General features: G+C 34.3%; 5 protein-coding genes across 7 annotated transcripts; 4 read left to right on the forward strand and 1 right to left on the reverse strand.

Moving 5' to 3' along the window:
• The first annotated feature begins 3,133 nt into the window (after positions 1-3,133).
• Positions 3,134-7,180, forward strand: LOC131639950 (anthranilate phosphoribosyltransferase, chloroplastic-like). Its single transcript, XM_058910371.1, has 10 exons — positions 3,134-3,398; positions 3,493-3,636; positions 4,403-4,564; positions 4,645-4,728; positions 4,844-5,032; positions 5,690-5,780; positions 5,885-5,944; positions 6,083-6,201; positions 6,645-6,779; positions 6,864-7,180. Exons 1-10 carry the CDS (start codon positions 3,204-3,206, stop codon positions 6,888-6,890), a joined length of 1,206 nt encoding a protein of 401 aa, XP_058766354.1. The 5' UTR covers positions 3,134-3,203; the 3' UTR covers positions 6,891-7,180.
• Positions 7,181-16,268: 9,088 nt separating this feature from the next.
• On the forward strand, positions 16,269-23,563 carry LOC131639953 (uncharacterized). 2 transcript variants are annotated; one of them, XM_058910375.1, is made up of 5 exons: positions 16,269-17,704; positions 18,316-19,305; positions 19,923-20,148; positions 22,120-22,262; positions 22,998-23,131. In XM_058910375.1, the coding sequence occupies exons 1-5, from the start codon at positions 16,508-16,510 to the stop codon at positions 23,019-23,021; spliced, it is 2,580 nt and encodes an 859-aa protein (XP_058766358.1). In that variant the 5' UTR covers positions 16,269-16,507; the 3' UTR covers positions 23,022-23,131. The 2 variants fall into 2 exon arrangements, with proteins under 2 accessions (XP_058766358.1, XP_058766357.1); XM_058910374.1 differs by having other exon boundaries at positions 16,270-17,704; positions 23,060-23,563.
• Positions 23,564-23,764: 201 nt separating this feature from the next.
• Positions 23,765-26,906, reverse strand: LOC131639955 (uncharacterized). The gene is made up of 8 exons (XM_058910376.1): positions 26,022-26,906; positions 25,496-25,529; positions 25,178-25,408; positions 24,931-25,020; positions 24,778-24,843; positions 24,599-24,690; positions 24,444-24,491; positions 23,765-24,326 (listed from the first exon to the last, which is right to left on the reverse strand). The coding sequence occupies exons 1-8, from the start codon at positions 26,405-26,407 to the stop codon at positions 24,209-24,211; spliced, it is 1,065 nt and encodes a 354-aa protein (XP_058766359.1). The 5' UTR covers positions 26,408-26,906; the 3' UTR covers positions 23,765-24,208.
• Positions 26,907-52,636: 25,730 nt separating this feature from the next.
• LOC131639959 (triose phosphate/phosphate translocator, non-green plastid, chloroplastic-like) lies at positions 52,637-56,118 on the forward strand. 2 transcript variants are annotated; one of them, XR_009295112.1, is made up of 10 exons: positions 52,637-53,212; positions 53,338-53,460; positions 53,556-53,708; positions 54,150-54,235; positions 54,343-54,427; positions 54,534-54,653; positions 54,764-54,832; positions 54,981-55,110; positions 55,200-55,358; positions 55,791-56,118. XR_009295112.1 is itself a non-coding variant. In XM_058910379.1 (10 exons), the coding sequence occupies exons 1-9, from the start codon at positions 52,823-52,825 to the stop codon at positions 55,274-55,276; spliced, it is 1,233 nt and encodes a 410-aa protein (XP_058766362.1). In that variant the 5' UTR covers positions 52,637-52,822; the 3' UTR covers positions 55,277-55,287; positions 55,791-56,115. The 2 variants fall into 2 exon arrangements, 1 of the variants encoding a protein (XP_058766362.1); XM_058910379.1 differs by having other exon boundaries at positions 55,200-55,287; positions 55,791-56,115.
• Positions 56,119-58,233: 2,115 nt separating this feature from the next.
• Positions 58,234-60,138, forward strand: LOC131639956 (transcription factor MYB98-like). The gene is made up of 3 exons (XM_058910377.1): positions 58,234-58,805; positions 58,889-59,015; positions 59,542-60,138. Exons 1-3 carry the CDS (start codon positions 58,234-58,236, stop codon positions 60,136-60,138), a joined length of 1,296 nt encoding a protein of 431 aa, XP_058766360.1.
• Positions 60,139-72,089: the final 11,951 nt, after the last annotated feature.

A 72,089-nucleotide genomic window follows, 5' to 3' on the forward strand; every position in this document is an offset into this window, starting at 1 on the left:
CTTCCCAAATATACCATGGGCCTCCATGTAGGTATAAGTCCCGAGCCCTTTTGTAAATACCTGTTTACATAGCTTTGAATAAATTCAAATGGACCTCTCCCCGAGTGTGAGTCCCGAGCCCTGTGTATACAAATGGATCATGCTTACAGGTATATTTCCTTCATAAACTCCATTATATACACACACGTTGTCATATATATAATTGTTCATACCTGTTCATGTACTTGTGCATGTTTGTTCATACTTGTTCATGTTTGTTCATATGTGTGTTATATATGCTTGTTCAACTTAGTACAACACTAGGTTCCCCATAGCCTCCTATTGGGCTTCGTGCAAAGAATCTCCACTAGTTTAGGTTAGGACATAGAGTATGGTTTCTCGGTGAAATCGCTCTAAGAGCTCAAACCAACTATACCATGCCTCCCCTTGGGCTTTGTACAAACGAGTGACCCTCCCATAGCCTCCTCTTGGGCTTACAATGCAAGGACCCCGGATTGTCCCTCCCATAGCCTCCTCTTGGGCTTACAATGCAAGGACCCTCGGATAGCCTCCTCTTGGGCTTCGTACAAGGACCCACGAGCTTCTTATAAGCATCCCCAATATCCCAAACAAATACCCTAGGAGATTAGACATTTTTCATCTCTATGCTAGGAGTATCTCTTATATATCATCACAAACAATCAATCAATCAATCAATCAAACTTTTTTGCCACAAGGCTGGCTAATCAATCAAACTGTTTTACCACCGTACTGGATGATTAATCAAAGTTTTTGTCACAAGGCTGACTTCATTGAAACTTTTGCCACAAGGCTGGCTGATTAATCAAAGTTTTTGTCACAAGGCTGACTTCATTGAAACTTTTTCCACAAGGCTGGTTAAACAAACAAAAACATCTTTATCATTCTAAGCACCCTAAGTGGCATGGCCCCGGGCTTATAATGAAAAGATTTTTAAACAAAATCAAACAGATGTATGTGATGATATAGATTAGATACATCTAGCATTTAGACGACATTTGTCTATTTTTCTTTGCTTCCACTAGCATAAGTGGGAACTACGATTGCTCTGACTTTCTCAACATCCCTTTGAGAATACGTAGGCACAAGGTCGATCCTTGGCGAGCAAAACAAAACAAAAAAAAACCATTCAAACCTTAGCACCCGTAGACCCCGAGCTACAGATGCTCTGATTCCCTCTAGGGGATATGTATGCAGAGGATCGCGATGATCTTTGCGAGCATAATCAAACAAACACCTTAGGTCCCACCTATTTCACAAAAACCTTCACCACAACAAGAATGGAATAAAACATAACAAAGAAACCTATAGAGTACTATAGATACGTTGGGTGCTAATACCTTCCCTTCGTATAACCAACCCTCTTACCCAAAGATCTCTCCCCCCACTTTTAGGTTATTGCAGCTTTTTTCCTTTTCCTCCTTTGGAAATAATAAAAAGTTTGGTCGGTACAAAAGAAAAATCATTTTTTTTTGAGCACTCGAGCCCAAAGAAGGCATCAGGTGTCTCATCCACAAAAAAGAGGCACAAAAACGATTTTTCGCCCGCGACAGAAACGAACAATGGAACTTTAGAAAACGCAAACGAAACGGAAACGAACAATGGGACTTCACTTTACTGTTTAGGGTTCTTCGTGGGTTTTCCTCTCTTCATTTTGTTTAGGGTTCTTCTTTGGTTTTCAGAGTAATGAATGGAAATAATCTCAGCCCAGTTTTCTAATTAATTTGAATTGTGAAAAATAATTTTCATAATTAATATTTTATTTTAATATTATATTATTTGTTTTATGGATGAAAATGACGTGGATTTTGTTTCAAAATGCCAACTCATATAAAATCACGCCACGTCAATGCAATTGTGCACCAATTTAATGGGGACTAATTCAAAGCAACAAACTTAAAATAAATACTAAAATGGTGGTTTTGAAAGCGGAGAGATCAAAATAAAAAAAATAGCTAAATAGGGAGGCAAAAATTACATTTAAGCCAAAATATTAAATAGAGGACCCAAAATGGAACCAAACTCCAAAACCGTACCATCTAATTTATTCCCCTTTTATTTATCAAATTTCAACCATTAATCTTCTATTAGAGAAAAGGATAAAAAAAATCTTCTGATTGTTTAGGGAAATTAGTTTTTATTAAATAAATTGAATATTCCTTTTGCATGATTATAGAAACTAATTATTTTAATAAAAATTAAAATACAATATATTGAAATAGAATAAATAAAAAATACAAAATAAAAAAAGGAAAAAAGAATTTACCATAATAGTTTTATATGCATTGTACTCTCCAAAATATCTTTTGAAAATAAACATGATAAACAAATTTTTTAAATCTCCATCTTTAGAATAGTTTTTAAAATTAAAACTATCAATAATTATTTTTTTCAATTTTTTTCTTAAAAATAGTTTTCAAAAATTAATTTCCATAAAAATATTTATAAATTAAAAATCAAAATCAAACAAAAAACATTCTTAGCAAATACTTTAAACATAATATTTTTCTCTCTCTTCATATTATACTATGCATCTGAGCACCTTTTAAGTTTTTACATTCTTTGAACATGGTCATTTATTAAATATTTAATTAAATTTATCTATAATTTTAAAAAATACATAAATTGATGGTTTGAATTTGAACTTAACACACACATTTGAATATTTATTCTTTGATCAAAATTAAGATAAGGATCCTTGCATCAAAATACCTAATCTTATACTTTAAAATTAAAAAAAGACAAAAGAATAACAAATAATAAACAAAAATATTCAATTTTATCAATATTATTAAGTTAAAAAATGAAAAATATGGACAATTAATTAGGCTAATAAAGTAATAATTTTATTTGACCAAGAATAAAGAAAAAAATCACTGATAGATATAATATGACAATTAATAGCAAAGTGAAATTAATAGATTCATCCACGTTGGTATATAGATTTGTCAGAAAAAAGTACACAAAAAATAAAAGAAATATATTTTAAGTGCTTTTCACGTTCAACGTATCAAAAAAAATCTCCACCAACTCAGTTTCTTAATCTATTAAATAAAAAACAATTAAAAATTTAAATTCTATAAAAGAGAATAAAAAATTTCACTTATTTATTCCTTAGACTCTACACTCTTTCTCGCAGTACTACCGTTACGCCATTGATTTGAAACACAGAGAATCAAAACCCAATGGCTCAAACCGTTTTCTCCTCTTCACTCTTTTCTCCTTCCTTCCCTCATCGTCACCTCCCGAACCTCAACCTCCGAACCTCATCCCTAACCTATCCTCTTTCTTCTCCGATTCACCGAACCACCACTTCCATTGCTGCTGCTAACGTTTCCGTTGCTCCGAATGTTGTTACCTCAGTTCAGTCTGTTCCTCAGGTAGGTCAATTCATCATTGATCAGTTTTTTTCAACTCTATCAAAATTTTGATTATGTTGCAGTTTTTTTTATTGATTTTTTTGGTGATTTGTAGCTTATTGAATCGTTGATTAATGGCGTTGATTTGACGGAAGCTGAGGCTGAATCGTGTCTTCACTTACTGTTGAATGAAGCTAGTGAAGCTTTGATTAGCGCTGTTCTTGTTCTTTTGAGAGCTAAAGGAGAAACTGTTGAAGAAGTAACTTTACTCTTTCTCCTTCATTTTACTATATTTTCTCTGTTAACTATTGGAGTACTCTGTTATCGTAATTTTTTTAGTATAATTTAGAGTGATTCGTACTATACAAGTGACACTACAGATATATTAAAACCTATGAAGGTTTGACGGTAACATTAATACCTATGGAAAAAGGCGTGTCACTGGCATTGACACTTGTGGTTACGATTAATTGATTAATTTTTTTTTAAATTGTTAACGGTGTCAATTCATCCGTGTCAGTAGTCTCAGTATTTCTGATGTCCGTGCTTCATAGATTGACATTGAAACGTATACACCACTAACAATTTGAGAAAGCTAAGGGCCTTTTTGGATAAACGGCTTATTTGCAGCTTATAGTACAAGAGCTTATCAAAATAAGCACTTATGAAATAGCTTGCATAAGCCATTTTTATAATAAAAGACAATATACATTTAAATTGTTTTTATATATGATATAACTTGTTTTCATAAATTATCTTGGATAACTAGTAAAAATATGCTCAAAAAAATTTATGGAAAATTTTATAAGCTGTTTGGATGAGGTCTCACAAACAGTGTCAAAACTCCTGCCAATAAATAAGCTCAAATAAGTCAATTCAAATAGGTCTTCAGAGTGATTGAATTTGAATCTAATGAATCTAACCAACCATATGTATCGGTGTTACATAATTGCAAACTAAACTAGTTGTGGAACAATTGAGTAGGTGATGATTGAAATATTTTATTTTATTAAATGTGTGGATAGGTTGCTGGTCTGGCGAAGGCTATGATGAAACATGCTACAAAGGTTGAAGGTTTAGGTGATGTGGTTGACATTGTTGGTACGGGAGGGGATGGTGCGAACACTGTTAACATTTCAACGGGAGCTTCCATTCTTGCTGCTGCTTGTGGTGTAAAAGTTGCCAAGGTGTGTGTTTTGTTATTGATTGAAAGTTTGAAGAGTTCTTGTATTGGTTTGTGATGAATTTGGTTGATTCTTTGTTGCAGCAAGGGAGCCGTTCGAGTTCTTCTGCATGCGGAAGTGCTGACGTGTTAGAAGCATTAGGAGTTGTGATCGACTTAGGTCCCCAGGTTAATGCAAAACCCTCTTTTATTGGTCCTATTTGTTAACTTTAGATTTTCTTAAAAAACGTAGTGTGAGTGGTCAATGCATTTAAGTAAAAAAACTTCTGTTATTGCAAATCAGGGGATTAAAAAGTGTGTGAATGACGTGGGAATTGGGTTTATGATGTCTCCAAGGTATCACCCTGCAATGAAGGTTGTCAGGCCTATAAGAAAGAAGCTCAAAGTAAGAACTATATTTAATATCTTGGGTCCGATGTTAAATCCAGCACAAGCGCCTTTTGCAGTTGTTGGTGTATACAAAGAAGACTTGGTAAGTTCTATTATTGAAAAGTTATTTGATCGGCTATCTATTTGATTAAACTTACTTCCTGTCAAGAACATCTAATCAAGAAAAGAGAAATATTAAATAAATTTATTTGGTTATAGCATTTGTTGTGTGAAGACTGAAGAATGATAGTTGTGAAAGCAGCCTCATATTGAAGTAACTGGTTTACATAGAAATTTTTTAAACAAGTTCAACCCTTTTTCTTGTAGTTATATCAACCTATTTAATTGTCTAGTATCAACCTATTTTCGTTATTTTTTCCGTTAAAACATTTATTGTGGCAACCGAGCTCTATCTTTGAGGTTTTGTCTATTTTTTTCCTTAATCATTATAGTTGTATCCTTCAAAAGAAATGTAGATTATCAATTGATTGAATAATTCATCCATGTTTGATTGTTTCTGTTCAAAATAGAACTTTTAAAATGCTTTGGGTCATCTTTTTTGTTGTTGGTGTGATTGTAGCAAAATACTGAAATTGACACGATTGTCAAATCCATAAACATATGTTTTTGTTTTATTTTTTGTATCTTCTCAAAAAGAAAAGAAAAAAAAAATAGTTTGAAGAGCCGAGAATCTAATTCTTGCCATTGTTCTCCATCTCAGTCATCCCTAATAAGCTATTTGTCTCGGCTTTTTGGATAGGTCTTCAAAATGGCCAAAGTGCTTCATAGATTTGGTATGAAAAGAGCTTTAGTTGTCCACTCTGAAGGCTTGGATGAAATTACTCCTATTGGTGAGATCTCTTGCTTTGTTTTACATCTTGAAATTGTTTATTTGAATTGAAATATATTGGCATCTTAATCTGACTTGTGTGGTACCTTATGACTTTACCTTCAGGACCTGGTCTAGTGCTTGACGTTACTCCAGAAAGGATTGAAAAATTCTCATTTGATCCCTGTAAGCATATGTTAATTTATGGTTTTATCTATTTCTGTTGTGAAGTATATTGATACAACTCATATGCTACTAATTGAGTGTTGTAATGGATCTTTTACTGGACATGCACTCTTTACATTATATTGTTTATTGGAACAGTGGAGTTTGGCATTCCTAGGTGCAAAATTGAAAGCTTAAAAGGTGGTGACCCAGAATACAATGCAGAGGTTCTCAAACGTGTTCTGGGTGGAGAGAAAGGACCTATTGCAGATGCTTTTGTAAGTTTCCTTGTTTTTACGACCATATAAAAAAGCTTAGAGGATGGTATTTTTGTGTAAGTGATGGGAGGATGCTGCCCATGGAATGGAAAATATAATGATGCTTTTAATGCAACTACGGCTAGGAGTTTATGAAATTTTGGTTAAAGATGGAATAAACATTCCTTTCTATATTAGTTTAACCCTGTTGATAAAATTTTATGCAAATTATTTTGGGTTTAACCTCTTCATTTTGTTATTGCTCGTGGCTCTGCTTTTGGTTAAGATGAAATATAACATCAAATTATGTCAATAAGCTCTCGGACATTCTCTGTCTCATTTTTTCTATAAAATACTGAAATTCATTACATGTCCTGCATTAACTCTTGCTACTTGGGTCACTCTTTATATAAGCATTAGTACCGTAAACACATTTTGATGATTTTGTACAAAACAATGCCTAGATTCTCAATGCTGCTGCAGCTCTCATGGTCAGTGGCTTTGTGAGGAACCTACATGAAGGGGTTTCTTTGGCACGTGAAACACAACAATCAGGAAAAGCTCTCAAGACTCTCAACTTGTGGAAGGATATCTCAAATGTGAGTTAAATTGGATCCTGCATCAACCAATTTCATTGCATTCACATGTTACTAATTTTCTTTTGCCTCGTTTTGTTGTTGCAGCAAATAAAAGATGATGCCGCCATATAATATGCCTGAATCATATTATGTGAGATATGTTTGAGTTTTGTAAACTGGATTCATACAGGAAGGAGTCTGATACTGATACTGTACATGTATTTCCGAATAGATATACACAGTAATTTAAATTAGTATCAGCTGTAAAAGTGTTTTTGGTTGTAAAAGTAGTTATCCTTCAGAACTGTGCAAAATGTTACATTCTTCTCTAGTTTGTTGGTAAAATTATACCTAATAAGATTAGGGAATGTTGTAATTGTGTTTTAATTATAGACAATAAAAATGGTTATTTCATTTCAGAAGATGATAATTGTAGGCTTTGACACTTAACTTTTTTTAGAATCTTGTATAACTTTATTGTGAGATTGCTACAAATGACTCAAAGATGAATCGTGTTTGATTTTCATCTGATTTGATGATCTCGGTATGATTCGATGGAACTGTTCAGTACCAAATTATTTGACCACTTGCTCATTCAGAGTGCCTGCACCCGTTGGGTTTGGTGCTCCAGGGTTGTGTTTGATACCAAATATTTGGGTCCATAAGACTAAGCTCACACTATGCAGGGATAGCCGAGTGAATAGAAACAAGATAGACCGACTGCATTGCTGTTCAGCCAAACAATCAAGCTAAGGATTGACTTTTAGGATGGTGGTCCGACCAAATGAACATGTGACTCCGTTGCCCAATGGCCCAAAGACATAAGGCACGAGAATGAGCCCCTCTCACTTCAGGTATCTGACATTTTCTTACTCATTTACTATATCACGCTGAGACTGACTTTGGCATCAAAGTGCCTTTTGCAGGTACTTCCCCTCTGTTCAGCATCGCCACTTTAGAGATCATCCCCCACCATCAACCTTACCGAAGTTGATTGATGTTTTCATATGAGAACATCGGTCCCACCATGGGGACGTGGTAAAATTTTCCTTGGGCACACATTTCTTTTCCTCCTATGGAAATCCGGTGAGAGATGGGATTGATCTGGTACCTCTCCCAGTAAAACCTTATCCACAGCCACACACCATTTTACATTTAATCGGAAGCTTCATTTGTAGGAAGTTGCTCAGACCACCGTGACGCTGGCTCGTGAAGATGCATCAGATTCAGATTCTCCATCTCCAGCCCTTCCTGTTGAGCTATTGATTTTCACGATTGGAGCAAGTTCACCAACAGCCTCCTTGTTAGAGAATGCCTTTGTCACGTAACTTCTGCCACCATGTCAGCTCCATTATTCTCCCCTGTTTTCATAACTCATCGTTTCTTTGTAACTAATGGGCAGTGGCTATTTGGAACAGAAAATCCTCAAAACCACCGCAAGTGGCCACTGTTGCTGCTACCTCTGTCGGGAGCGCCAGCTGCTGCAATGGAAATTTGTACCTTTCCTTTACTGAGCATTTTAAAGGTTCAAAAACACACTTTGGATTTTAATTCCCAATTGCCGTTCCTACAGCTGATTATGCATCCAAGATTTAAAGTTGCTTGATAGTTGCTCTGAAGTTAGGCGAAAAGTATTTTCGCGGAGGGAAGCAAGGAGTTTTTGTTTTGAAGTTTTGTGAGAGATATGTAGGCTGTGATTCTTTCTCATCACTCGAGATATTGAATATTATGGGGTGCTTTTAATTTAATGTAAGGGTATGTGCCTACAATATTGAATTTTAATTGTTAACCATTTGATCTAGGATAATATTCTGGTTTTATAATTGTCAACAAGATATGTTAGTTTAAGAAGATCAAGTGGCAAGGTAATGTAAGGGTATGCGCCTACAATATTGAATTTTAATTGTTAACCATTTGATCTAGGATAATATTCGGGTTTTATTATAATTGTCAACAAGATCAAGTGGCATGGTAATGTAAGGGTATGTGCCTACAATATTGAATTTTAATTGTTAACCAACCATTTGATCTAGGATAATATTCTGGTTTTATTATAATTGTTAACAAGATATGTTAGTTTAAGAAGATCAAGTGGCAAGGTAATGGCTTGATATATAGAGCTCAAGTTATGGAGACTTGTGTTCATTTACAATTATTGGCTGGCCTCAGTTTTGTACCAATTCCTGTGCATTGTTACAATCTGAAGTTTTGGAATATATTTAGATTTGTTTTTATAGCCGAATCAATTTTGTGTCTTGTAAAAGCGATTATATAGCTCCCATGAAGGTGGACACTTTACATTGCTATACATGAGTGTTATGACTTCTGGTTTATTTTGGATCTCATTGCTGCAACTTTCATATCTAGCAATTCTTGTTTCCTCCCAATTTTGTGTAAAGCAGAGTTGTTTTTCTTTTTTATTTGCTTGAAAACCATGTTTGCCTCTAACTTGTTGCTTTCAACTAACTTGTCATCTACCTATAAGATTTAGTACAAATCAGGTTCTATATTTTCTAACTCTGTTATAAAGTTTCATCCATGAATGATTTGTCATAAGGATATGGTTCGTGGTTCTTTGTTTTTTGGTATGAATTGTTGGATCAATTTTCTGACTGATGAGTGAAAGCCATTTGGTATGTGCCGCCACGTGCTACCAGCTGCATCGCTCACGCGCTGGTGCGTGAGAGCCACACGCCATCCTCTGGTCGCCTGTTTATGGCGGTGATTTTTGCTACAGGATCGGTTTTTCCCTTTGATTCTATTGGAGCCAATTTTAATATGTGGTTTCACATTTAAGGTACGTTTCAGTTGGTTCTTTGTCTCCGACGTATTTGTTTGTTGTTATTTGGCTTTGTTGACATTTTCTTACCCTTGCAAGCATCATGACTGAAATTCCAAGGTCTGAGGATAGTGTTGTATTAAAGAGAATGGTAAAATGCTGTTATGTTTTATCCTCAGCCCAAAGCTGGTTTATATAGTGGAAATACCATAAATTACATTTATTTTCTCTTTAATGGAGAATAAAGGGAAATAAAAGAAAAATAATAAAATGGAGAAGTAAAATATTTTCCAGCACCCCCTTCAAGTTGGTGCATAGATATCTATCATGTCCAACTTGTCTATCAAATGCTCAAAGGTAGGTCTTGTCAAATTTTTGGTCAGGATATCCGCATTTTGTTGACTTGAAGTCACAAAAGGTAGACATATGTGTCGCTACCGCGAAAATTAACAGAGTCACCACTAACATATTTATCCTGAAAAGGAAGGGAATGCCAGCAAACCACAAAACAAAACAACGGTCTCACGACCAGAGAAAAAGGGTAAGGGAGTCGGTTACGCGAGGGGAAGGTGTTAGCACCCCTCACGCCCATCGTACTCGATGGTATCCACGCCTGTGTCTACAACTATGGGTGTGTAACAAATCTACGCTAATCTGGACTAAAATGAATGCAGAATGTAGGGGAAAAAAGGATTGTGCTCGCACGGGCCCTACCCCGCTGCCTACGTATCTGTTTTGCAGAATCAGAGCTACCGTAGCTCGGCTAATTAATTTTTGTTTGTTTTGTGTTTTTTAGGTGAACGAGTTACATTCACACTCCGCTGCTCGACCTTTGGAGACTTATGCTGGGAATGGAGCGGAAATAACAAGCTCTTAAGAAAAGAAAATCAAAGAGTGTGGTTTGTGTTTTAAAGAATGCATGAGGAAAACATAAGCTAAGGGGGAGAGCTTGCTACCTAATGTTATCATACAAAGGGTACAAGTCTAAACTAAACTAACAACCTATGGGGAAAAAGGCGAAAGCACACAACAATATCACACAAACGAGCATCCGCTCGTAAAGCAAACAAACCAACGGTACTGACCGAGTGGTAGAAAAGCGGTTCCGCCATAGCCAAGGGGAGCAGCTCAACCCAAGTCAACCAAGCATTAGACCTCGCGAAAATGATCGGGCCATAGACAAGAGGGCGGACCCCTCTCAGCAACCAAGCCGTCACGGATCGTAAAGGAAAACGGTGCGTGCGTACACCGAGCATCAACGTCGAGCGACGCGAGCTATAGGAAAGGCGGGGGTCCGGCTACATGAACCCTTTTCCTGACATACTCGATAACAAGATCTTGTGCAGGTTCAGAAGCAAGCGACGCGAAGCGTGCGCATAATGAACAGACTCGATGAGACTAGGCGGGGGTTGATTGCTAACCCTTTCCGCATGCCTTCCATGAGGACTTAACGGAGTTCCATATAGGACTTATTACACCGTGACTCCCTGCCGCAAAGCACAAATATAAACACACCAACAAAAACAGAGCCTCTTTCGAGGGCTTGGCCAGATGCATGTCTAAGTCCTACTTCTCATGTTAAAGGATGATGCGAGAAAGCGATAAAGTGCGGAAAAAATAAAATGAAACGGGATCAATACCAAACGGATGATGATCCGTAAACTAAAGCGAAGCAAAGCGAAGACACTAAGAATCCCGCGAGCGAGCTAGCAAGGCAAAAGCAAATAGTCAGCACACCGATTAGCCATGAAAGCACACAAAGGTCGACACGCGCGTCGAGCACAATCACAATACACCTGTAAGAGGAACAAGCAAACCAAACAAGCAGATATAGAGTAATAGAGATGTGTCTCCAGGATGAGAACACAAAGCAAGCGAATGAAATCGTGTCCCGCAAGTAAAGCGGAACACTCATAGAATGAGCATCGATCAGTGACCGTCCAAAAGCCTCGCACACTAGCACACACGTTAGAGATAACAAGACACCACAATCGGAATTGCGTTATTGCTATTCTAAAATAAACCGGACAAAGTAAACGTGGGAAAAGGTACGGTAATACGCGAATAAGCATGCAAAAATCACACCGGAAGCCGACAAAAGTACCATCATGGAAAACACAAAATTCAGCAATACAAATCATTCCACAAAATAGTATATCTTACAAGCTTTCCAACGATATAAAGAACATGCAAATCGGAGTTACGAGCGAGAAGATATGAATTTTTGAAGTTGAAATAAATCTGCCCACACTCAGTGGTAACCGGTTACTTGAAATGAGGTAACCGGTTACTTCAGGAATTTTAGTGAAAAACAGGGCAAGTAACCGGTTACTCCAGACATGGTAACCGGTTACCTCAGTCAGGCAGCGTGAAGAAACAGACAGGTAACCGGTTACTTGAAATGAGGTAACCGGTTACTTCAAGTCAGAAGTGCAAAAAACAGCCATGTAATCGGTTACTTGAAATGAGGTAACCGGTTACTTCAAGTCAGAAGTTCAAAAACAGCCAGGTAACCGGTTACTTGAAATGAGGTAACCGGTTACTTCAAGTCAGAAATTCAAAAATCAGCAAATTACATCATTCAAAAGCAATCTACTCATGCATCAATCAAAGATATTATCAAGCACGAAATAGCATCAATTTACACACCATTATGAGCATCAAACCGCCACAATTAGGCATCAATTCACATAGATCTCAACTCATCATCATTAACTACCAAGCAACAAGTTCATGTAAGCATTATAACAAACACATAGTGCACCAAACTTGTATCGATATGCAATTGCAAGCAAAGTTTCAATGAATCCAACATTTAATCATCATCAACATCAATTAAACATCATCAACAACTAGATCTAACATTCTAATCATGTTAACATCAACAATTAAGCACTTAATTCAAGGTTCAAAGGCTTACCGGATGAAGATCTAAATCGAAGTACGAACACGAACGCGACACGAACGCGAACACGACACGAACGCGAAAGCAAAATCCAAGAGGGAGAGGAGAGAGGCGCACGAGATATAGAGAGGAAGGAGGAAATTCGAACTCGGAGTCTTGACCTTCAATCCATGTTGATCTTGATTCTTGAAGAAAATTGATGAATATTGATGAAAGTTTTATGTAATTTGTGGTTTTGATTCGAGAGAATTGAGAGAGAATTGAGAGAAAGTGTTTATGAATTTTTTTGGTGAATTGAAATTATGAGAGTCCTCCTTTGATTTGTGAAGAGCAAAATGTTTATATATTGTCAACGCGAATTGTCCAAATCGCCCTCGGTGCGTCTTATTTTGGCTCGTTTTTAAGGAAACTCGGTTCGGCTCTCAATTCCGGAACGAAACCAATGCCACTATGAAGATGACCAAATTCGTGACTCATCGCCGCGAGAATCACCTCAATACGATAAGCGGTGAAGAAAATACGCCCGTTTGAATGACGAGAAACGCCGACTCATCTGATACGACTGTGCAAAATTTTGTGAGTACCGCTCAAAGAACTCGATAAAACCCTACCTTCGGCTCAAAATCTGAACAAGCATGTGTGACGAAGAAACGAAGCTAACGAAATTTCAGAGAGAATGCCGCCGGAATGGACTTCATACGATAAAAATCGAAGGAGTTATGAATTTTCGAACTCGGCGCGACATACTCGAAAACACACTTTTTACCAGAACAACGCGACGATCCTTAAAATTCTGGGAATTTTCCGTGCAGAATTGGCCTTCGGTCCGAACATATGAAATCTTGGTAATGATGGTACGGAGCTCCAGTTAAATTTTCAAGTGAATACGACGAGCGGATTAGGAGATACGAATTTTCCGAGGTCCGAAACTCTACATTCAGCACTGTTTTTCACCCCGAAACCTCAAGTAAATTGCAAATATGGCGACCTTCCTCAAAGAATTGGCTTCCGAGCCGAACACGAAAGTTATAGATATCGTCGAAACGGTCAGGACTACGCGGGAACTTAGCTCATATCACCTTCCAAATATGACTTGTGAATTTTCCCGTATTTCCACTGTTTAAACCATTTTTCACGCCTTTCTTCTTAAACCCATGAAAACTCTTTATTATTTTTCTTCAATTTTGGAATGACGAAATAAACGTCATTAATAACTTATAGCTCAAATAAAGAGGGCAAATTTTGGAGTGCAACAATATGATTCCAGCATCTAACTTCTCCTTTATGATCTCAATATGCTTGGTTATGTCATGTTGAAATGGGTTATAAGCTATGCTAATAACAGCTTTACTGTCAGAGTATAATTTTAATGGAAGCTCAATTTTCATCTTAAGTTCTTCTAGAACTCTAAGGATCCATAATCCTTCACAAATACCTTAAGACATAGTTCTAAACTCGGCTTCGACACAACTTCTTGCTACACCTCCTTGTTTCTTGCTCCTCCATGTCACAAAATTACTCCAAACATAGGTACAATATTCAAAGGTTGATCTATTATTTGTGACTGAACCTGGCCAATTAGCATAGTGAAGATAGCCACATTTTTTTCACTAGTCTTCTTAAAAAAAATTCTTTTCCAAGATTTTCCTTCAAATATTTCAGTATCCTATTGACAGCCTCAAGATGTTCCTCGAAAGGAGAATGCATAAGCTGACTTACTACACTAACTAAGAAAACAATATCAGGTCGGGCGTGCGACAAATAAATGAGTTTCCCAACCAATCTCTGATATTTTCCAGTATCAACAGGAATATTACCTTCTCCCCAAAGTTTAACATTAGGATCCATAGGAGTGTCTGCAGGACGACATCCACTCATTCTTGTTTCTTTCAATAAGTTTAGAATGTATTTCTTCCGTGAAACCACAATACCATTCTTTGACTCGACAACCTCCATACCAAGAAAATATCTCATGAATATCAAGTCCTTGATTTCAAAGTCTACTGCCGACTTCTCTTTTACTCTTGTCGTTTCCACTGTATCGTCTCTAGTAAGGACAATATCATCAACATAAACAATCAGGGCAACAACTTTTCCATAATGGGGGAACTTTTTGAACAAGGTGCGGTCAATTTGTCCTTGAATGTATCTTTGTTTCTTCTTGGACTGAGTGAATTTGTAAAACCAAGTTCTATGGGACTGCTTTAATTCATACAAAGACTTATTTAGTTTGCATACATTCGATCCAAATTTGTTTTTAGAGTTAGGAGGAATGTCAATATATACTTCTTCTTCCAGATCCCCTTTAACAAGTACACCCGAGAAACTCGTGTATCTATAAATGTGATCAACCACTTTTTGAGCGAGAGTGTACTTGTACGGTTAGGGTCCTAAACATCATTGTGAATAATACAAAAATGTTTTGATGGTTTATAAGGCTGTATTGAAAATTTGGAACGATGATGCTTTACAAACTCACATGTTTCACATTCAAACGAAGAAAAGTTCTTATTATGAAATAACTTAGGAAACAAGTGTTTTAAGTAACGAAAACTAGGATGACCTAATCTTAAATGCCAAATCATAATGTTGTCATCTTTATTATTCAAAATAGAAAAAGACTCAAAGCAGAAACTTATCCTTTTTGAAGGTAGTTGTGATGCAGATCCAATGTCAAGATAGTAGAGTCCTCCACTCTCCTTAGCACTGCCAATCATCTTCCCCGAGTTCAAATCCTGAAAGACACAATGAGATCGAAAAAAGAACATAAAACCCTAAAAACAATCGAATAACACTCCATGTTTTCTTTGTGTCATTAATGTCCTTAACGAAGTTAAATTTCCGGCTCATTATCTGGTTAAGAATAAAATACGATGGATATATTAAAAGCATAAAGAAAATGATTTCAAATATTAAGGGAAGAAAGATGAAACATATACGATGTCGGCGAAAGAAAGAAGATTATTGATTGAAAAAGCTGGAGATGAAAAAACGATGGGGCTAAGGAAGATGAAAGGAAACCTTTTGTTTGATAGAATGCTACTGAATAAGAGAAAAGAGAGTGTTTGGTAGATTTGATTAAGAGAATGAATTTATAGATGAAGTGAAGGAATTGTAAGGGGTTGTGGTTCAAAGTGGTGTATTTCTCAATGCTGGAATGATTAAAATTAGTTTAGTAATGGACTACATATTCCAATAAGAAGATTATCGTTAATTAGGGTTATAGATAAATGAATAGGTTTAAGATGTAATTATGTTTAGCGGCATAAAATCTCCCCTTAAAACTGTTTTGATTAGGCTAATAAAATATTTTTGGTGGTAATTAATTTTTATATATTAAATAGATTAAATAGATTAATTAGTCACTCAAAATCTTTTTGTTTAAAATTATTTACACAACATGAATGCCATCAATCAATTATTCATTATGGTACCCAAATATAAATTATGGTACCCAAATATAAATTAAATTACTTTCAATTCTATCTACATGAATTTTGTCAAAATTCAATTCAATCAAAATCAATTTTATCTACTGCAAAACCAAACAAACACTAACCTATCTTCTTGTCATACATGTTAGCAGTAAAGTTTTTTTCATTTTTGTTAAATTGGACCAAAGTTTCAACTCTAGCTATAATAATCGAACATAGTAATAAATAGCAGAAGTTTATATTTTTTGCTGACAAGGTTGCTCATGCCAACAGAACAGGCAGCTAAGTTTTCCAACGCACAGCAAAGTTGATTGGTAGGTCAAACAGGTAGATAAAATTAAAAACACATATAACATACGCCGATATACGGTCGTTACAGTCCTAGCACTTTACTTTTCCCTTCACAATTTCTGTTTTTTTTTTCTTCAATAAGTAAAACCAAAAACGCAATCCTCAATATTTTTTAAGACACTTTTACCCCCGAACCGTGCCTCATTTTCCATCGCGTTGTCCCTGTGTATCAAAAAAGGGCACACTAGTGTGCTCAATTTGATAATCCCGCGCGTTCACCATAGGTTAATTTCCTCATCTCTTTTCCATCAATCCAACTTCCTCACGTAACCTTCAAATCATGAACGGATCTCCGGATCCGTTGGATTCCTTTCCCCGTCTCCGTGTTCGCCAATCGGACGCCACGTCTCGCCGTTCATCCTTCGGCGCCGATTCCGAGTTGGAACGGTACTGTAGCGCTAACTCGGTGATGGGAACACCGAACACCAGTATGAGCATGTGCAGTGCTGTAACCGTTTTTCATGATTTCTCTGATTTGGATTTCGGTTCTTCCAGAAGCTTCGATGATGGAAATAGTCGGAAGAATTTTAGGTATGGTTCGAGTGGATTGGAATTGTACGGTGACGGTGACGAAGGTGATGATCTAGGGATTGATTCGTCGGAGTTGATTGGGAATAAACGGAGTGAGGAATCTGATGGGAAGGGAAATGAGGGTGAAGTTGGGGGAAGAGAGATTGGGATTGAGATGGAAGAGGATGAGGAGTTTTCGGACGGTGACGATTCTATGTTTAACTATGGGAGTGGATGTGAGGGGGATAATGAGAATGAGAAGGAGAAGAATGAGTTTTATTCTTCGAGGAGGGTTCATTTATATGAGGATAAGGAAGTTCGAAATGAGAATCCGTTGTTTATGAATTCTTCTGTTGCTTTTGGTTCGCACGATTTGGATGATTTTTTGATTGAAAACGGTTTGGTTTCTGTAGAGGAAGATCTGTTTCAGAATCCGCGAGAAAATGATAATCGAGTTGAAGAGAATGAGGTAAGTTCTCGTCAAAAAGAGGAAAAGAACGAGGTCATTGTTAATGATGAAGTTGAAGAAACAAAAAATATTAGTGATCGAGAAGCTTTAATGGAGGTAAGGGATAGGGAGAGGAACATTCCAGTTGCTTGTAATGAAGTTCAAGGTGCTGACGAATTGGTTGATTGTTTCAAAATGGATGATTTGGGTCTGTTGCCAGAAGAAGATCCTCAGGAGAGTTTGAATATCACCGATGTTGGAAGTGAGGGAAAAGGTAATCGACATATTGATAGTGATGAAACTGGAACCTCTGGTGATGCTCAAAGGGAAAATCCGGAGTTGTTTAGTAGAGTTGATGTAAGTTCTTCAAATGTATCTGTTCATGTAGGGAATGTGAATGGAAAATCATTTGAGAACCTTAAAGCAATTGTGCTGCCATCAAATGGTGGAACGAGGAAAACATTAGAGAGGATTTCCACTTCAACAAATGTATTAGAAAAAAGTCATGTGATATCTAAGGTGAGCAGTGAGTCGTGTACTCCTGTTGTCTTTCAAGTTATTGTTTCAAAACCTTACAATTATTGTATGTGCTAATTCAATTGGTAATTTCAAGGTTTTAAATTGTAATTATAGTAGAGTAGTGCCAGTAGTTGCATGATGGCTAATTTGGTCTGACTTGGGATTCAATTGCAGTATTATTTTGCAGTTGCAGCTCAATGAGTTTTGTCATGGATGCATTAGATTTAGATGACGCAGTTCGTGATTTAAAGCCTTGTATAGACCCATTGAATTTAATATGGCATTTCTAACTTGATGTTAACTTAACCGACATAATGTTCAAGAAGACACCAATTTGGCTGACTGTTGAAACTGTTAATTTACACAATTCACTAGGATGTATTTAATTGAAACCAGGGTTTGTAATCTATACTATTAGTTTTTCAAAAGTAAAAAAATTGTGGATGAGTAACTCAATTTACTTGTTTTCTTGTCTATGCTGTTGACAATGGTTGTTTTATTTTCCGCTTCATATAAAAGATGGTGAAATGTGTAGTAGATGATCGACTTGAGACATTGTAGCAATTATCATTCCACCTATACAGGGTTTAATGTTTCACTAAATATTGCAGATAGAGGACTCTGAGCTAAATGAATTCTATGACGAGGTTGTTCAGGACATGGAAGAAATTTTACTTGAGTCCAGGGATTCTAACGCTGCTAGGTTTTCCATGGGTAACAGAATGCTTGATCCACTAGTGTCTATGCCTTCAAGAGATGGTGGGTTGACCGCTTCTACTTCTGGTGCAGATGATGCTTATCTGCTTGTTCAGCGCCCAAGAAGAATAGATAGGATTGAAGTGGTAGGTGCAAGGCAGAAAACAGGGGATGTTTCTTTTAGTGAAAGATTGGTTGGGGTGAAGGAATACACTGTTTATAAAATAAAAGTGTGGAGTGGCAAGGATCAGTGGGAGGTTGAAAAGCGGTACCGTGATTTCTTGACTCTTCACCGTTGTATGAAAACCTTATTTAACGAGCAAGGCTGGACTTTACCTTTGCCTTGGTCTTCTGTTGAAAAGGAATCAAAGATATTTAGAAGTGCATCTCTTGATATTATTGCGAAGAGAAGTGTTCTCATTCAAGAATGTCTACAGTCTATTCTCTCTTCCAGGTTCTTCTCAAGTCCTCCAAGAGCACTGGTTTGGTTTTTATCCCCTGAAGATTCACATCTTAGTTCACCTGTGTCCAACTCTCCAGTGTCTCTGTCTTCTTTTACAAGAGGAGAAAACATTCAAAACTTTTCCACTTGGGGGAAGACCATATCACTTATTGTTGAAATTCCATCAAATAAATCAACGAGACAGCTGTTAGAAGCCCAACATCACAGATGCGCTGGATGCCATAAGCATTTTGATGATGGAAATACCTCAATTTGGGATTTTGTACAAACATTTGGATGGGGGAAGCCTCGACTATGTGAATATACTGGTCAACTGTTCTGTTCTTCTTGCCATACAAATGAGACTGCAGTCTTGCCAGCAAGGGTTTTACATCATTGGGATTTCACTCATTATCCTGTATCTCAGCTGGCAAAGTCATATCTGGATTCTATTCATGAACATGTAATTTTGCATTTAATGCTTTCCCATTATTTTCTCCCAATATTCTTTCTGATGGTTTATGTTCAAAGTCTCTTATGTGTAAGCTAACTAGAAAGTTATGTTTCTATCTCTTCTCTTTGTTGGGCTCAAAAGCTAGGATCTGCTAGATTCTAATGCACTGATATAGTAATTACAAGTTTTAAGGAATGCTGTTTATTTGCAACTAAAGTAAGCATTGGGCATACAGATTGTGAAGTCATGCAAAGCAACTACATTAATGCATACAAATTGATGCATGCTAAGTTCTTATTGGCTAACTCCTTGTGCATATTGAATTTTATGGCTTTTATTGGTTATGGCTGTAGCTTAATTTTCCTTGACATATTCGCTTTCAGGATTTAGCTTCCATTGACTTGTAAATTTGGGTTTGGATCCAATATCATAAAGGAACCCTATCAAGTTTTCAGACTAGAAAACAATTGCACAACTTAGAGGATTGAACATGAATTTATCATATGTGTTTTTTAAACGGATCTTTTTTGTTACTTAGTTGAGGATCAATCAAACATAAAATACACATGTTTATACTTTTCCTTCCCCTTATTTTAACCTTGTTTCTTTTGAAATTTCTCCTGCAGCCCATGCTATGTGTCACTGCCGTTAATCCCTTCCTTTTGTCAAAGGTCCCTGCGTTGCTTCATGTTATGAATGTCAGGAAAAGGATAGGAACAATGCTTCCATATGTTCGCTGCCCATTCCGGAGATCTATCAACAGAGGTGTTGGAAATCGGAGATATCTTCTTGAAAGCAATGATTTTTTTGCTCTTAGAGATTTGATTGATCTTTCCAAAGGAGTCTTTGCAGGTTAGCATTTATTTTTGATTTAATCTAATGCATTTTTGTGCTTTAAATGAAAAATGAATTCCATTTAAGATCCACTTACACACAGACGCACTACATTTCCTTTGATAAATTAATTTGGGTTTGATGGAATGATATCTTAAGCCCAGTTTTTACATGCGCGCTGACACAGACGTGTATTACTCGAAACTTACATTCTGATCAGTCAGGTTTTAGTACCAAATTTCCTCATTTCCCCTGATTTGATGGTCTTCCTTTATTACAAAAGTCTACCTCCAGTCCTTTTTGTTACAGTTAAGTAGATTGTTATTCAGTTCTAAATAAAGTAAAATACTACACTTTTTAAATGTATTAATTATAGAATTTCCTTTTATATATTTTATTGTAAGTTTTATTTTACCTTGAAATCCATCTTCCTTATGCATGTGGGTTTTTTTAGAATGAGTGTTCAGGGTATTTTTGAAAAATAGTTTGCATTAACTCCTTTGAATGCGCTTCCTTGGTCTCTGATTTAGTCTTTTGCTTCTTATAAATAAGACCAGAGGAGTATGCATTGTTAATAGTATGGACATCGTGGTCCTATGAAGCATGGATACTTCTAAAATGGTGAAGTGTCCGTGCTAGGTAAGTACCCGGTACCGGTAAGTATACGGTACTTGTGGTACACCATTTTTCTCATTATTTTGTTTAGAGTAAAATTTGTGGTTTTCTCGTGTATTAATATAATATTATAATGTTATTAATGTATTTTTGTTTTTGTTGTTGTAACTTAACACAATTTTTTACTCTTAAAACTTTTATTGTGATGTTTTGCTGTGTGAATTGATCATTTAAGCTCTATCATGTTACATTATATAAAGTAACTCATATTTTTTATTGACGTATCCGTACCCTGAATTTTTTAAAATGCAGTATTTCGTACCCAATACCTATGCATCCTAGGTCTAACTGAGTATGGATTCGTATCAATTATCATTATGAGGAGTAACTTCATGCATGATATGATAGGACCCATAGAATAACTAAGGTGTAAAGAGAAGGAAGAGGTGTGATACAGGGAATTATGGCCCAGAGAGAGAAAATGGAAAGGTTTCCACTAACTAACCGACTGATAAGTTGGGAGTAGGGATGGTTGGGGGTGTACGATTCAGCTGAAGGGGGTAAATAGCAAGGGAGCATTATTTACCGAAATTAGGCTGTTATTAGTTGGGACTTCTGGGAGAGACTTAGGCGTCGGATTGCCTAGGCCATTTGTTTTTCTGGTTTTTGCAATTTCTGTTCAGTAGTTTCAGTATCCAGGACTTGTTCCTCGATACAGGTCTGGATATTTCCCAGTGATACTGTTTCAGTGCTCTGTTTTACTAATTTCCTGGTACCTATCAATGCATATTGCCTTGTATGTTCTATTGCCAATTTCATTTCTCTCTTTTTGACCAATGACTAGTGTTAGAACTGGTATAACATAATAATAGTATCGCTGAATAATGATAATTTATCAGATGAATTACCAGGAGTGCTACAAGAAAACATAGAGTAATGAACACAACATTAAAAATAGAGAGTTCTCTGTTCCATGAAAGAGAGGAAAATGGGAATGGAAGTTTGCAACTGACTTTTACAGTTCAACAAATTAGGAAATAACACATAAACTAAGAGATAGTCTACTGTTGCAAGGCAATTATACTCTAAGAAATTTGATCTTGGTTTCTTCCTTACAAGAATTAGAGAGCGTCTCTCCCTCCCATAACCACTCAATAACTATCCAGTAATCACTTTCTCCTTTCTTTTCTCTATTCCTAAAATTAAACAACAACTGACATAATAAAAACATAACTGCCAGTTAATTTATGCCTTCTTTTCTTATATTGTTTTCTAATAAGAAGTCTAATAGAAAATACCAATCGATGATTTCTTTTGAAGTTATGTGGAATTCCCTATATCCGGTGTGTCTGATGTATATCAACTATTATGCAGCACTTCCTGTGATGGTGGAAACTGTGTCGAGGAAAATCTTGGAGCACATTACTGATCAATGCCTTGTATGTTGTGATGTGGGAAACCCGTGTAGTGCCCGACAAGATTGCAGTGACCCATCTTCCCTCATTTTTCCATTTCAGGTTTGTATCAGCCAATACTAAGATTCAGTAGCATATAATTATTTAAGGAATAGAATGAGTATATAAATGAAAAAAGAATGATTTATTGGAATTTTAAAAAATTGATCATATACGTAAGCAAAAAGAAAAAGGAGGTTTAAAGATCTCTCAATTATTTTGTGGACCATCATCTCTTTTTTTCTTTTTTTAACTTTAAAAACTGTGGAAATGATTTCCTAAAAATAAATTGTAATAATTTATTTGTGAGTTAGTAGTTAATAACGCTCGTCTTTACACCACCTCAGAATTTTTATCAAGTACAAAGAAACTTGTATAATATTTAGGTTTAGTTGACTCATGGGTCTCTCTTCCACCACCTATGTGCAATCACGTCTCCTGATTTCCTAAAAAAAATCAACTCATGTGCCACTTTATCATCCAATTGCTATTAAAATAATTGACCACACGATTTTCAAATGTAACATAACTTGTTGCTAACTAAGATGGTCATGTAAAAGGACTCTCAGTGATATGCAGGATTAAAATTAGTGATTTGTTGATTTATTTTTGTTTATTTTCCCGAAATTATCAAATCCTTTTGATATTTTATGGTACAACAAATCCATTTAAATGACCAACCCAGCCACATATCAATTGAATTTCCTGCAGTTCACATAGTTGGGATTCATTATAGATTTGGAGGTTATTACATTTTTGCTACCCTCTAATGCCTCCACTTATTTACTCTTATGTCAGTCTGGAAGTCTTTTGATCTATTGAAAAAGACCAATCTTAATATAAAGCTAAATTATCAACAGGAAGACGATATTGAAAGGTGCAAATCTTGTCAGTCTGTTTTCCATAAGCCTTGCTTTAAAAAGCTTGTAAGTTGTCCTTGTGGGGAACAGCTCAGACTGAACAAGACAAGAAGTTTAAGTAACAGAGCAAGCCAATGGGGAGGTTTAGGCAAGGGACTGAGTTCAGGGTTGTCCCCTAAGTTTCTTTCTGGATTATTTTCAAAAGAAAAAACTAGGGAGCAGCAAGGTGAAAATATCATCTTAATGGGTTCCTTACCAAGCAATTCTTTGTGATCAGAAGTCAGAACATGTATCTTAATGTTGTATAAACTATATTATACATTATTTTACACACCTTAGGATGTGTCTTCAATAATCAGAAGAATTGTGTATGTACCGCTATGTAGTCATATTTTGGTTGTCATTCTTTGTAACAAAAATTGATGTATAGTATCAAGTTTGTTTTCCACATTCTTTTCCTCTATTTGAGAGACTTTATTAAAACAAGTTATAATATTTTTCATAATTTCTTTTTTGAACGTATAGCACATATAAAATTTTCATAATTTCTTTTTTGAACGTATAGCACATATAAAATTTTCAAAATTGCTTATGCAAACTTATTCATAATAAGTGCTTATTATGATAAACATCTGTCCTATAAGCTATAAATAAGTTGTTTATCCAAATAAATATGAAATAGATAGCCATGTGTGCTGGTCCATGAGGATTTATAATTTCATAAACTATTTTGAAGTCTTACTTTATCATCTGCATGCAATCATCAACCCCAAAAGTAGTAAAAGTGCAAAGAGATTCTACTAGGTCATTTAGTCATTGAGAACTATGGATATTTAAGAATCAACACTTAAAGATGATAAAAAATATCAGTACTTAGTCAGATTAGTTCTTATAAGAATTCATAACTAATTACATGTATGAAATCTCTATAAGAAGTATTAGCAGAAAGCAAGAGCCATATTGTATTTATTTCTTTTTCAACTGCTAATCTTCACCCCAAAAAATATATTTTGCTACTTATTTTGACAGTGTGAATTCATTTTCCTAAACAGTGTTATTTAACTCTTCCTTCCTCCTTTCCTTATCTTTCCTTCTTTCTATGGTAAAGTTGATGTTCTTCATAAAATTGAAGCTAGTCCTAAGTCAATATCATCTGGCACCTTGATATGAGTCGGGGTAGCGCGTTGACAAGACATAATGTTTCAGCTTCATTACCAAAGTGAAAATACCATAGCAAGGAATATGCAGTAATGCCACAGCAAAGTACCTACAAATTAACCACAAGCCATGGAAAAAAGGGTTACCAAATGAACTTAAGTAGATAATATACAGAGCTAAATATCCTAACACTACTTTATAGGAACTAAGTATCATAAATTCATACCATAGTGGAGCAAATGAGGATGATAAGTCAAGAAATGGATAAGGCCACCTTTTTTTCAAGAAAAGAAAGAAAAAAATATTAGAACATGATGTATAATGTGTTTTTTTAATCTTTTCTAAGTAGTTTAGTTAAAATTCAAAAACTAAGGCTTATACCAGAGATTAATGCAAGAATGAACAATCCATTGGAAAATCACATATGTGACTGTCCATAAGCAGAAGTATCCCATTCGAAACCAAGGAAAAGGCTGAAGAGAGAGAAAGAAAAAAATACAAGGGTAAGAATTTTCAGTTAAAAAAACAATGGAAAATAAGAATTAAATGCAAGAACTCACCAAGCAATTTAAAGCTGTATCACCAATGAGGAAAACAGCATTGATTGAGTGCATAATGATTATCAACTGCAACAAAATAATACTATAAAATAAGTTGTTTACTTCCCAAGTTTTCAAGTCTCTTTAATCAATGAGTTCATAAAAGAAACTTACAAAATTTAGATTGTAATCTTTGATGGTTAGAAATGGAACAAATACAAACCAAAATACACAATCAGTGAGCAATGCAGCACCTGCATTTATCTGCTCACAAGTAAAGAAACAGAAAATCAATTACGCCTTGTTTGATAGCATAAACATTTATCATATAAGTGTTTACGTAAAAGCTGTTTCGAAAGATAAAATAAAACTGTCTTCGCAAAATCAATACGTGAAGTAAGAAATATGTAAAAAATTGTACCTGGAATATAATTTGAAAAACATAACCCCAAGTTCCAGCATGTTGGCGAACAAAAACTTCTTCTGGTCCTCCCAAAGTTTTCTCTTGGTCTGATGCATAAGAACTTTGTGGAAGTATATGAACATTATACATTCCTTGCTCTGCATCTCCATCTACATTATCAACCTTATTATCGCCACTGGCTTTCTTGTGATGTCGGTAACATCCATGCATGGAGAGTATTGATCCTAACTGAAAATATCAAACAACTATATAAGAGATTACATAATACATAACAGAAATAATTAAGTAATAAAATATTGAAGCTTTTATACTTACCCCAAAGTAAAATGTGATTGAAGTAAATGTCCACCTAGTTTGAGAAACCATAAAAAAAATGTTAAAAAAGAAACTTGTATATGGTTAATTAATACATCAAGAATTGAAATATTTGTCTGGCTATAAACGGTAGTTGCTGAAATTAGCATAAAAAACCATGTAAGACAATAACTTTCTTAAAAGGGATATTGAAGTAGACGTCTAACTAACTAATTAGCATCATATTGATTCATCACAAAAATGTTTGTCTTTGAGAGTATGTACAACACAAAACCTCAAATTTGTATCGATTAAAATGTGATTAAATAGGACCTCATAATAGATTTGTCTGAGTTAAACCATGCCTAAATAGGATTCCTAGTTATTTTATCTAGATTGAGTCGTAAATAACCTAGTCTCGAAAAACTTAAGACGACTCTAATCATTAATCACAAAGGCTTTAACTCCATGAGCAGAGAAGGAGTGTTTGTTCTTCAAAACGAAACCAGATTTTGAAAAAAAATTCAAAAAAGGAATGAAAACTTACTGAGTATAATAATAGAAAATGCTTCCACCATCAACAGCAGCATTAGCAGCAAGAAGAACCAAAAGAACAAAAAAAGCAAAAACTCTAAAAGCCAAAAGCCAAGTAGGATGAATTCCTTTCAAACAAGGCTTCCAAGTTTCATCCTCATACAAAACTGCTGAATTCTCTTCTTGTCTTTCCCTTTCACTATCACTACCATTTCTTGCTTCAACATTTCTCAAACCTTTTTCATATTTCCATATAAGCAGTGATGAGAAAATGATTGAAAACAGAACCCAAATTCCACAAAGCAAAACCCTCCAATTAATCCAATAACTCTGAGTATTTGTCTTCACTGTCATAATGGGTTGCCATGAGCCTTTTGGAGAGCCTGTTAGAAAACTCATGATGAATAAAAATCACTTTTTTATTTTTTAGTTTCTCAGAGAATGAATAAAAATGAATGCTTTTTCTCAAAACAAAACAACCCAAGAAGAGAAAGAGAGAAAATTTGAAATGGGTTTAATCAAACTCCAAGTTTTAGGCACTTCATGCTATAAAAGAGGAGCTCAATGTTAAAATATACATGTCATGAGTTTTACATGCATGAGAAAATAGGAACAATATTAGGGGGACAAATAAGAACCAAAAAGATGGAACACTTGTTGAGACATATTGACTACATTAATCCAAGATATACGAAACTTAGGATGGATTTTTGAACATAAAGATACACACCGACAGATTGTAATAGTGGATTAATTAGTGGAAGCAAAACTCTTAAGCAAGGAAAAAAAGTTGAAACTTGCACGAAAAAGAAAGAGAGTGGAATAGAAGATGCTTTGCTTTTGTTTTTTGAACTGTTGAAGGTGAGATATGGGTATATAGAGAAGAAGAGAAAGAAAAGGATGGTGTGCTTTGGGCGCAAGCTTCTTCTATGTTTTCTTTTTTTTAATATATATGATGTCAAATATTTGATTGCCACATAGCCATGCAAAATTTAAATTAATGATAAATTACATGCTTGTTGGTTGTTATTATTGTTAATTAATTTGTGATGAAAATGTTATTCTATTAATTATTTGGCGGGTTGGTTTAGTGGTGAAGATTTGATCCTCAGAGTGTGTTTTTTTTAAGATTTTAGGTTCGAATTCGGTTAAATACTAACAATTTTCATGTTGAAGCATTTTATCCACAGTTGTGTTCTGCTTTCAAACCGAGTCTTTATTAGTAGACGATGAAATTAATCCTCTTAAATTAATGGTAAAATAATTTTTTTGTATAGAAAGAAATAAGGTTGATGAGAATGTTAATGTTAAACAAAAAAACAGTTGTCTCTTGTTAGTGTGTCTTGCGGGGGAAGCATGAAAATGTTGTTTGGTTGTTTTTTGGGTCATAAATGGGTCCACCATGGAGACCATAGGTAGAGTAGGGTTTGAACAACATTGACAGCTATGAGTCCATTCAAATGTAATGCTACAACCACAACTGCCGCTGCTGCATATCACGCAGTTTTACACAATTTTGTACGGAATTCAAATTTTCTAACAAGGACAACTTTTCCAACTGTTATTAGTAAAATCTCGACAGCACTTTTTCTTGTGATTTTTTATGATCAAGGTTTGAAATAAGGGTGGCAATTGCAATCACGTAGTAGTTTTTGCGATATCGATATAAATAGTGTTATTGATTGTGATTGTCGCGCTATGAATTAATCATTATATTTATAAAAAATATTTATGTGATTTGTATAAAATATAAATAGTGTTATTGATTTTTTATATATAATTTTTTTTAGAATAAAAACGGTAAATAACAGAGTGAATGGAGCCATTCCAAAAAGATTCGGTTTAACTTTTATGAATGATACAAAAAGCAAAAGTTTTCCTTTTTCTAATAGCAAGAGTGGTCCAATGCAAAGGTGAAAATGTGGAATCTGAATTTACCCTCTTCGAAGTCTGGTTAATGTTTGGGTTGGGTTTGAACATTAAAGTAAAAAAACAGACTGTGGCATGAAAACCACATTTCATGGCTTTTAACATTCATTGACTTTATGCTAATCAATGGGTCATCAAGTGGATATCATCAAACGACAAGATAAAAGGAACCACATCACATCCAATTTATATTCTTAATTGAATTACTACTTTAGTGATTTTTTATGATGCAACAAAATATGTGACTGGGATTCCTCCAAATGATAGCTAATTAACTACTCTTTACAACAACAAAAACAAGTAGTCAAATCATGTAGGCTTGTTTGGTTGAGAAGAGAAATTGTAAAGAGAGAAATATAATAGATAAGTTGTATTGTTTGTTATAAGAGAAAAAACGAAGAAGAAATAGAATTATTAATGAATTATTAAATAATATATTTTTTGGTTGTTTCCAAGACATTTTACATTGAAGGTAATTTTACTCAATTTTTAAGTTGGGTAGATAAGAATTCACCAAAGAAAAAATAGAAAAGAAAGAAGTGTGTCATTTATTAAAAAGACAAAAATACCTTGGCTTTGTTTGGTAAGTCATGTTTTTGAGCTTATAGCTTATGTCTTATGTCTTATAAGCTTATATGATAATTTAGACTCGTTTGGTAACAGTCTTTTCATCACGAGCTTATAGCTTATTTTACTAGCTTATAGCTTATTTTCCAGACGCTATTTCAAATAGCGTTTTAGCTTATGTCTTATAGCTTATCATTTTTTCTTCCTTTTTTATCCTTATTATTTTAATTAAAATTCATTTTTAACCCTTATAATTTATTTTAATTTAAAATAAAATAAATATATATTAAATATCTTTTATGTCATTTTACATTTATAAGTTAATTGAACCGCTAATTTTACCAAACACTTCAATTAGCTTATAAGCTATCAGTCTCAATCATCCGCTATAAGCTATAAGTCATCAGTCATCAGCCATCAGTCATAAGCTATAAGCTATCAGCTAGCTTATCAGTCAACCGCTATTTTTACCAAACAGACCCCTTGTTGATTTATTTGTAAGATTATTATTATTAAATTTTAATTATACAACTTTAATATTATTAAAATACACGTATAATAATAATAATCAATAATAATTTATAAAATAAATAGATTTAATTTTATAATTTGTTATTGATTATTATTATACGTTAAAAAATGTATAATTAGTTAAGAGCATTGATTCACCCATAATGAGTTAAAGGGTATATTTGGAAAAGAAAAAGAAAAGAAAAGGGTATAATGAGTTGAATTTCTTCGCATATATGAATAGAGCACAAAAAGGCATGGGACCCACCAGATTTTATCTCTCGTCTCTATTTCTTTGATCCCCATATAGAAGAAGTAGTGTATTTCTCATCTTACTCTCTCTCTTATACTACTCTCGGATTGCAAATCACCAAAAACAAACACACCAATTATAAGGAGGAAGTGAAATAAACACGTTCAATAGTTGTTTGGATAAAATATTATTATAAGAAAAAAATTATTTTTTAAATTTATTCGATAATAAAAATATTTAGTTTATATATTATTCCATAAAAAACAAAATAAATTGAGATACAATCAACCGAAATAGAATTAGTTGACGATTGAAATGATACCAAGTTCAAATAAGTTTGATGGTGGTTAAAATTTATTTCGAAAGTATTTTTCTATTAATTACTGCAACCCAACCAACTAACACGAAATTAATTGATGCACGATCAACGGAAGACTAAACGTGGTTATCAAAATTAAATGACATTGAAGAATGTTTTACTCACATCGGACAATATATAACCTGGACATGTCTTTATAAGTGGGGACGATCCCCACCCTATAAATCGGTTTTATAGGGTTGAGTTAAGCCAAACCACATTTATTAACATGGTATCAGAGTCTCGTTTAAGATTCGGTGGGCCACCTTCTATGGTTTCCTCTATCGGGCCACCCGCCATTTATTTCCACGCTCCAGTTGTCTAGTCTTGGGCGTAAGGGAGTATGTTAAGAGTCTCGCATCGGATAATATATGGCCTGAACATGTCCTTATAAGTAGGGGCAATCCTCACCCTACAAGCCGGTTTTGTAGGGATGAGTTAGACCCAACCACATTTCTTAACACCCTTCGTCCCATAATAAGTGTCATAGTTGAAACTTTCACACAGATTAAGAAAATGTGATAAATGAAAGAGAGGTAATGACAATTTTACTAAATTATCCTTATTTGTTATTGGTGTATTCTTGTTATCATTAATGCAATATGAGAGAAAGAACATTAATTTTGGAAGATAAAAACAAATTGCATTGAAAATTAAAAGTGACACTTATTTTGAGACAAATAATTTATACAAATGTGACTTTTATTTTAGGATAAAGGCAGTAAACTTTAATAAGCATGAGGTAATGTTTAATTAATGTTCAAAAGGATGCAACTCAGATATAACCAAGTTAAAATGTGATATAGTAATTACTTTTTTACATATATGGCGTGAGAAAGGAAGTAGTTATACAAGAGAGAAAAGAAGATAAAAGTGACCTTAACGTCAATTTGAATGACAAAAACGTGGTCAAATATTCACTCATTAATTAAACTAGAAATGTGGAGAAAATTAGTAGTTAACAACCGAACAATTGGTTTTACAAGTACACTCCTCCCAATTCAACCGTATGGGCATGATATTATTAGATAGTTAAGTTTGGAACGTGTATGAAGGTTTAATCTCTTAATAATAGGGTTATGGATGACATGGTTTAATCTCTTAATTAAGTTAATAGTCTAGAAGTTTATAATTTAGTTGGTGAAGTGGATTTGGGTTATAACTTATAACACTAGTGATGTTAGGCATTGATCCGACGGGACGTAATATGGTAGCTAGTGGGTAAAAATAGTAAAAATCAATGTTACTGTAGGTTTTTTGGATATTCTAAGCATCTGTTTGCTTCTAATAAACGTGTGTTTGCTTCTAATAAACGTGTGTTTCTTTGATACTCTAATTTGAAGTTTCTGCTTTTTCACGTTATTTTACTTTAGAAAGTATTGCAAATGCACGTTTATTTGGCCAAATGTTCAACCACACAGATATTAAATCTATAAATATTCATGTAAAACTTATATTCAACCTACACAATCAATCAAACAAGTGTATTTACATATTTTGTTTGTTTCATGTTTTCATTTATTTTTAATGCTTTGTAGAGTAATAGTTCGTCCTTCAACATTAGATGTTCTTTGGAGTAATCTAGGAAGCTACAAAATGAGAAACACATTTCTAAATGTAAACCCTTTATAAAAAAAAGGGATCATTGTGAAAAGATCAAAATAACCTACATATCTTATTGGTTGAACATACAACGAATCAAGCAAAAAAGACTAATAAACTGATTAAACTTCAAGTTGGCTATGCACCAAATTTCACAAGAAGACAAGAATTGGCACACTCATTGTAATCATGGCGGTGGTTACACCATTCACATTTTAGGTACCATAACTAGAGAAATCACGTGTTAAAGGAAAATCGTTACCCCATGTTTAACCGAACAATGCTCAAGCATAACCTTTATTATATGTTTAACCACAATTCATTCAGGCAGGAGTTTGACCAAAGATTCTGCCAAATACGCTTCATAATACTTTTTTTAGAGGGAAAAAGGGTGAGTGATATGGTTAGCAATATATTCCAACAATTTGAAAGATGGTTTAACTTATGACATTACTTTACATGCTGCCAATTAAGGATTTGTTCTTTATAAATATTTGGGCGCGGGCACAAATGCTTGGTGATAATGTGAGAATGATCACATTAGCTCAAATATGCATCCTAGTGAATGTCATCAACATGTGTTTTGTTGTGAAAAACGATGTCAAGAACAAAATATAATAGGGAATTAGAGAAGATAAGATGAACACAAGAATTGGTTATAACTGTTATTCTTTTACTTTCTCTTAAAACAAGATTACAAGTTTACAAAAATAACAAATAACTTCTCTCACCCTAAATTATAATTTGCAGCTTAGCAATGATGAGAGACTAGTATGCTATTTATAATAAAACCTAACATACTAACTAATGAGCTTTTTCCACAAAGCCCATTACACAAGCCAACTTAATATACAAGCTAACTTAACAAATTAGGGTTTAAACACTAAAACCTAATTTAACATGCTAACAACCCTAGCATCTTCGACACAAGCATGTGAACAACCTTCGACTTCATGCTTAATCTTGTCGAACCAAGAAGCTACCCTTCGACCATACTAGAGTTCGATCCAATATCCCACAAATCTCCACCTTGGACCTAACTCTACAACATCAAGGGAACAAACTAGCTTTCTTTATGCAGCTTTATCAACTGCATACAGTGGAAAAACTTGCAACTCGGCAATGTCTTGGTGACCATATCAGCAGCATTGTCTTCAGTCAAAACCTTCAGCACTTGGACTTCTCCACGCTCGATTACTCCTCTGACGAAATGTAGCCTCACATCAATGTGCTTAGTTCGCTCATGATAGGCCGAACTCTTCGACAGGTGTATTGCACTCTGACTATCACATTTAACAGCGATACCTCGACCTTGAAGTTTCAGCTCCTTCGCAAAACCTTCAAGCCACAATGCTTCTTTCACAGCTTCAGTTAGGGCAATATACTCCGCTTCAGTGGTTGATAGAGCAACAACCTTCTGAAGTGTTGCTTTCCACCTAATTGTAGTGCCAAACATAGTGAAAACATATCGGAGAATAGATTTTCTGGAATCCATACAACCTGCATAATCAGAGTCGACATATCCTTCTATTACTGCTTTACTATCTTCACCTAAGGCTCCACCATAAATTAGGACTCTATTCAGAAACCCATTTATGTACCTTAAAATCCACTTCAATGCTTGCTAGTGAGCCTTTCCAGGGTTCGCCATGTACCTGCTTACAAGACTTACTGCATATGCTATGTCGGGTCTAGTACAGACCATAGCATACATCAAAGAACCAACTATATTAGCATATGGGATGCTATTCATATAGGCTCTTTCGACATCAGTACTGGGACACTGACCAATACTCAGCTTGAATTGAGGGTTTGTTGGAGTCACAACTGGATTCGAATTCGACATACCAAACTTTTCGAGAATCTTCCATAGATATGCCTCTTGAGATAAGCATAACTTCGACTTATTTCTATCTCTTCGAATGTCAATTCCAAGAATCCTGGAAGCAGCTCCCAGATCCTTCATATAGAACTCCTTATTGAGTTCAGCCTTCACCCTTGTCACATCTTCAACATTGTTGCTTGCTATGAGAATATCATCCACATAAAGCAACAAAATAACAAATGAATTACCAGGTCGAAATCTGAAGTAAACGCAATGGTCGAACTGACTTCTAATGAAACTTATGCGTGCCATGAACTTGTCGAATCTCCTATTCCATTGTCGAGGAGATTGTTTCAGCCCATACAAAGATCTCTTTAACTTGCACACATAATCTTTCTTCCCCTTTTCGACATACCCTTTAGGTTACCTCATCAAGATCGTTTCATCTAGATCACCATACAAGAACGCAGTCTTCACATCCATCTGTTCCAGTTCAAGATCGAACAGTGCCACCATGGAAAGCAACATTCGAATGGACCTATGCTTCACAACAGGAGAAAACACATCATTGAAGTCGACACCTTCTTTCTGAGTGAAATCCCTTGCAACTAACCTTGCCTTGTATCTTTTTGACGTCACTCATTCAATTCCTTCCTTAACTTTGAAAATCCATTTACAACTAATTAACCTTGCCCTAGCAGGTTTCTTGATCAGTTCCCAAGTATGATTATCATGAAAAGATTTCATCTCATCATCCATGGCCTTCAGTCATTCAGTCTTATTTCGACTCCTCATAACTTCCTTGTAGTCTCTAGGTTCTTCGTCTAGAACCTCACTTGCAGAGATTAAGGCATAAGCTATAATATCTGCATACCCAAGTCTCTGAGGTGCCTTGATGACTCTTCTCGACCTATCTCTCGACAATAGGTAGTCATCATCAGTTTCCTCAACTTCCTCAGCATCTTCTGCTTCTTCTTCGACTTCATCAGGGATATGCAATTCAGAATCAACATGCTCCACCCCAACAGGAATCTCTACCTGTTCCAGCTCTTCGTCAGATGTTTCTGTATTTCGACCAACATCATCAATTTTCTTAAAAGCCATTTCAGCTTCATTGAAAATCACATCTCGACTGGTGATACACCTCCTGTGACCTGGCTCTAGGCACCATAGCCTATAAGCTTTGAATCCTTCAGGGTATCCCATGAACATGCACTTCAGAGCTCTAGGTTCGACCTTGTCTTGCCTAATGTGAGCATAGGCTACGCAGCCAAATACTCTCAGTTTGTCGAGATCTGGTGGATGTCCCGACCAAACTTCTTCAGGTGTCTTCATATCTAACGTTGTCCATGGAAATCTGTTTATCAGATATGTTGCTGTCGAAACAGCCTCAGCCCAGAACACCTTCTTTAGTCTAGCACTAGTCAACATGCATCTGACTCTCTCCAAAATAGTTCGATTAAACCTTTCAGGCAAACCATTTTGCTGTGGAGTACCTGCAATAGTTTGTGCCTTGCAATACCAGAGGCAGCACAAAAACTGTCGAATGCCTCATTGCAAAATTCAAGGCCATTGTCGATTCTCAACCTCTTGACCTTTCTTCTAGTCTGATTTTCAACCAGAGTCTTCCAACTTTTGAAATTCTCAAAAGTTTCATCCTTAGTCTTCTGGATGAATACCCATAATTTTCTGGAATAATTATCTACTATGGATAGAAAATACCTTGCTCCTAAATGTGATGGACACCTTGCAGGCCCCCAAAGATCAGCATGGATGTAATCAAGGGATCCATGTGTTCTTTGTTTGCCTTTGTTGAACTTCACTCTGCAAGATTTTACGAGTACACATGGTTCACAAAACTTCAGCTTTTCGACTTTGTCTCCACCAAGCAGATTTTGTTTCCCTAATTCGACCAGACCCCTTTCACTAACATGGCCCAATCTCATGTGCCAGATTTCTGTCTTCGACAAAGGTTTTGTGGATGCAACATTTGTCGAACCACTTACAACTTCAGCCTCAAGGGTATACAAGCCTTGTTTCTTCACGCCTCTCAAGACTTCCTTCGAACCCTTCATGACTCTTAGGATACTTTTCTCTCCTTGGAAAACATATCCTTTCTTGTCGAGTTCACCAAGAGAAAGTAGATTTCTTTTCAAATCAGGAACATACCTGACTTTAGTCAATAACCTTATTGACTCATCATGGAGTTTTAACCTCACAGATCCAACACCTACAATCTTGCAAGCCTTGTTGTTTCCCAGCAATACTGATCCACCATCTTGATCACATAATTCCTCGAACAAGTCTTTGTTTGGAGTCATGTGCCAAGTGCAACCTGAATCCATAATCCACTCTCTTCTCGAGTCACTCCTTGAAACCACAAGAACATAAGATGATTTGAAATCATCTTGGACAATGGCTGCATTGCCATTATCCTTACCTCCATGATCTTTCAGGAGTTCAGGGTACACCTTTCTTGTCTGGCCCTCCTTCTTACAATGATAGCATCGAATGCCAGATGCTTCGCCACTGTAAGACTTCGACTGACTTTTGCCCTTCTTATTGTCAAACTTACCATCCTTTCGTAAGAGTTTTTCTTTAACGGCCAAACCTTCGCCAACAGTCGAAGGTTTATGCTCCTTTCGTTCATTCAAGTCCTTAGAATACAAGGCTGATTAAACTTCTTCAAACGTCAGGGACTCCCTTCTATACAAGAGAGTTTCTTTGAAGTGAGCATGTGATCGAGGCAAAGAACACAATAGTAACAGCTGTAATACGGTGAACTGACTTTATTTGAAATGTACGGTAAGCAAGATTCGCCACCGACTTTTATTTTATCCAATTTATAGAAAGGCTAAAAGAACAGAAAAAGACCTTTTGAAAAGATTTTGAGTTCGGGGGGGGGGGGGTAAGTTATACAAAGGGAATGTGTAAGGCACCCTTTGTATCCATGGTTTCCATGGGCTCTTAATTGCTTAGCTCATTTGTTTTCAAAATGTTTGAATTGTTTGAAAAGTAGTGTGTGAATAGAATTTTGAATAAGAGCTTTAGCTTGTAAATAAGCATAGTCTTTTTGAAAAGATTCTTTAGAAAAGAAGTGGGAAAAGGTTTTGAATTTGAAAAAGAGCAAACAATTAAAAAGTAATTACCCTAAGTTTAAAATTCGTTCTTTTACCTTTTCAGGGCTATACATACCATAGGAGGGTAGGAAGTCCTTTCATTGGATGTTGAAGGGTCATCGAAGGTTATCGTTCGCCATAAAACTGTCCCTGTCATAAAGAGGGCAGGTAGTCTAAGGGAAGGATAAAATAGTCATTAATCTTTTTAGGCATCATGTGAGGATACCTTAGCAATGGGGACAATCATCCTTTATAAGGTAATCTCGAGGGAGTTTCAATAACTTTAAAGGCAACATTTGCTTTAGGTATCCTCGGAATCGGAGGACTTGACTATTTTTAGGCAACAAAATTAAGGCAACAAGGCAACAGTAATAAGGCAACAAGGCAACATTAATAAGGCAACAAGGCAACCAGAGGGATTACCCTAAAGGTATGTGTGTGGCACAATCAGGTGGTTAATTCAAATATTTATCTTGTAATTAGTGATGCTAATTCAGTTTAAGGCTTGCACTCCCTAAGATTACTAACCACGCAATTTAAAATAAGCAAAAATTAAAGGCGGGAATTAAAAGTCTTACGCTATTACAATAAACACCTGTGGGGAAGGGGAATAATGACAGAAAATAAGAGGGAACAATAATTAGTATAAACATCTTTGAATGCCTTGATCTTCCTCGAACCCTCGATTGACTTTGAAAATTAAAAGGAAAATAATTGGGGTGAGTGTAGGAGAGATTCGTTGGCTATTTGAAGTAAACCCTATTTTGGGCAAAAGGCAAAATAAAAATCAAAATGATATTTAAACAAGAAAAGAATTAGAAACTTAGCTTTTCGATTGGTATGGCGCGTGGCTGAAGGATCTTGGTTAACCGTGAAAATTGGGCGTAAAGAAGAGAAATGTTAGTGCATTAAAGTCCTCAACAATTATAACATGACAGATCAAAAATTAAAATTGTAATGATTTAGGCAAACAAAAAAAGGCATGGCAAAAGGCAAACCCTGAATGGGACAAAAGTTAACCAGGGTTTATAAATGAATCGAGGTTAACAAACCTAAAAATTAATTGATTAAAAGTATATAAAAAAAATAATTTTTATTGTTAAAAACAATTATTTTTAATGTTTATGAGAAAAATCGAGTGTTTCGATTAAAAATAAATAAATACGAAATTATTATAAAAACTAATTTATTAAATAATTAAGAATAAATAAAAAAAGAATTATAATAAAAGAAAAAAAAGGAGAAGAGATAAACAAAAGTATTTAAAATATATAAAAAAAATTGAAAAAAAAAGACTTAGCTCTGAATTCTGTGTGGTTGCTTGGTGAAGGTCTTTGGCGCACCAGCGTATCCACATGCGTTGGATCTTGGAAGAGAGAGATCTGATGGCTTTCACGTGAGGGCTCATCATGGTCCCTCATGGGAGTGGCACGCTGGATCTGGGAACAAGGTATTATAAGCAATTTAAACAAAAAGATGCAAAACCTAGGGATCGAACCCAGGTTTATGGTGTGACCATTCCCATTATCTTGCCAACTGCGCCAGTTATTTTAATCGTTAATAGCATGGATAGAAAACATTAAATATACAACCAAGAATTAGATGTAATAGTCAAACGTGGGCCCCGTCTTCCTCGAATAGACCAATCAACGTAGGAGAGAGACCATGGACTTGTTGACCGGCCATTAGGAGGAGACACGCATGCAGGAGAGAGAATGAGTTCTTTGACCGGCCAATAAGAACAAGACAACGCGCGGTCTACTATTCATCTTCTTCACGTTTTCTAACTAGTCTTTTGCTACAATCTTGCTTCAACCATAACTGCGAGTTAGCTACGAACTCCTTCGTAGCGAATCTATAAAACAATCAAAACTGCAAAACAAGTGTAAATCCAGAACAAAAAGGACCCAGATCGCGTAATTAGACCCATGCGATTCTAGTGGTGGAGTTATTTTGATCTGTAGCGGCCTAGAACAACGAAACCGGATCATGATAGTTTCTTGCCCTAGCCATGGTGTCTCCATTGTTCTACGTTCGAGCTTCCAGTTAATGGTTCCAGACTACCTTAAACATCACCACGAACTCAATACAACACATTAGATTTGACGAAACACATGAAAACATGAGATATGAAATTCAAGAATGTGAATGAATATATTGAATATGAAACTCGTACCCTATGCGTCTTGGGGCATGTATAATGATGTATTCTCACCTTATATCATCTCAGGAATAAATTAAGATGGTTGGTTGGCCTTGAAAGTGGCTGCACCTTGTAGAACGAAATTGCACTTCTCTTTGATATTTTTGCACTTTGAAATCCTAGCTCCCTTGCACCAATTTTTTCGTCCCCTAATGGCTGCAATATTCAGGTATATATAGATGAAAGTATTAGGTCAACAAGTTTGGAAAAAAAACCAATGATTGGAGGATCAAATCTTTGATTGAAAATTTTGCATTAAAACTTCTATTTTTGGCCAATATAATCTCAATCTTTGCAAACTTGAGGAGCACGAAATTCAATCCAAAATATTGATTAATTGATGATTGAATCTAATTAGAACTTTCTCTCAAATCAAATATTTGCTTATCACCTCAATTATTTGATTTATATTATATTTTAAATGAATAAAATTCAATATAAAATCAAATAATCATCAAAAATTCGTGGCAATTGGATTTTAAGTCTTGGATAACTTGAGGATCAAGATTGAATCAAAAAGAATTGGGCCCATTTGCAAGAAAACTCATTTTGAGCTACTTTTGTTTCACATTTTTCACCGAAAATTGTCAAACTTTGACAAGGCATATCTCCCTCAATTTTTAAGATATGGTGGAGTTCTAGGACTTTTTGGATAGCCCAAGATTTCCTCTACAAGCCACTTTGGAACATATTTTGCATTTGAGGATTTTATCTTGAAGATATGGCTTCTGACAAAAAACAGCTTTTTGCGATCTTCTAGAAGGACCTGTAATGTTTTGGCTCATATCTCCCAAATGGTGAATTCCGGCCTTGGCGTGTGAGAGACAAATTTGTAGAGAATTCGATTTCCTTCAAATTGAGCTTTGGATGGAAAATTTCTGATGTTCCATGTGAAAGTTATGGCTTGTCAAAGTTGGGTTGACTTTCTCCTTAAAACCCTAATTTAGAAACTTAGGTTTTTGATGACTTTTGATCTTTTCTTGATGAATCATGATCAACATTTGATCAAATGATTAATGTCACTTCAACATGAGGATGTTGACCAAAAATCAGGAATTTTGACTGTACTTTGACCACAGTTGACTTTAAGGTCAAATCAGTCGACTGTTTAGTGTTTGAACTATTGACAGGGCAATCTTGAGAACCAGAGTCTGAAACTTGGCATGAGGATCCTTTGAGGCATGTGAGAGGCCATGAGGTCCATTTGAGGTGTCAGAATCTGATTTTACTTTGAGAAATACAAAACCCTAGTTTAGAGGCTGTTGTTTAGGAGAGAGACTGCATGCTTCCTTTTGGTGTATCTTTGAGCACTTGAAAGTCAGATAGACTGAAATATGAATAAATAGGATGGGAAAATTTTGGGGTATGACAACAGCGCTTGATCTTCATCATCGATCTTCACATCAATATTTTCAAGATCAAGAATCAGCTTGTTGAACATATCCAACTGCTCAGCCAACACTTTGTCTTCAATCATCTTGAATGAATACAAAGCTTGCTTCAGGTAGAGTCGATTTACCAGCGATTTGGTCATATACAAACTTTCAAGTTTCACCCATAACCCTGATGCCGTCGTCTCCTTTGATACCTGCCGGAGAACCTTATCACCAAGGCTCAACAAAATTGCGCTGTGTGCTTTCTCGATCATATTCGTCTTCTCCACTGCCGTCAATTCTGCATTCATGGCTGCCTCTCCCTTCAACGCTTCCAAACAACCCTGCTGAACCAGTAGGGCTTTCATCTTCAAGCGCCACAGACCGAAATCATTCACTCTGGTGAACTTTTCAATCTCATACTTTGTTGAAGGCATCTTCTCCATGCTCACCGCACCAATTTGTTGTGAAAAACGATGTCAAGAACAAAATATAATAGGGAATTAGGGAAGATAAGATGAACACAAGAATTGGTTATAACTGTTATTCTTTTACTTTCTCTTAAAACAAGATTACAAGTTTACAAGAATAACAAATAACCTCTCTCACCCTAAATTATAATTTGCAGCTTAGCAATGATGAGAGACTAGTATGCTATTTATAATAAAACCTAACATACTAACTAATGGGATTTTTCCACAAGGCCCATTACACAAGCCAACTTAATAAACAAGCTAACTTAACAAATTAGGGTTTAAACACTAAAACCTAATTTAACATGCTAACAACCCTAGCATCTTTGACACAAGCATGTGAACAACCTTCGACTTCATGCTTAATCCTGTCGAACCAAGAAGCTACCCTTCGACCATACTAGAGTTCGATCCAATATCCCACATGTTTCATACTACATTATCTGTTCTACTTATCATTTGCAGTGGCATAAGCTTGCGTCAAACACCATCACCAAATATGGATGGCATAATATAAATAACGGATAAAATTCCATATCAAAGAAGAAAAAAGTTGTTATTATGAAAGTAGATCTGCAACAGTATTGAATCCTCTGTTTAGGAATATATAACGGGGCATTGTTATATGTTGTTGGTGACGTTGTGTGCTTGAATTTGTGCATACTATATTGGTAATGGTGACATTGTTGGTGGCATGCACGATCAGAAGAGGGGCCAATATGCATGGGTTTTTTTGCATGTCAGTGCTGAAATTCATACATCATGGTGTCCGAACTTCAGTTCGTTATGGTGAGCCTTGATCCTATGGAGGGGATTGGGTATGAGTAGCTAATTTCATTGAGGAATTAGTGAAGCATTACGATATGGTGATTAGTAAATATTTTGGTGTGCTTTGAATCCATGGTGGGGATCGAGAGCGAGATGGACATGTGTGTCCATAAAAGGTACCACATGCATATAAGTTGAGTTGTTTTCATGAGTCACGTTCCATAACTGAGTTGTATGTGTGATTGTGATTATGTATGTTGTTGAGGTGGGTGTGAGAATATGATTTATGTAATTTATGTGATACATGTGTAATTGTTGTATTCTACCTTGCAGCTTATACCATTTAGTTTATTGAAGTGTAATCTAAGCCCTTTTGTTTGTTGTGGTGTATATGCTCATATGGAGTACAAATGAGCAGGTAAATGAGTATCTGCTTAGAAGTTCAAGGATGACGTTAAGGATGTTCTTCTTTCTCATTGTTTATGTGATTATTTAGATTTTTGTTGCTCAGATTTATAACACTGGGTAGGCAAACGATTATGTTTTCTTGCTATTTACTTTGATGTTGATGTTGCAAGAGTTAAACTTGTTATGTTATGCACTGCTTGAGTTGGAAGGCATTTAGCCATAACTAAGTTTTATTTTGAAAAGAAAGTATCATGAGACATAACTGTTAGTTGAGCTATTTTATTTGAATAATTCTGGTGCGATGAGCTTAAGTAAAGGCAAGCATGTGATGACAGGTGTTAAATGATTGCATGATGCTTATTAACCCGTGTTACGGAGCATGTTTTTGTTGTGTCGAGAAACGCCCTATGTGTTGTTGTTATTTAAATTCGCACTATATACGTGTGGGGTTTTTAGGGTGTTACATAATGGTATCAGAGCAGGTCGATCCATCCGACCAAGTTTTTGTAATGTTGTATGTTCCTTAGTATGCGACGAGTGTGCAAACACCGTTGATGCAATGTTCCTTCTGATGTTGTTTGCCTATATGCAGAGGTATGGCTGGAGGTTGTGCATGTATGAAACTATAAGGTTATGCATGTATGAGACTATAAGGTTGAAATACTCTCTCATTTTCTATTTATAAGCAAATTTTAATTTTTTAGATTCATTGAATAATTAATGTATCTAACCTATATATAGTCCAAATACATCATTTTTTTAATGAATCTAAAGAGTCAAAATTTTCTTATAAATAGGAATGGAGGGAATAAGACTTATAAGGATTGATTGGTACTACCTATACCAACAAGTTACATTTTCTTTTCGGTAGCCTAACAAATAATAACTCCAGAGTTAAACGTGATTGACTTGCAGTAGTATTTAGATGGGTAACCTTTTAGGAAGTTTCTCAGAAAGTGTATGAGTAAAGAAAAAGCATGCTTAAAAAATCCATGTTGGTTTCTGGGGTCAGTCGATAATCCTAAAAGTAGTTAGGGGCGTTATACATAGCACTACAACTTCAGAGGCTTCTCCAATGATCTCAGGATCCTATTGTCGAGGATGTGGACGAACATCATATTCTTCTTTTGTAACACCCGGTATTTAATTAATTATTTTCAAATTATTTCGAATTTAATTGTTGAATTTGTGGAGTGTTGAGAATTAAATATTTAATTAATAATTTAATTAAATATTTTCAAATTAGTCGATTAATTAATTGATTAAGTTGTAGAAATAGTATTGAAGAAATACTAGATTTATTATATGGACTTAATTAAGTGATGGTGGTAGTAAAAGGTGGGGTGAGAATGTTAGGCTCAATAGGTTTAATGAAATTAGGTTAAGATAGGGATTAGGTTAATTAGAAGGGAAAAAGTCTTGGAGAATTGGTCATGGGAAGTTGCAGGGAAGAGAGAAAATATGAGAGAAAATAGGAGAGAAACTAGGAGAGAAACTCATTCCCGTTTTTCTTGCAGCAGTCTCACTAAATCAAAGATCCCCAATTCGTTAACCAGTGGATCGTGGCCAAATTTTAAGGGTAGGTTCGCAACACCTATATCTAATTTTTGACCGTTGGGATCTTCAAAATAAGGTCTGTGTTGCGAGATATTATCATCGCACTGTAGCTGCATATTTGGAAAAAATTCCAGCTTTTGATTCTGATTAAAAGAGGCAAGGGTTAGAAGATAAGGCTAGAAGGCTTTGATCGGTAGAATTATAGAGTAATCTCCAATCCAAGGTAAGGGTGAGATTCTGAATCTATAATGGAATTTATGATGAATTGTATGTGGGATTGAGTTTGTATAATCGCCTCTGTTTGTGGTTGTGTAGAATTGTTGCAGTGTGTGGTTGTTTATGGTGGTTGTTTCTGATATTGCTGAAGTTGTTCCACTGTCAATGAATTTATTTTTGAAAATTGTTCTATGTTGATGTTGGCATAGTTGTTATGTTGTTGTAATAATACATTGTTGATATTGTGATGTTGGTGATGTGATTATGATTATATTATCGTTATGATTATGTTGTTGATACGATGATGATGTTGTAGGCCTATGGCCAGTGTTGTAGTGACGATATAGGCTTATGCCTTTTGCGATGATGACTACCTCTAATAATTGGTAATAACAGTGATATAAGCGTATGCCTCGTATGAGATTTTTGTGGTGTTGTATGTGATTGTTGTATTCATTGAGTCGCATCCATTGCATAATGCATGCCTGAAAATTATGGCAAACACGACGACCTGAAATTATGGCAAACACGATGGCCTGAAAATTATGGCAAACACGACGGCCTGAAAATTATGGCAAACACGACGGCCTAAAAATGACAAATGTTTAAGTTGGCCTGAAAATGGCAAAAGTGACGATTGCCTGAATGGAAAATGTTTAAGTTGGGAGTTTTACTCCAAATGGTACGACATGCATATGCATTGTTATGAGTAGGGATGTCAATTGCATCTGTTAATGGGGATCCCTGTGGGGAATATCTGTGTGGAGATCCGAAGTTGGGGATTTTTTTCCCCGTGGGGATGGGGGTGGAGGGAAAAGTTCCCCCGATAACACTTTGGGGCGGGGATTGGAAAAGTATCCTCCGTCCCCGTGGATTCCCCGACTCCGACGATATATTTTAATTTATATATTTTATATATTATATAATTATATAATTTTACATGAAAAATATTAATGTTTTAGAAAATGAAGAGTCATTAGAAGTTATAGATTTGTCACACATAATCAATCACTTGCGTTGGACGACATCGGTATTGTTGTAGTAAATTAGTGGAAGCACGGTAGCAAGTTATGTTACTATTTATTTATTTATTTATTTTTACATAAAAAATATTAGCAACATCAAGTTCTTTTGCTTTTTTTTATTTATTATTGATGTAAGATGTATTTTTATTTTTTTTATAAAATAAAGATGCAAATATATGCGTTTTAAAAAATACGGAAAAGAATAACAAAATACTAGTGTCATATTTTTGATCAAAAAGTGTAGAAATTTTCTTAAGATTCGATCTCCGTGGATATCCGTGGGGATCTGTGGGGATGGGGATGGGGGGAAATATTCCCCCGTGGCGGAGATTGGAGATGGGGATGGGGACTAAATTTGGGGGCGGGGCGGGGAGCGGAGAAACATCCTCCGAACAATATCTGCCCCGTTGACATCCCTAGTTATGAGTCGTATTTCGAGTTGATTAATTGTTGTTGATGATGTTGTTGTGATGATGGATAAGTGTTGTATTAAATTGATGATTTTGTTGTAATACGTTGTCGATGACTTAGTGTGAAATTATGCTAACGATTTGTTGTGACAAGTATTGTTAGAAAGATGTGTAATGGTTATTATAACTATTATTATAACTGTTGTTGCTAATTGCTATTATAGCTATTGTTATAATTGTCGTTGCTATTTGTTATTATATTTGTTGTTATAATTGTTATTTGAAAGTTGTGAAGTGGTAAATTATATGATCTGATTTTTGTTATATTATTTATCATGCATCGTATTATATTGTTAGATATCTCACCCCTTCTGCTGATGTTTCCCCTACCATGGGAAATGGGCAGGTACTCAAGTATAATTGTGGAAGTTTGAAATTAATTTATGAAGTCTTCATGTTGCTTTATAATAAGTCAAGAGGGTCTTGCTCTGATACGCAGCACTCGGGGGATGGACGATTGTTGTTATGTTTAAATGTTGTTATTACCTTAAGTTGAATTATGAATTATCATGTTAATTTTGAAGTTTTCTAGTCAAATAAATATGTTAAGCGAATTGAAGTTGAATAATATTAATAGTTGCGAAGTGTTTTCAGTGAATAAAAGATATGATGTTGTTACCGTTGAGAAATTATGATTCCGTTGTTTAGTTGATTAATTGAATTGAAATATGTTGCTATAAGTTCATCCAGGTTCTAAGTGTTATGTATCTGCATAATTATGATTAATGTATGTTGTTTATGTGAAGTAAATGTGACATCCATTGTATGATTAAATTTTTCGCGCTCTGATTATATTAATATTCGATGGGTAGAATTGGGGTGTTACATATCTACTTTTAATATAATAAAGTAGAATACATATGAAATCCTATAATTATTCCTCTAATCACCATTTTGAGGGTGATAAACGGGGACATAGATATAATTGCATCTCCCTTAATATTTTAATTAATAAATAATTTTTTAAATCATTTTGTAACCTTTCATTATCCCCTTTTTCTTTTACCATCATTATTAACGTGAGAAATTTTATTTGGAATTGTGCAATCTTTTTTGGAATACAGCAAAACCACCTCCACGCTTCTCCTCTTTGATTTTTGAGAAACCCTTCAATTTTCTCTCATTAATCTATATATTAAGGCTTTTGATTTCAACCAACAAACCCTAAACTACAAACAATTAGGTTTAGCTCTTCTTCCTCTTCCATTACATCCATCGATTTTAGGTTATTTCCAATACTTTTCATCTCTGTATTCTAAACCGTCTACCAAATTCTTAACTTTCTGCATTCCAATATTTACCAATAAATAGTAACCAATATCAACACAATCCACTGCTTCTTTCATGAATTGGTTGATTCTTTAGACGCGTGCGAAATCGTGATGTTGAGTTTGTTGTGGATCTGTGTCAGTTTCGGAATTGCGATTTTGAAGCGGTGAACGTCGAATGCGTATCGGAAATGGTTTTGTATGATTCTGATTTTTTCTTTGGCAGGTGAGGTGAAGTATTTGTTGTCGTGTTGATATCAGTTGCATATCGATGTTTGATGTGGGGTTTATGTGTGATGAAATCGTGATGCTGAGTTTGTTGTGGATTTGTGTCCGTTTTGGAATTGCAGTTTTGAAGCGATGAACGTTGGATGCGTATCGGAAATTTGTGTTCGATGAAGATGATGTTGCAGTTTGCGATTTTAGAACTTGGTGAGGTCTTTCTAATTCCGTGTTCTTTGATCTGGAAACAATTTTTACTTTTTATATATCTTTGATTTAATTTTTGATTTCTAAAATGGTTCAATAAATTGATTTAATGTTTTCAGCATCAATCTCAGCAAGAAATGACAAAGATGTTACAAGCGAAGGGAGTATGGATTTATCCACTGTCAGTCAATAGCTTCATTACTTGATATTCTTTCTTATTTATATTTGTGGAGTTTTTATGTTTAATGGTTAAAAGTTTTGATTGATACACTAGATTGGGTTGTTATTATTAATACAAAATGTATCTTTGTTCCAACTTTTATATAAACAAGAAGATATAGTTTGGTTGTTGTTCTTTATATATATATATATATATATATATATATATATATATATATATGCACAAACTGTATGTCTTTTAGTAATATAAGGACCAGAGACAAATTTTATTGTATATGTTGATGATTTGATAAATAACTTTGGCTAGCGTTTCAGAGTTCTGTGATTGATGGCACTTGATTTTGTGAACAAATTTTATTCTACACACAGCTTTTGTTTTTCCAACATTTTGATTCTACACACAGTCTCACTATTGTTACATTGGAAATCCACGAAAACCCTTTGGAATCCCTATTCAGTTCTTTGGAAATCCACGAAAACCCTTTGGAATCCCTATTCAGTTCTTTCATTCAAATTTTATATTTTCATTAAACCAGTTTAGTAAGGATTTTACACAACCTTAAACGTGATTTCATCAAACTATTTATTTCAAATCCTAACTATTTTCCATATTCCTAATTTTCATTAGACCATTTATTAAACCTTTTTTACTGCAAAATCAATAATAAAGTAAGGTGAAGTCGTATTTTATTTTACTTTCAATGTGTTTTCTCAATTGAAATAGATAAAGCATTGGAAAAATAATATTTTTAAAATTAATATATAATAATATCTCCAAAAAAAAATTTATGGTTAAATAAATTTATATCTCAATTGAAACAGATAAAGCATTGGAAAAAATTATGGTTAAATAAATTTATACGGAGATATCAATATCATGTTTTTATATTTTCTATATTGCATTTTATTTATGTGATTAAAACCTATAGAATCTTATAATAATTACAAAATCGTTGCATTCCAAGAGTTTCCAAAAACAAAATCGCTGCATTCGAAGAGTTTTACACCAACGAAATATTTGTAATTAATTCAATTAAATAGACAATTTTTAATAGATAATTAATGTAATTTATAGTAAAAAAATATGATTTTTTTCAATAAATAAATTATTAATAATTTTACTTATAAATTTAATGGAATATTTTGTTTTTTTAATAATTTGACTAAATTTATGTAAGAAAATCATCTTCATAAGTTATTTTCTACCACTTACAGTATTCAATAAAGCATTGGAAAAATAATATTTCTAAAATTAATATACAATAATAATAATATTTTGATTTGTTACAAAATTTAAGTCACTTAATCTCTTTAATGATTACATTATGGGTTTTTTAATCTATATATCAAAATATTTTGATTTTTCAAAGATTTATTTCAATAAAATAAGAAATTAATACAAGATTAGTAATTGATTAATTGTACTACAATATTTGAACAATTTTACGATGAATTTTCATATTTAATTTTATGGGATACATTTAAAATACTAATTTATTAATACAATTATTTTTATTATTTCAAAATGAAATATATTTTGTTTCAATTTAAAATTTTTAAATAAGTTTTTAATTTTTATTTTTATATTAAAAGTTTTATAAATATTGTGAAATAATTTAGTCACAAATTATTTAAATTTTTATTTTTTAAGTTGAAATTAGTTTATTTAAATTAGTTTATTCAAATTATTTTATTTAAATTATGTTTTAATATTTAATTTTATATTTTGATTTGGTCTTAACATTATGCAAATCATATTTACACTTATTAATATATAAACTTGCCCATTATTTAAATATCTTGACTTTTAATAATTATAATTATAATATATTTACTATGGGAAAGATAGTATATTTATTTTTAACGATGACATTTGTTTTTAGATTTAAAAAATTAGATTATTTGGTACCTGCTACCAAATCAAATAAATATAATCACATATATTTTATTTATTTATTATTTATAACATATTTATTTATTATTTATAACATTGTGCATGGTAGATGACTACTCATGGTAGATTTATGTATCGTTGTTTCTGTTAGTAATTTTTTATGATAAAATGTTAACATTTATATTAAAAACATTGCTACTAATTTTTATTTTTTTTTAGAAAAAAACATGATACAATTATGATTGATAAGTACATAAATTTCTTAAGAAAACATACATTTTTCGACGGGCCGAAACTACTTATAAAATTACATTTAACATGAAACAATTATGATTGATGAATACATAATTTTTTATAAAAACAAAAATTTATTATTCTTTTTGCATTTTATACACATTTTTAACCATCGCTATATTATATTAATTTACTATTTATAACGACATTGTAAGAACAGTGCGAACGCACGGGTAAATGATTTATTTTTTTATTTTATTTTTCTATTAATATATTTTTTTTTGAGGGGGCAAAGCTACTTAATATGTATATATTTTATTTACATTTTTACCCATTATTACATTATATTTATTTACTATTGATAGATGACTACTTAATTATTTCCTTTATTTTTTATTTTTCATAAGTAAATATTAACCTATAACTGATATTTTTTAAAAAATAAATATATTAAATATATTGAAATTTTTATTTAAAATAAGTCAAAACGATTTCAAATGCTTATAATAAGATAAGGGGTACGAGTGACAATGAACAAAATTTGGACAAAATAATTTGGTGCTGTTACCAAATCAAATAAATATATATTTATTTATCATTTATAACATTGTGCAATCCGTGCGAACGCACGGATAAATGATTAGTAATGATAGATTTATAACGATATTGTATGATTCGTACGAACGCGTTCGCACAGGTAAATTATTACTAATGATAGATTTATAACGATATTGTATGATTCGTACGAACGTACGGGTAGATGATTACTCATGATAGATTTATAACGATATTGTATGATTCGTTCGAACACACGGGTAGATGACTGCTTAATTATTTCATTTATTTTTTCTACTAAAGTATATATTTATAACTATATTAAATTAATATTTATATGACAATTATAATTTCAAATGTTTTTTCTTTTTAATTTACATATTTTTTATATATATTTATTAACCATCGTTATATATTTATTTATTTATTATTTATATCGACTTTGCGTGACCCGTGCGAACGCACGGGTCCTTTACTAGTTTTGCTAAGAAGCTAGACCGCATGCGTCATATCTTTCCCATCTTCGAGGATGACAAGTTATTGAATCACGAGGACAACAAATCTTGGGAGGAGTATGAATGTCACTCCATCCTTAGAGATTTCACTTCACCGCCCCATAGGCATGGTAGTAATTTTGCTGTGTGTTTATATGATTGTCTAGATCTCAGTTTTTGTCATAACTCTGAAGCTTCAGAGGCTTCTCTAAAGACCCCAAGATACTACGATCGAGGATATGGACGGACATCAGATTCTTCTTTTGCTTAGAAGTTGGAGCGTGTGTGTTATATATTTACCTTTTTTGAAGATGACGTGCTAGTGAATGATGAGGACAACCGATCTTGAGAGAAGTGTAAATGTCACTCCATTCTTGGTATCAGTTGAGAACTAGTAACTTTAAGACTTCCCTTTATGGCGCAGTTGTGTCAATGGTAACTAACTTTAGCACGATGTCCTGATTGCCCCGAGAGTCTGACTCTCGCATGGTACTGTCTCTTGGTGGAGCGTATTGAAGTTTCTATTCAGTCTTGAAAATTCTTTTAGTAAAAATTGTGAATTTTGCTCTTGAGCTATGTTATAACCGTTACTTAGAAGGTTTGTTGCTCCATGAACTTCAATATTTGCTTGCAACATCTTAAGACTTGGGAGTATTTGTTTGGGTATAACAGGTATAGGAGGAGGTCAATGCGATGGTTTGTCTTTGTGATGTAGTTGTGTGGATTTAAAGAACATAATAGCCTGGTATGTCCATTGTCCGATTCTTAAAATAGAGAAATATTGTTGTGTAAATTTAAAAGAAGATACCATCAGGACTGAATTATCTTCTATAGGATGAGGAGGAAGAGGAAGAACTCTTGTAGCTTCAGCATTAACAACATTTACAACTTGTCGTTGAACAAAAGATCTAGTGACCCAGAATAGATGGATACCATAAATTGAGTTATGATGCCACAACAATTAACCATGGGTTGAAAGCTTTGTATGAGGGAGTGTTTTATTCTGAAGTGAAAGAATTTACTTTGGATTTTGCTCATGTTCAATTATTGTTGCAAAGTTGTGGAACTTTGTTCAAGGTTAGTGACATGTCTAAAAAATTATTAGATGGAAGGCCGACCAAAATATTTGAACATACATTTGAATATTCAGAGATATGTGATGAACATTTTTCATTTGATAATTTTTTTATTGTCAATAGTATTAGTAAAAGTACACCAGTGATAACGTTTCTAGCGAGGGCCAGTAAAGTCTCAACTGGATTCTTTTCGAATTGATAATCTCCTTATATAGTAGTTCTGACCCATTTCATACCTAATACTCATCAGAGGCCATTTAACGTGATTGTCTGTGATTAGTGTAATCTCTTAATGGTACTTGGAAATCAGACTTGATTTTTAGATCTTATACCATAATTCTCTCAATCAGTCATAAATGTGTTATCCATTGTATCATAATCCAAACACTCCCTCTATATTAGTTTTGGGTTGACATGATCAACCCGACCCATTAAGTGTGTTAGCCTGACCCTATTCTATCAGACGAACTACAATATAGGGCGAACTCTATCTAACCTAGGATATAACATGACATACTCTTAATGATTTGAGCCAATAGACCAAACATGTACACAACTCCTCAATGTTGCAAAAACTCCCTTGGTTCACCAATATGCGTCTACTGTCGTTACTTGACATCCTCACTCTTACTAGTATTAATATGTGGTGGTTTGATACGTTGTTAACTAGCTCTTCCTCATAAAAAGATATGTGTAATTTATCGACGATTTCCCCAAAAGCAAAATAATAAATTTTCCTTGATCTCTTTTGAGAAAAAAAACACGTTATTATGCCTAAGCGGGGTGAACCTCTCTAACATGACAAATGGTAGATATAGAACCTTCGTTCCCAAGGAGTTTAAAGATAGATCCTCTCAAGAAGATAAAAAAATTTGTGTACCCAAATTATATAGTGAACATAGTTATATCGATTGAAAATCACGACAGTGAGTGAAAATGAAAGAAGAGGAAAAACCATCTTCCTTCTCTTTGCGACCTTCTTTTTAGAGGGGTTATATTTGTCGCCCCACACCTTGTTCGAGTTAAGATTGAGGGTAACCGGCCTAAATTAAAACACCTACTAATACTACTTTCTCTAATCTTTTTTAACTTTAACCTTATAATAGTCTATTCCAAATATTTTATCTCTACATGGTTTTTGAATTAATCTTCCATAATATATGAACAAACACTTTAGAAAATAAACTAAATAATTAAAATTATAAATAAATCTGTCCAAAATAATACTAGGCTATAAGTAAATCAAACATCTATAGATATTTATAATATCAATTATTAGTCTACCCATTTTACTAACTACCAAACCCATCGTTTTTAGTCTCTGTTTTTTTTTTTCTTTGGATAGCCCCCTTTCTACCTTCTAAAATGATTTTATTTTGTTACTTTTCATTTTATATTGTCTCCATTCTCGGTGTTTTGTTTTTGTTTTCTATTTTTTTCCCTCACATTTTTCTGGTCTAGATTTTTCCTTCACATTTATTTATAACAAGAAAAATACAAAAACGGACGGTCATCTCACTATATTTCTCAAAATTTCAGATTTCATACATTTTTCCCAAAACGAAAATTACAAAAAAAAAAAACAATCCTAAATTATAAATATACGGCATTTTAAAATTACATTTTTTTTTTGACAATTTTCCTCCTCTGTCATATTTCCCCCCGTTCCCATTATTTCTCTTTTTTTTTTCCCGTCAAGTATATGTTTATACTATTTTCATAAAAATTATTATTTTAAAAATATTTGAACAAACAAAATTGTACAATATACCGAATATTCCATTTAAAATATAAAACAATATTAGTTTCGAATTCTATTATTAATTCGTGCATCTTCTCTTGTTAAGTAGTATCTTCCACTTGAAAAAAGAGTCTCTTTTGTCGTGCAATCCAACAGTGTATATGTTTTAAGGTATTTCACCTACTCCCTCACCAAACCAACATTGTTGCTGCTGGCGGACTTCACAAGGGACATTCATTCTCATTACATATACAAACGTCCGCCCTCTTCCGTTCCAGATCTTCAAAATGCAGTCCGCCGCTTTCACTCTCTCCCCTTCTCTCCCTCTCCGAAATCTCAACCGCCAAAACACCAACCGTTTAACTCGCTCCTCCACTAACCTCCGTCTCTCCGCCAAATTAAACGACGCCGTAAATCCCAATGGCGCCTCCTCTTCTTCCTCCTCCTCCTTCACTCGTAAATCATGGTCTATTTCTCCTTCTTCATCTTCCTCCTCTTCTTTCAAATTCAGACCTCTCCCTCTCCTTTCCACCTCCGATCTTTCTCCTCCTAAAGCCACATCCGAAAGCGCCGCTGAATCTGCTGATTCCGGTTCTTTGCTCAAAACTCTTCAACTTGGATCCTTGTTCGGATTGTGGTACCTCTTCAATATCTACTTCAATATCTACAATAAACAGGTGCTTGCTATTTCTTTTCACGAGATCTATTTCTTGCGATGCTTTTTGTATCGTAAAATATTGTATTCTGCAATGCTGAGGAGTATTTTGAATTTACAGTAATTTTTCTTTTTGTTTCTATGCAGGTTTTGAAGGCGTGCCATTTCCCTGTAACTGTTACTGTAGTTCAATTTGCTGTTGGGACTGTTCTTGTATCAGTTATGTGGGCTCTTAATCTCTACAAGAGACCTAAAATCAATGGCGCCATGGTATTTTGCTATCTCTTTGATTGATTAATTAGTTAAGAAATCTATTATTGAGTTCTGTGTTGTTGATTATGTATGTGTGTGTTATTTGTTTTCAGCTTGCAGCTATATTTCCACTAGCTATTGTGCATACTTTGGGGAACCTTTTCACTAATATGAGTCTTGGAAAGGTGGCTGTGTCTTTTACTCACACTATTAAAGCTATGGAGCCTTTCTTTTCGGTTATCCTTTCTGCCATGTTTCTTGGAGAGGTTAGAATGCAACTTTTTTGTTTTTACTGCAACTTGCCGTTGCTTGTTGTGATTAATTTTCAAAGAATTTGATGATAGTTGATAAGTATGTATCAAACTGATAGGATTTTAAATTTCGGTCGTGGTCCTTGCGGTCCTTGATATTCTGGTGTATTGTGGTGGCAGAGACATATTAAACTTTGGTATCATCATGCTACCATTGTGACCGGTCCCTTTTTTTTAAGTTGGCTGTATGTTTCTCTAGTACAGTGCTGTCAATCATGGATTGCAGTAAATACTGATTTGCTCAAGTTTTGCTACACTATAGCCGTGATTTGAAAACAATAGTTGTGTAGCTTATATTATATATTATATCTGGTGACAGAAAATTAAATACACTTAATGGATTCTGAGGTGATTTTTCCAGTAGTAATCTCGTGTTTCATTTTCATTTTCTGACAGAGACCTACACCTTGGGTGATTGGTTCCCTTGTTCCTATTGTTGGTGGAGTTGCTCTGGCGTCTGTTACGGAGGCGTCTTTCAATTGGTAAGATTTTCTGTGTAATCTTCCATCTATGGGGCAGTGAAGAAGGGATATGTAAAGAAATTTTTTGGTTTATTTGAGTTCTTATAAGCTTTGGTGGTATTGAATAGGGCTGGATTTTGGAGTGCAATGGCTTCCAATGTGACAAACCAATCACGTAATGTTCTTAGCAAAAAGGTCATGGTTAAACAAGAGGTAATGTGATCTGTGGACATTCATAATATTTGCGTTCAACAAGACATTTTATGAACCTCTTATATGTTAAAAAAGAAGATTATAACGATGCTTTTGTTCTTCTCAGGAATCCTTGGACAACATAACTCTCTTCTCTATAATAACAATAATGTCATTCTTCTTGTTAGCACCTGCTGCTATCTTCATGGAGGGTGTCAAATTCACCCCTGCTTACCTGCAATCTGCTGTGAGTAACTTGTTGGTTATAGTAGATAGAATTGTTGTCATCTAGGTACACTCTAAAGTTGTTATTATGTTGGGTTTGTTAATATATTATTGTATTATCTTTCTCTACAGGGATTAAATGTTAGACAAGTGTACACCAGATCTCTTCTTGCTGCACTCTGTTTCCATGCATATCAACAAGTGAGTATTCTGTTTTCATGTTCGATGCACAACTTTGCTACTAAATAGGGTCTTGTACTATAGTTGCTGACATGGTTTCCATTTGTAATATTTAAATGGCTGTGTATCTTAATGACCTATTAACGTTTTTCTGTGAATGGGCTTGCAGGTTTCTTACATGATATTGCAGAGGGTATCACCTGTTACCCATTCCGTCGGTAATTGTGTGAAGCGTGTTGTGGTTATTGTGAGCTCTGTCATCATCTTCAAAACACCTGTCTCGCCTGTGAATGCTTTAGGTAAGATTGCTTTCTTTCTTGTTTTGAAACATTTGAAGATTCTTGACACATACTTTCATGGCTGAGGTTTTTTCATTATTTTTTTATAGGTACTGCTGTTGGTCTTGCTGGTGTTTTCCTCTACTCAAGGGTGAAGCGAATTAAGTCAAAGCCAAAGGCAGTTTAACTTTTTCAATGGTAAATTTTTGCTAGTTGCATTACAAAATGCCAAAATGCCAAATAGCTGCAAAATCTGAATTCCTTCCTAGGTGAGATAGGAATATGGGGATTACACCATTATTGACCCATGCCACGTTTTTTTTTCTTAAAAAGTAGTTACTGCGTGGATTTCAAATTTTATGTCTGACAAGTACCTATTGGTTAGGCTCCCTTAAAATGTCGTCCTCTTTTTAATTTTTCTTGTATACCAACAATATCCAGGGGTGACTTTGAACCATGTAACTTTTTATTACAAGCATATATGTCAGGACAGTTTTGGTAGACCACTTCAATTTTTTCTGCTTTGTGATTGGACTCTAGAAAATCTGTCAGTTATTTCACTTGCCCAATATTTTCTGTCTTGAACTTTGTTCAGTCGAGAGAGCATGACTTATGGGAGCAATAATAACGAGTCTTTTATGTTTACAAATATTTCTGCATGTTTGACCGAAATTCAATTTTGTTTATCCCCTTTGTTACAGATTTACCTACATGGTCATTTTTCCACCTCTCAGCTCACAATTTGACTCAAACCAACAAAAAGGTTGCAATATTAGGCGAAAATTCATATACAGAAGCATGTTAATTTTGATTTGATAATAGAACAGAGACCTTATTTGTTATTTTGGTGTCATTTTTTATGGATAGAATTTAATGTATTATTTTTGTATCGATCATGTAATTTGCTTTTTTGAACGGAAATGTTTTCAAATTTGTTTATTAGTGGATGTGAAATGAAAGTTAGTCTGTAACCGTGGAATAATATTTTCAGATATGAAAGACGTACGTCACATTAAAGATAAAGAATTAAGTTGATACAAGATCAACATATAGGATCTACCTGCCTGATCCTGTTTTGCTTATCAGACTTCATTTAAAAGAAAAACTTTTGATAAAAAGAGCCTTTAAGAATTGTTGGTAGAGTGTAGTGCTATGTGTTTGTTTGTTTGGATTCAAATTAAATTCTAGTACTAAGTTATGCTTGTTTTCAAATCAATGATACATGTCAATAATATCCCTTCAAAATTATAACTTCAAAGTTTATTTTAGACTTGCAAATGTTTTGGGTTGAAGTTGGTTATACATTATGGACTACAACTGAGTCGATGACAACTTTGGCAACCCCAACGTCAATTCCATTGTTCACACTCGTCGCCACCATCAAATCCGTTGCATGTTCCTCACACCAAAGATTTGGGCAATTTCCACCCCTTCTGAATACCAGGTGAACACTATTGTAGATGCAGTCACGGTTTGCCACATGCTCAAAGATTTGCTTGTCTCTCTTCAATGTATTGGACTGACCAAAGGTCCGATACAATGACCCAATCCAGTCACATCTACCTCCGTTGTGGAGTATCACAGAGGAGCGTGTCTCTCGTGCTCTTCTTCGTTATTGATCCACATTCAAGGATTTTCCATATTCTACTTCTGATTAACTAGAGATAGTTGTAACCATCACTACTATATAAACATGACTATGAGTCATACCATGTATTATTCTCATTTAATTCAGCTAACATATACCAATTGAGTCATCTCACTCACCTCGTCTAAGGTTGGACTAAAATAATATAAATTTTTTCCATCTTATAACAAATGTATTTTTACCCCGGAATTATAAAGCTCAACACTCATTAAGGTTGATTTATTTTGACAACATTACTTTTTTTAACGCGGAGAATCTAACTCATTTCATTAATAATAATATTGTGAATACATGTAGATACACTGTTAAAAATGTGAAAACTAGTAAGAGATGAAGCCGTCTTTATCGAAGCATGAACAACTTTATTAGCTTGTCTTCTAATGAACTTAACATAAAAGTTCCTAACATGTTGGGTCAATAGGTGATGACAGACTCGAGAAATGACACCCGAATTCGAGTCATTCGGCTTTGGAGTGATTCCACTATCCACAACAATTTTAGAATCCGACTCGGAATCCACATTATCATAGCCAAGATCCAACACCCATTTGATAGAAGTCACTTCCACTATCCACAACAATTTTAGAATCCGACTCGGAATCCACATTATCATAGCCAAGATCCAACACCCATTTGATAGAAGTCACGAGACCTAGAGCTTCACCAATATCAACATCACTAATAGACGAAAACCACTTTGTCCGGACCAATAAAAAAACCTTCATCGTTTATAATACAAACACCTATCCCAACCTTATTATTAGAAAAAGATGCATCAATATTGCATTTTAACCGTCCAAATAGTGGCTTACTCCACTTAGTACCATTAAATTTTTATTTGATTTAAAATATTGAATAATGAGTTTTATTTAATTTTAAGTATAATTTTACTATATTTTGAATGTTTATGTAATAAACCCTCTTAATTGAATTATTTTTATATTTATAATTTCAAAAATTTTTATCCATGAAGTGCATCCAAATCTAGAGATTGTGATATTGGTTTAAAATTTAAAAGTATTAGTTGAAGAGTCAACTCAAATTCGATCCAATTCAATGCACACCCTTTTTTATTACGTGTGTTTTGACACATCAACAAAATACAATCAAAATATATTTGTAGACTAAAATCACCTAAAGAAAAAAAAATTAGAACATAAAAGAAACATTAAAAAACTTAAGTCAAAACTGAATTTAAGCTTTAATTCTACTTCACCAAGCAATTGACCATAGTAATTATGTATGTAAATATCATAACACCCAAAATTATAATTGTATTTATTAATTCATGACAGTTACCAACTTAAGCATTAAAATAAAACATAATGTTAGATTACTATGGTAATATTAACCTTATGGTTAAGTTAAGATGTGAATCAATCCTTTAGTAATTAAATGCTTCTACCATTCATCTCCTATTTAGGGAACCAAACTAGGTAACTCGTAACATAAGTGTCACAAAAACATTATTTTCTCTTACATAAAACTTTATGTCAATGGATCTTGAGACAAAGCTTACAGAAAATTTCTACTTCAAATCCAACATGAAAAATCAAGAGAATCCTTTCATTGTTCCTCCATCTCAAGGATTCTTACAAGATTTTAATCACATTGATAAATTTAATCCGAATGGTACTTTTTTCAATCATGTTTCTGGGGTCCAAAACTTCGGTCCTAGTGATAAATTTTCTTTTGCTGATAATGATTTCAAGCCATTTGTCGAGAATAGTGGTAATAGTAATGGTAATGGTAATGGTCATGCTTTTGTAATGGACAATTTTCTTCATGGAGGTTATGACTTGAACAATCTTTCTCAGAGGAATAATCAAGTCGAAACGATGGTTACAAACCAAAGTAATTATTTTCCCTTTAATATTAATATTCCTCAAGAAACCAAACCTTTGAGTTTTGTTGCACCAGATGAAGTTTCATGCATGCCTTCAATGAGATATTACAAAAGATTTGGCATGAATAGAAACAGCAAAGCATATCCTCTCACAAGAAAGATAGAAAAAATTCGTAAGAATTCCAACGTTGTGAAAGGACAATGGACTGTAGAAGAAGATGGGTATGTACATAAAAATTTGAAACTTTTTTTCTCTCTTCATTATATATTACTAGTTATTAATTTTTACGTGCATGCAAAAACAGGTTGTTGATTCAGCTGGTTGAACAAAATGGTTTGAGAAAATGGTCTCGTATTGCTCAGATGTTGCCTGGTAGAATTGGAAAACAATGCCGAGAGCGATGGCATAATCATCTAAGGCCTGATATTAAGGTACATAAATATTCTAATAAGTAAGTTCAAATCTATGAAATACCAACTCAAGCACAGAGACATGATGGACATCGAACACGACACCGAGATATTTGGTCTGGTCCGGCCTGCACAAGTGCAGGGAGTGCTACAGGACCTCGGGTTCAAATTTTTTTATAATTAAACAAAGAAATTTTAAAATTAAAATAAAATATTCAAAACACAAAATTTATATAAAATAATTTAGAATTTAAACAATATTTTGGAGTTTTTGTGTTTTTACAATTGTATTTTTAACATGTTATTTTTAAATATTAAAATTATATATATTTTAAAAAATTTAAGTCAATTTTTTAAATTAAAACATGGTCTGTGAATTGATTGGGCCCAACCCTACATTTGGTAATAATCAAATGTGTTATTCTGTGTTTGTGTCTATGTCAGATCTTGACACATCAGACATTTCTTTTTTCAGAGGTGTTTATGTAAAGTTAAAATAATAAAATAAACATGTTTTCTAAAACATGAAAAATGTTTGTTGTTGCAGAAGGACATATGGAGTGAAGAAGAGGACAGAATATTGATCAAAGCTCATGGAGAGATAGGAAACAAATGGGCAGAGATAGCTAAAAAGTTACCAGGAAGAACTGAAAACTCAATAAAAAACCATTGGAATGCAACCAAGAGAAGACAATATTCTAAAAGAAAGTGTCGTTCGAAATACCCTAGAGGAAATCTTCTACAAGATTATATCAAGAGCTTGAACTTAGACAAAAACCCCCCAAAAGATTATAGAAAAAAATCATCAACTAATGTCAGTGTCATGAAAAACAATACCAACAAAGACACAACAATAGCAATATCAGCTCAGTCTCAGCCTCAGTCTCAGTCTCAGAAAGCTGAACAGTTTTGTCCAAGTGATGAGTGTTTGGTTCCGAGTTGTGGTTTTGATGATGTTCCAGATTTTTGTTTTGATGAGAGTTTGTTTCAAGATGGGTGTAGTATTGATTCTCTTCTGGATGATGTGAAAATTATGGAAGGAAAAAAACATTGTGATGTTGAGAAAGAGATTATGGAATCTATGTTTGGAGCTGAAGTTAAGAAGGAGATGGATTTGATTGATATGGTTTTTTCATGTCAATGAAATTGTTAAGTAATTTATGTTTTTGGCATCAATATATAGTATTATGCACACTAGTATTATTATATTATTAATATTATACATATATGTTTTAAATATGAATTGGAATTGCTTTGTAATTTTTGTTTGAGGAGGGAGAAATACATCAACTATCTACCTATGTTATTAAACACCCTATATTATCCTTTAAACAAAATAAATTTTACATTACATAATACCCTTTTACATAATTGATTAAATAAATTTGTACTACTCAATCATATTTTTCTTTTCCTCCAAGTGACACATCTATTTTTCAAATCTTCATGAATTCACAACTTTTTTGTTTCCCTCTCAAACACCACAATTTTCTCTCACCTAAACACTTTTCTTTCTCTCTATCATTTATATAATATTATACATACTTTAGAATTTATATAATTGTCATTTATTTTAAAATGAATTAATTCATTTTAACTTTTAATTTTATATGTATAACAAAATCTATCATTATTTCACTATCACGCAATACATTTTTAATTTTACTCTATCATTTATATAATATTATACATACTTTAGAATTTATATAATTGTCATTTATTTTAAAATAAATTCATTCATTTTAAATTATAAATTTAGATGTGTAACAAAATCTATCATTATTTCACGGGACATTATCATGCAATACCTTTTTTTATTTTACTCTATCATTTATATAATATTGATCGTACATGATCAGACGGATCGTCAAGGCCTGCTCGGAACTGGATCTTTGAGAAGTGAAGGGGGGGTGTACCTGCAAGGTACTCCGATGCCAAAGTAAGAGAGCGAGCAAGGGAGTGCAAGTACGAGCTAAAGGTTAGAAGAGAATGAATACCTGAAAAAGAAAAAGAAAAAGGTTATAATATATAAGTACACTTCTATATATTATAAGTACTTGTGAACTGCATTTGCATAACAGAAAAAGAAAAATGACATTATGTTTGATTTTTGGACGAGTTTGAAATAATTTATTTATATTTTATTATCAAAATGTGCATATAATAAGGAACATAGATATTATTTAATAAGTGTTTAATTAAGAGGACTAATAAGTTAGTGTTGACATATGATGACAAAACACATACGATCAATGCAAAGTGAAACACATTCAAGAGGACTCCAAAAAAAGTCAAGAAAGGTCTATCACAAGTGAAATTTCAGAAAAAAGACTTTAGTGTAAACTAGTGAAGTCATCCTAGAAAATGAAGAAGATTAGAACTAAAATAATGATATAATGGAAGAAAAAGCGAATGAAAGAGAAGAGGAAGATATTAAAGAGGAGGAGAAATAAAAATAGGATGAACGAAAAAAGATGAATGCATCAAGGAAGAAGATATGTTGAATAAGGAGGCAGAGCAAGATCTGCTTGCATAAAAAGAGACTGGAAATTTCATTCTTGTAAAGGACACGATAGAATAAAAGGACTAGAAGGCAAAGATGTAGAATAACGGGAGACGGCTAAGGAAGTATCAGAGGATATTACTAATGAACCATCTGAGATGATTTTGTGTCTCCCATTAAAGAGGGAGATATGACTTGGGTCAAATAAGCATGAGTGAAAAGATAAAAGGTCCCACCAGGAAGGGGTAAGAAAAAACTTCGGGCCTAAGTCATGATAAGGTAACCCTCTCCAATTATATAACCGAATAGGTAGTGTTATTTTATTTTGATGTTTATGAGTGTTGTGTCTGAAGTAACCATCTTCCATATCCTGATATTGAGGACATTGCCTTCATTTTTTAATTTTAAGGAAGAACGGTTTAGGTTTAACACTTTGTTTATACTATTTTATCATGGTTGCAAGTATTTTTTTACTTAAAAATTAATTCTTTTGAGTGCAGAAATTAGAATCATTGTGAAACCATGATAACTGATTAATGTATAAATTGTACATTATGTAAATGAGTGATGACCTATGTTACATCACTAGAAGTATGAGAAGTACATAGTCGGTAGGCTAGGTTAATGTGTTATTACTAGGAAAAGGAATGTGTTAAACTAAGTTTGGGGAAGGATCTCGTATTAACAGGTTATCATAATGAATGAAAGGGGATATTATATGTATATGTATAAAAGATATGTAAATAGGTCCCTTTGCTCAAAATTGTAGGAACAAGTAGGTCTACTTGGAGTAATAAGTTATACTTATTACAGGTGAGATCTTCTCAGGTGAAAAGGTACAACACTTACAAAAAAAAAAAATAACGCAGGTGAAATACTTTTATTGAATCCTAAATTCTAAAAGAAATAGTTATCTCCACTTACTGAAATTTAATTGCAAACCTTGGACTATAGTAAGTTCAAAATAGATTAGAAGCCCTGCAACATATGTTTAATGAAGTCTGGTGAAGTGATATTGGGCATCATAAGTTATAGATATACATACAAGAAGATCGAAATATGTTTTATGTAAGTTATGTCAATTTCTTAATGCAACCTGAATTTAAAAAATTTGTTTTAAATATGTTGATGCCATTATAAATAGTATAGTAGATTAAAAAAATCTTTTCAACCTTTTTGTCATAGTTGTAAGTTCATAGTTGTAGCTACAGTTATTATGAACTAATTCTATTTTTGTTGGATAATGTGAAATTCTATGAACAAGTAATCTTTTGAATGTGATGAATTAAGGTTCATGTCATATCTAGTTCATGTATATTTATGATATGTGTTTAGTCACATGTTTGATCAACTTAGAGTTAGATAATAGTTTTTTATGTTGTTGTAGTGTTTTATAAATAGGTTTCCATAACTAATATGGTTAGAGAGTAGACATATATTTCTTACTTAATATCTTTAGACAAAAATGATTAGGATTGTACTAGTAACCACAGTAAGTTTTACTTGATGTATGATGGGGTTAATGACGACTTAAACATAAGGTAGTCTTAATGATGTATTTCATATTTTCACATTGTTTACAAAAACCACAAGGTTTAGCCTTTGCCACAAATGACATGGAACCACAAAATATCTCAAACATTAGATGAAATTATTAAATGGATCATTGTTCAACAACCTTGTAAAACTTAACTCAAACTCATATCTCATTACCATTACTTTTTATTACACACAGACTAATGACACTGTCATCTATTTTATTATCTTTTTAACTCAAAATTTATTTATGGATTAAGATGATTAATGAAATGTTTAGAACACAACCCTCATGGGATCAATATCTTTCTTATAATTTTCCATTGAGTTGACCGTGTATACTTGCACACCTTTTAGTGAAACAATAGTATGTCTATTTTTAACCGTGTTACACTGTATTGGGCCTCATATATTCAGTATTCAATTCATGGGCCCAACCTTCTTATGTCCATACCCTATATATCCTATATAAGGAATATAGCCCAGTATGTAATATACACATAATATACAATTCAATTTTGATCTTCGTCTTTTTCTTTTCCGCCGTTTTTCACTCTGCACAATGACTCAAAACATTGTGTAATATGGTATCAGAAGAATACAACAACATTTCATACTCATCTTCATCCTCATCCCCATCCCCATCCCTTCATTCTTGCATCTAGTTCTTTTTCTCTCTTACTTTTCATGGCATCGGACGAAAGCGACGCCGAATCCATCCCCACCACTGAAACTGTTATACCACCCCAAGATCCATCTATGAATCCCAGAAACCCTTACTACCTTCATCCTGGGGAAAACCCAGGAGCTACCATCGTTGCACCTCCCCTAGATGACAACAACTACCACAACTGGAGCAAATCAATGAAACGCGCTTTAACATCCAAGAACAAGGTTTCTTTCATCAATGGATCTCTTCCCAGACCACCAGATTCAGACAAGAATTGTGAGCTATGGGATCGCGCAAACAGCATGGTGTTATCTTGGCTAAATCGCACACTTTCACCGCATATAGCACAAAGCACAATCTGTTTTGATTCTGCATTCGATCTTTGGGAAGATCTGCGTGAGAGGTTCACCAAAGGCAATCACTTCAGGTTCTCTGATCTCCTTCGAGAAATCCATTCAATACAACAAGGTGAAAGATCCTTATCAACCTATTTCACTGATTTGAAGATTTTATGGGACGAGTTAGAAGATCTGCGACCAACACCATCTTGCTCTTGCCCTACACCTTGTTCTTGTGGCCTATCTAAAGCTGTTCGCCATTACAAACACATGGAGTATGTGACTTGCTTCCTGAAAGGATTGAACGACTCATACCACAGCATTCGCACGCAAATCTTGCTCCAAGATCCCCTTCCATCCATCAGCCGCGTGTACTCGCTTCTTGCCCAGCAACAAATTCAAAACACGCCTAACTCAACCATTCTTTATGCTAACAAAGGCAAAGGGCGCGGTACCGGAAAACCTACAATGGTGTGCACCAATTGCAGCAAGACAAACCACACTATTGAAACGTGCTACTTCAAACATGGCTTCCCACCTGGGTATCGCAACAAGAATCCAAAGGACAAATCTGAACACAAACCACAGGCCACACCTGAAGCACTCCCAAGCATCTCTAAGGAAGATTACCAACGTCTATTGCAACTTCTTCAACAAACACGAAAAGACACTCCTAAGGATGACAAAACTGCAATATCAGGTATGAATCATACAGGTAGTACACTCTCTAACCCTTCAATCTGGATTTTAGACTCAGGTGCATCTCACCATGTTTGCCCTCATATATCCTGTTTTGCTGATATTCAGTACATAAATCCAGTTATCATCAATTTACCTAATGGCACACATCTCATTGCACATTTCTCTGGAACAGTGCATATCACTCAGTCACTTAGCTTACAAAATGTTTTTTACATCCCTAATTTCAAATTTAGCCTCATATCCATTTCCAAATTATGTCACAACTCTGCTTATAGTGTAACATTCTTACACAACTCCTGTTATATACAGGATGTGTCTACCAAGCAGAAGATTGGCCAAGTCACCCCTCTCAATAGTCTTTACATCTTACATAGGATACCTATTTCTGTTGATAACACAAAAACAACGTGTAATAACATCATTTCTGATTCTGTTAACAATAAGAATTCCCTTTGGCATCATAGATTGGGACATCCATCCCATGATGTTCTCTCTCAAATGTCTAAAGATTTCCCTATTATAACTGTTAAGAAAATACAACCATGCCATACTTGTCATTTAAGCAAACAATGTAAACTTACATTTCCTACTAGTAATAGTATCACTACTAAGTGTTTTGACTTAATACATATGGACATTTGGGGTCCCATTGCTATTACTTCTTTAGATGGCTACAAATATTTTTTAACTATTGTAGATGACTATTCAAGATATACTTGGACTTTTCTTATGCATAGTAAATCTGAAACTCGACTCCTTGTTCAAAACTTCATAGCATATTGCAAAACACAATTTTCATGCACAATTAAAACCATAAGGTCTGACAATGGACCTGAATTCATTATGCCCTCTTTTTATGCATCACATGGCATTTTACATCAAAAGAGCTGTGTAGAAACACCCCAACAGAATTCTGTTGTTGAAAGAAAACATAGGCATTTATTACAAGTCACTAGATCATTACTCTTCCACTCTAATCTGCCCAAAATTTTCTGGTCATTTGCACTATGCCACACCACATACCTCATAAATAGACTTAGCAGCCACACCATACAAAATAAAACACCACATGAATTGTTATTTAATTCACCACCTTCATTTGACAAACTTAAAGTCTTTGGTTGTTTGGCTTATGCTTCTACCCTCACTAGAAACAGGGATAAACTAGATCCTAGAGCTACTCCCTGTATTTTCTTAGGATTTACTTTAGGTATCAAAGGCTATCTGTTATATGACCTCAAAACTAGAGCTTTATTCACATCTAGAAACACAATCTTCTATGAAAACCAATTCCCATACCCAACTCCTATTGACACTACCAGCAATCCTGAAAACCAATCACCAAACCAATTGGACAGCAACACTATACCCTTTATATTTGACCTTGATGATCAACCTACCCATACCAACACTCAGCAAACTCCTAACCAATCACCTATGCCCCAAGATTCTATACACAATACTGAGGATAACACTGAAACAAATCAGCATCAGCCTACTGATAACTCCAATGAAGTACAAATTGTTAATAATCAGGACAATACCATTAGACATTCTGCTAGGATTAAATCCACCCCTGCCTACTTGAAAGATTTTATATGCACTACTTCCCTTTCATCTCCCATATATGACATATCCAAATACATATCATACAACGGCATTTCACCTGCACATCATGCATACATAACAGCTATAACAACCACATCTGATCCATTAACATACAAAGAGGCCAGTGCTCACAATCATTGGATTCAAGCCATGAACAATGAGATTGAAGCCCTCACTTTGAACAAAACATGGATCATCACAACTCTTCCTCCAGGTAAGAAAACTATTGGTTCTAAATGGGTGTATAAAACAAAATACAACTCAGATGGCACCTTAGAAAGACATAAAGCAAGACTTGTTGCACAAGGATTCAAGCAAATAGAAGGTATTGATTTCTTTAATACTTTTTCACCTGTTGCAAAACTAACCACAGTAAGAATTCTCCTTGCCCTAGCTGCTACTTTTAATTTTTATCTGTTTCAATTAGATGTGCATAATGCCTTCTTACATGGTGATTTGGATGAAGAAGTTTACATGTCACTACCCAAGGGTATGCATGCTTCAGCTCCAAATCAAGTATGCAGACTTCTCAAATCATTGTATGGCTTAAAACAGTCCAGCAGGCAATGGTTTGACAAGCTATCTCAAGTGCTTCTCACAAACAATTACAGACAATGTTCATGTGACCATTCCTTGTTCATACACAAATCTGCCAATTCCTATACTATGATCCTAATTTATGTTGATGATTTGCTGCTTGCAGGAAATAATCTTGAGATTATTACTCAAACCAAACAGCTCCTGCATACACACTTCAATCTAAAGGATCTTGGACCTCTAAAATATTTTCTAGGACTGGAGATAGCAAGAAACAGCAAGGGCATCAACATCAATCAGAGAAAATACACCTTAGATCTTCTCTCCACAACAGGACTCCTTGCTTGCAAACCAGCAAAAACTCCAATGGCAAGAGATACACGCTTGACTGAAAACACAGGAATTCCAATGGCAGATCCAACAAAGTACAGAAGACTAGTAGGACAGCTCATTTACCTCCTCAACACTCGTCCAGACATTGCATATGCCGTCCAACAGTTGAGCCAACATATGCAGGCTCCAACAGACACTCATTATGAAGCTGCTCTACGTGTCCTGCGTTATCTGAAATCTGCACCTGCCCAAGGACTCTTCTTCCCAAGCAACCAACAACTGCAAATTAAGGCTTTTTCGGATTCTGACTGGGCCACGTGCCCTGACACTCGAAGATCTATTACCGGCTACTGCATATTTCTAGGCAATTCCCTCGTTTCATGGAAATCAAAGAAACAGCCAACTGTTTCTCGAAGCTCAACAGAAGCTGAATACCGTGCCATGGCGACAACCGTATGCGAAATTCAATGGATTACAAATCTACTCAACGACATCAATATATCCTTCCAAACACCGGCCAATTTATACTGTGACAATGCCTCAGCTATCCACATTGCTAGCAATTCGTCATTCCACGAAAGAACCAAACATATTGAACTCGACTGTCATTTAGTTCGCGAGAAACTGCAGCAAAACTTATTCCATCTCCTACCCGTTCCGTCTAAGCAACAACTTGCCGACATACTCACAAAACCGTTGGACAACTATCCTTTTGTAGAAAATATCACTAAGCTAGGCTTACATTGTATTTACACCTAGCTTATGGGGGGCTTTTAACCGTGTTACACTGTATTGGGCCTCATATATTCAGTATTCAATTCATGGGCCCAACCTTCTTATGTCCATACCCTATATATCCTATATAAGGAATATAGCCCAGTATGTAATATACACATAATATACAATTCAATTTTGATCTTCGTCTTTTTCTTTTCCGCCGTTTTTCACTCTGCACAATGACTCAAAACATTGTGTAATATCTATCAAGAATACTCATACATCTAGGTACCTAATTCCTTATGAAATTTAGATCTTATGAAGACTTTCTATTATCTCATCCTCTCATCGCTTCATAAATTAATCTTCTTGGATAGAATGTTTATCTCAAATCACTTCATTGTTGGACAAGTGACTCCAAGCACAAGATAAGGTAATTTGTGGTATTAAAAATCTACAATTAATTTAAAGGTTTTATTACTTAAAAGGCCAATTGTGTTAGTATTTTCAAGATCAAAGAAAATATTCTCGAAAAATAAAAGCAATAAAGTAAATAAAATTAATTTAAAAGATAAGAGTTAGAGAGATGACACTAGAAAATTATCCAAGTTTGGCAATAGTCCATTTTATACTATTTTTTCTAGACTTTCTCTCTAGTTATTCCTTTCATTAAAAGATCGTTTAAATTTTCATCATTGCATACATGACCCACTCTAACAACTTTGTTTGAGAGTAATTTTTTTCCAATATTGTGCTTACGACGTATGTGTCGCTACTTAACTTTGCAGTACTAACTCTAAATTTTTGTGATTGTCATAGTAATATAGCAATGGATCAACTTAATTGGTGTCTATTTTTCCCATAAAAGAGTTTCTACTAGCAAGTATTTCAATCAACTTACTTCTTAACTAGTAGTTATTGCTATCATCACACACTCCTTAGTGAACTGAGCCAATATTATATACTTCTTATATTTCCAAGAGATAACTCCTCCTGCAATGTTAAATATGTATTCAATGGTTGCTTTGGAATCATCTGAAAGTGTTCTGATCTTCACCAATGTACGTATATCACTACAAATATCTTAATCTTCTTAATAATTTGGTTTTGAATTGGTTTTAAACATAACACGATCATAAGAGATATGGAAGAAAGTGTAAATGTCAATCCACCGTCCATTTGATTCCCCGATAAAGTTGATTTTAATAATCAGAGCAAGAAAATGTTCATCAATTAGGTTTGCTTACAAACAAATTTTGACTTATTTCTAAACTTGGGTGCCATATGACATTGTTTCCCATAATTGTATCAAATTGTGACCCACTAAAATTTATTAGCGATCATTACTGATTCATATCTCGACACTTGGGGTACTCATTCTTGTTACAGTTGGAGCTCTTATTTTTATCGCAATTTTGCTTCTTGAGAGCTTTGTTAATAAGTTTAAGAGGGACACCTATAAATTTCTTTTGTGTTTGTTGTTTGCAACAACTAACATGTCATATTTTTATCTTGCTTGCGAGCTTCTTCTTCAATGTGCTAGCAGGTTATCAGAATTTCTAGTGAAAATTCACTAGTCTTGTGCCTTAGAAGGTTTTTAAAGTCCATCCATGCTAGGAGGGGAATTTGTTTGTAATAAAAATTACTTGAAACTACCTATTTAAAGTCACACTTTAAGTGATGATCTCATAAGAAATATTTTTGATTTCATGAGAAAGAACTTAATCAACCTGTAATCAATCATTTGATATTTTAGATAATGGCTCACAACATATTTTTTAACGCCAATTTCCTCAATATCATATTTTTTCTTTGGGGCGTCTCAAAAGCTTCATCGAATATATGAGCGAGAAGAGAAGTTTTAGAAACACGTCAAAAACTTCGTTGCATTCTTTATATCTACCATATAAGAAAGTTAATACCTCTGGAAAACTCACAATTACCCTTTGTAGCAACCTGCCTAAAAATTTCAGCTTTTGAGTCGCCACCTATTCTGAAGGGCGAATAGGAAACCCTACGCAGATAAGAGATTGAGGGTAAGTTATTATAATCAGGCTGAGGGAAGGTGTTAGGCACCCTCAGCCCTTTCCTAAAGGCTAATGTTCAAAGATTAGGGTTGCATGGCAGGGTTTGTAAAGAAATGTGGCAAACAGAATTTTAATGAGATGATTAAGATTTTGAAGAGGGGGACTCGCCTTGTTGCCAAGTGCCTACGTACCTCCTTAGGGAGGATCAGAGTCTACGTAGTTCGGGGAGGGTTGTACGCCACTGGAATTGAATTTGATTGAAGATGTATTTTTTAGAGGCTTTTTGAATAGCCTATCGTAGTTTGGTTTGTTTTGTAATTTGAATGGATTTTAGAATTATTTTAGGGTTTGGGCGTACAACCCTGATTTGGCACAATTAACCGCAATGATCAATAGGTTTGATCACCATAGTTAAAAGATTAAGGATTTGCATTGTTACCAATTCAAATCGATTAATTCGATTATCACTAATAACAACTTATTGTGTTTTATTATTTTATGAATTTTCATTTTTTATACTGTCACCTCTCATAACCGGTTGATACGGTTACAAATAATAACAGATTAAATTTAGAATGAGGCAAGATTAATCACCACAATCAATAAGGTGATTGCAGCCATTTAATCGAATTTAGTTTGATTTTTATTTTAATTTAACAGTGTTTTAATTAAAATTATTGTTAACCATAGCGATCAATCGATTTAATCGGCACGAATAACAAATTAAAAATTTTAATATAATTATCATGTATTTATTTTATTAAAGAAATAATTATAACATAATTAATATATATTAAAATAAGTATTTTAATTAAAATAAACAAAATAATTAAAGTTTTATTTAATTTATTAAGGTTTTAATTCAGTGTGGTATTCATGAGGTTGTATGATATAGGTATTCATTCTGGGTGTTTAGATCTGAGGTTAGTGGGGATTTAGTGGTGAGATCTGGAAGGCGTATAGTGAGGTATAAGGTAATGCGCGCACAGGATCCAGAAAGGTTCTTCAGTTAAAAAGAATAATGTTGGAGCTGGGTATCGATCCCACGCCCCCAAACTCAAACCCCAGGTCTTTGCCAATTCAACCAAAGCGCGCGCGTGTTAAAGAAACACTCCCCATAATATACATATAAAACATAAGAAATCTCATGGAAAACGAGCGCGAAATTTAAACAGACCAATAACACGAAGACACGTCTTCGTCTTCCTCACCAAAGCCTGCAACACACAGATTTTTTAGCTACGAATTTGCTGCGAATTATTTCGTAGCATTCACACCAGAAAAATAGCGATTAGCTCCTATACCCATATAAATGTTTCGCACCCCTCTCAATCTCTTCGTCCTAACCACGTGAACCGAATGACACCTTTGATTTAACCTAATTTCACCCCTAACAAAAAAAACCCCAATTATGAACCTCTTAGAACCCTAACGGCCAACAATGGTGAACCACCCCAAATACGTCCAGAAACCCAATTAACTTTCAGGAAACAATCACAGCAGTCACACGACGCCTAACACATATTCAAAACCTCATAGATATGCACACATCATGCCAATCGATTCAAGTTTCAGAATAACTTACCTTGGCTAAATGGAGATTAATCTGGGGTTGTTGAAGCAGAGTAATGATCCTAACACGTTCCAAATCCTTTGAGGAAGCTTTTGCAACTCTTAAATCTCGTTGAACCTGCTTAAATCTTCAAAACCGAATTCACTCTCCTTGAAGAAATTTTTTTCGTTCTTGCAAGGTTCTTTGGCCAGAAATTCGTCCCCTAATCCTATGGCTCGTGTTTAGTACTTATAGGAGAACAAAATTAGGTTAACAAATAATGCCCAAGGTCTTTGAATCAAATATTGCCATATTTGAATATTTGATTTGGTTTCTTGAATCTTAAGCTACTATTTTGGTCCAAATATTGTGTCAATCTTCCCAATCCATGTATGCACGAAATTAAATATATTTTGGACATTAATTGTGATTGAAATTGGCCTTTAGGAATATTTTATCATAATATTTGATTTTATACTTAATTAAATCATAAAAATGAAATAAAAAAAATATATTAAATCAATTAATATAATAAATTTCGTGCCCTTTTGTTTTGGACAAGCTAATGGCTT

The sequence above is a fragment of the Vicia villosa genome, unplaced genomic scaffold (genome assembly GCF_029867415.1).
Source record: "Vicia villosa cultivar HV-30 ecotype Madison, WI unplaced genomic scaffold, Vvil1.0 ctg.002871F_1_1, whole genome shotgun sequence".
In the NCBI taxonomy this organism is placed as follows: domain Eukaryota; kingdom Viridiplantae; phylum Streptophyta; class Magnoliopsida; order Fabales; family Fabaceae; genus Vicia; species Vicia villosa.

Coding starts and splice junctions, on each gene's coding strand:
- LOC131639950 (XM_058910371.1), top strand. CDS start 3,204: ATGGCTCAAACCGTTTTCTCCTCTTCACTCTTTTCTCCTTCCTTCCCT. Junction 4,565..4,644: donor GTGGTGTAAAAGTTGCCAAG/GTGTGTGTTTTG, acceptor TCTTTGTTGCAG/CAAGGGAGCCGTTCGAGTTC. Junction 5,945..6,082: donor AAAATTCTCATTTGATCCCT/GTAAGCATATGT, acceptor TTATTGGAACAG/TGGAGTTTGGCATTCCTAGG.
- LOC131639953 (XM_058910374.1), top strand. CDS start 16,508: ATGAACGGATCTCCGGATCCGTTGGATTCCTTTCCCCGTCTCCGTGTT. Junction 17,705..18,315: donor AAAGTCATGTGATATCTAAG/GTGAGCAGTGAG, acceptor TAAATATTGCAG/ATAGAGGACTCTGAGCTAAA. Junction 19,306..19,922: donor TGGATTCTATTCATGAACAT/GTAATTTTGCAT, acceptor TTTCTCCTGCAG/CCCATGCTATGTGTCACTGC.
- LOC131639955 (XM_058910376.1), bottom strand. CDS start 26,407: ATGAGTTTTCTAACAGGCTCTCCAAAAGGCTCATGGCAACCCATTATG. Junction 25,409..25,495: donor CAATCACATTTTACTTTGGG/GTAAGTATAAAA, acceptor TGATATTTTCAG/TTAGGATCAATACTCTCCAT. Junction 24,844..24,930: donor AAGATTACAATCTAAATTTT/GTAAGTTTCTTT, acceptor ATTTTGTTGCAG/TTGATAATCATTATGCACTC.
- LOC131639959 (XM_058910379.1), top strand. CDS start 52,823: ATGCAGTCCGCCGCTTTCACTCTCTCCCCTTCTCTCCCTCTCCGAAAT. Junction 53,461..53,555: donor CTAAAATCAATGGCGCCATG/GTATTTTGCTAT, acceptor ATTTGTTTTCAG/CTTGCAGCTATATTTCCACT. Junction 53,709..54,149: donor CTGCCATGTTTCTTGGAGAG/GTTAGAATGCAA, acceptor ATTTTCTGACAG/AGACCTACACCTTGGGTGAT.
- LOC131639956 (XM_058910377.1), top strand. CDS start 58,234: ATGGATCTTGAGACAAAGCTTACAGAAAATTTCTACTTCAAATCCAAC. Junction 58,806..58,888: donor TGGACTGTAGAAGAAGATGG/GTATGTACATAA, acceptor ATGCAAAAACAG/GTTGTTGATTCAGCTGGTTG. Junction 59,016..59,541: donor ATCTAAGGCCTGATATTAAG/GTACATAAATAT, acceptor TTGTTGTTGCAG/AAGGACATATGGAGTGAAGA.